Source organism: Rutidosis leptorrhynchoides, chromosome 6 (assembly GCF_046630445.1).
Source record: "Rutidosis leptorrhynchoides isolate AG116_Rl617_1_P2 chromosome 6, CSIRO_AGI_Rlap_v1, whole genome shotgun sequence".
NCBI classification, from domain to species: domain Eukaryota; kingdom Viridiplantae; phylum Streptophyta; class Magnoliopsida; order Asterales; family Asteraceae; genus Rutidosis; species Rutidosis leptorrhynchoides.
In genome coordinates, this window is record NC_092338.1 from 433,078,977 (window position 1) to 433,151,065 (window position 72,089).

The 72,089-nt window shown below is 32.7% G+C and overlaps 1 protein-coding gene across 1 annotated transcript; it reads right to left on the bottom strand.

Annotated features, from left to right (window-relative positions):
• Positions 1–12,373: 12,373 nt before the first annotated feature.
• Positions 12,374–21,658, bottom strand: LOC139853188 (serine carboxypeptidase-like 51; the record flags this gene model as incomplete). The annotated part of the gene is made up of 13 exons (XM_071842569.1): positions 12,374–12,439; positions 12,581–12,716; positions 12,822–12,874; positions 12,961–13,011; positions 19,063–19,132; positions 19,218–19,414; positions 19,709–19,814; positions 19,902–19,969; positions 20,066–20,109; positions 20,294–20,534; positions 20,637–20,744; positions 21,352–21,446; positions 21,526–21,658. Coding segments are annotated over 13 exons (1,368 nt in total), but the record flags the coding sequence as incomplete, so codon positions are not given.
• Between the last annotated feature and the right edge of the window lie 50,431 nt (positions 21,659–72,089).

The window sequence follows — 72,089 nt, forward strand, 5'->3', positions numbered from 1 at the left end:
GGAAGGTTTTCTTGAAGTGTTTTTGTATGGTTTTCTTATGGTGTTTATGTAAGGTTTTTGAAGCTAGATCTTCTTAGAACTTTACTGAATTGTTGAAGGTGTTTAAGGGTTATAAGTGTGTGTGTTTTAGCTAGGAGATTGAAGTAGTAAATGAATCAAAATGATGATACATATATACTCCTAAAAATGTGATCTTTAAGGATAACATGACAAAATTTTAGTTTGTAATCTTATGTATTTGTCAAACAATAATACAAAAGCAATTACCTTATACCTAGGGTAGTAACAAGGGCTGGTTAGGTGGTGATTTGATGTGTATATACCAATAGTAAATACGTATAGAAGCTAGGTATGATACGAGTACAAATACTCTAGATATACGTATAGAAATTTTGTGAAAAATGGAATGAGGATTCAAATATAGCTATCTTTTGTGAATACACTTATATGATTTTATGTATTTAAGTCTTAAAAGTGAGTAAATACATTACTTATACGATATATGTATAAACATTATAAGTCTTAAGTATTTATGTCAAATAACGTTACGTATAGTTATCGTTTTGAAAACTTAAGTTAGTAGTTTCAAAATATACTTATAACTTATAGTTTTTGATACAAAATAAGATATTAAAACATTCATTAATCATGTTAAATATGTATATATACATATATATACGCAAACGTATAATTATCATATATTGTATAGTTCGTGATATCGTCGGTCAAACTAGACGGTCAAACGTTGTGTAAAACTCTTTTCGGAAATATAAATCTCGACAATTTGGATTACTTATCATGTTGGTAAGTTTTAATTTATGTAAATATTAATCTTATAAGTATAGAACGATCGAAAAAAAATGCGGGTCAACTTTAGGGTTTTTGCTTATCGTGTCGGAACCATATAGAGATTAGAGTTTAAATTTGGTCGGAAATTTCCGGGTCGTTACAGTACCCATCCGTTAAAGAAATTTCGTCCTCGAAATTTGGTAGAGGTTGTCATAAATAACCATAGGAATGTTTTCATGACGAATATGAGGTAATAATGAAATTTTATCATTATTGAAAGATTTAGATAAAACGATTTGGTTATGTGAGACGCACGAGCGAAGCTATCACAAAAAAAAATGAAATGAGTAAATATGGAATCGTTTTTAATCGATGACGTGGTTTAGAATTGATTTTCGGGATTTAAGGGATTTAGGAAAAATCTTACGTAATAAGATTTGGTTATTCGGCGATCAGAATCTTCTTTGATTTAATGCGGTAATCTGTTTCGATTTCTCTGTCGGATATTTCACTATAAATCCACCCCTTCGTTTCCTTATTTTTCACAACTCGCATCTTCTACTCTTTCTCCTTAATTCCTACTTTAAGGTATCCTTTGAAATGCTTCATCCCGTTCTGATTTTTGTTATACTTCTAACTTTTATATCTTTCATTCTTCTCTTCCATCTACCGCCAGAAGAATCTATTCACTTTTATGATTTTCTTGGAATTATAATGTTTCTAATTCTCCCGTGTCTTTACGTCGCCATACGTATTGATATACATGGTTTGTAGTTTCTGGGTGGTTGTTGGGTTTGATATCTTTCCTTATACTTCGATGCTCCTGCTTCTGTTTTCCATAATCATTGTCATCCATAGTTAATATTCTCTCCTATTTGCTGTGATCTATACCCCAATTTCTATTTTGGGACTTTGTCCCTTCGTTTCTTCTTCCCGTCCTTGAGTCAAGCGATCAATAGTTCGGAATTCGTAGGTATAAAATTTGGAATGAACCTAGCTATTGGTTTTAGAATAAAATTGTAATGGCACGATCTTGATTCGTTAAATTACTCGAATATTCCGGAAAAATAGAACTATCAAGGTGATACGTTCTAATATGTTTGGAGACTTGATAGAATGTAAGAGCCGTGTAACATGGCACATGATGACGGTACTGTGAATCATCACATTCCATTAGAAACTTAACATGACTTACTGTAATATAATGAAGTTGATCAAGTTTCATTATATTATACTAATTCATGTATCAGTTCCCAACACTACTTCAAAACATTCCTATTTTAAACTTGAAGGTTTTAGAACTTAGAAACTAACACAGTTTCTTTTATATTGTAACGCAGATATTACGGAGAAATACATGATTTTGGATAAGAACAGTTGTGAGAATATCTCCAGAAATATGGAGGATATGTATAACAAAAGATATGAAGATATCTTATAATATCTAAGATAAGATGATGATGAAGAATATCATCGGGAAAGGTTTAGGATAAGGGGTAGGTTTTTTTTTTTTTACTAATGGTTTCAGCAAGCACTGAATCGTTTGAATCCTTTGAAAGCAGATTCAGTTCTTGTGATTTATCTACATCCTCCTTCATACTTTGCTCAATCCGTTTTCCAGTTCCAACTCTCCTCTTTTTCTAAGCTTTACCAATACAATGTACTTCATCATTAAACTTTTGACTGTTAAAGTCGTTTACAGTTTTTTTTTTTTTTTTTTTTTTTTTTTTTTTTTTTTTTCTGCTTCTTCAGCATTTCAAGAACTACTTCATAGTCCAGGATGTTTTTCAGAACTTCACATTCGAAAAATGTAATTCTTAGGGATAGTCGTTCTCGGTATAACTGGGAGAATTTCTACGAGATTTTCAAAATACTGATTGCGGGTTTCGCCAAAGAGATAACGAGTTGCTGGTACGTCTGCTGATGATGTTGTGAAAAAGGTTCTCCGGTAACAACGTCGAAAGGACAAAGTATAAATATCGAGATTATAATAGGAGTAGTCTCACTGAGAAGTCGAAGTGGAGCTGTGACAAAATTAGCTTCTTGAAAAGGAATCGTATGATTGTTTTTGATAATGAATGATAAGGAATTCGACGCGGATACGTTTTAACTATAACTTCGGTTTCGAAAATTTTTCAGGTGCATCACTGTATGCATAAATCTTTCTTCCGTAAACGAGGTGCGGCTGGTTCAACTTCTCGATCGAGGTGTTTTCAAGAATCATGAAAAGATTTGAATGAGGATTATAATTGTCGAAGTACAAATGAGGTTTAGGATGAAATCAAGTGGCAAAATTGAAGAATTGTTTAGTTTCATATGTTATAATCAACATTTTATTTCATTTTAATTGTCCAATGTTTCTTCTTTATGCCACTTGTTGGATTTGGATAGGTAAAAAAAAATTCAAATATGAAATTTAAATGGAAATGGTTATTCTGGGGTGAACGGATACGTATATCGATGGTTGTAAGTAAAATAACAAATGACCGTTGAATCAGATTCAAGAATGTACAATATAACTTATTAATGTGAATTCTAAATATTCCTCGGGTACTACCCACCCGTTAAAATATTTTCATCATTATTAGTTTGTACGAAGGAATTTTTAATTACTATCTTTATGAAAATATACTTGCATATATATTTTCTTCAGAGATAATCATAGATTTAATGAGTCAATAAGATAATAAACTCATTTGATTTATCGTTAATTCTAGATTACATAATCTCTAAGACTTTAGAAATTACATAATCGTCATACGATACGTAAAGCGAAGATAATCGATGTAGAACGATATATAGAACGAAGATCATACTCGAAGTACAGATATTGAGTCGTGTGATGTTGATATTCGAGATACAGATTGTGATGTTGAGATTTTGGGGGTGACAAGAGTACTGTCGGCGTTGATGATGGTGGTATAGATTATGCTGCTGGTGCTGCTGCTGGTGTTTGTAACCTTCGCACCGTATTTTCTAAAGCCACTACCCGAGCGCGAAGCTCGTTGACTTCTTCTATTATACCGGGATGATTGACGGTTGGAACGAGCGAATGAACAAGATTCGAAATATGGGATAGTATGTAATCATGACGAGATACTCTAGAAATGAGCGAGAAAATGGTGTTTCGAATAGGTTCACCGGTAAGTGCTTCAGGTTCATCGTTAAGAGGACAATTTGGTGGATGGAATGGATCACCTTCTTCTTGCCTCCAGAGATTTAGTATATTACGAACCCATCCCCAATTCATCCAAAATAGATGATGGGAAATTGGTTGATCCATTCCGGTGACGCTGTTCTCGGAGCTCGAATGGAAATCCATATCGGCGTAGCTATCGAAGTCGGAGGAATTCGAACTGGATGAAGAATCCATCTTGTATAGTCGGAGAAGTGAATTTTTGGTTTGGAATAGATTATAGGAGTTGGGTTTGGTACTCTTCAATACATAATTTACATATGTATATATAATATCAAAATCCCATGAATTACGGAGAATCTTTGAAATACGTCAGGCAATGTCTATAGTAACAGATACGCTAAGATATGAATTTTGTCTATACACTATCGATGCACTAAATGCAGTAAGACGTGTCTAGACTTAAGAATGATAAGCAGGCAGTTCCCTAAGGATGATAAGCAGATGATTTCCGACTAGGATTGATAAGCAAAACTTTTGACAGGCAGACACGGTCAAAGTCCAGACTCACTTAATGTATCCTAACAACTACTAGTTAGACACACTAATGCAAGGCCTGGTTCGCTAAGACCAACGCTCTGATACCAACTGAAAGGATCCGAAACTAATCATCCGGACATCGTCCATATAGATTAAAAACGAATTACAATAGTTGATAACATCGCGAGGTACTTGACCTCTATATGATACATTTTACAAACGTTGCATTTATTTCTTAAAGGCAATCTATTATTACATCGAGAGTTGACATATTAGCCTAACATTTTATAACAACCAAATGATCTAATCTGCCATTTTCATAACAATAGTCTTTAATGAACTTCAATGACTCGAATGCAACGTCCTTGTATCATAGCTTAAATGGTCCCAAGTAGTATCCTTAACATGAGCTAATGCACAGCGGAAGACTTAATTCGTACCTGAGAATAACATGCTTTAAAACGTCAACATAAAGTTGGTGAGATATATAGGTTTGATGCTAGCAGCGTTATAACAATGGACCACAAGATTTCGTATATAATCATTTCAATAAAAATATTCTAAGTGGTTGAGCACTTGGTAACCATACTTAACATTTAATCACGTCGCATATTCCCTTTAATACGAAATCTTACTACACCGTACCAAGGTGTAGTCGCAAAACGAAGTACTGTGCAACCGTTGAATACTGGTCGTCCAGTCCGGTTGGGGTTGTCAGGCCCGATAGATCTATCAACAGGATTCGCGTTTACAATACCGCTGTAAATAACAGTTACCAAGCTACAGGGAAGTATGCCAGTGGTACAACTCAACGTAGAATATATTTTTCAGTTACTTGTGTCCATAACGTAAAACATAAAATACATGTATTCTCATCCCGAAATATTTAGAGTTTAAAAGTGGGACTATATACTCACTGTTGTCTCGAAGATATATATATTTTTGACTTGGTCTTCCGGTTGATATCACGAACCTATCCATATATAATATATCAATATATTTTCATTTTAAACAAACATCTCGTATATATATTTATAATACTTTTAATACTTTGAATAATTCCTTAGTCCGTAGTTAGCGTTTCGATGTTAGTAATTCAATTTTAATGGTTCATTTTTAGATGTTTAATATACCCGCAATAAATAAACCCCCAACGAAATAAATAAAACTCCCATAAAACCCCATCGTATATGTGTTGGTCGAGATTAATCTTGACCCATGGTACCGGTGTTGTCAAATGACGTGTTGCGTACATAAAGTACCGGTGTTGTCAAATGACGTGTTGCGTACAATCATGGGATCTTATGATTAATCTTCTCGTGTTGTTTACGGGTGATCCTGAACCATATGAAATTGAATTATGAGTACATATATATAAAATATCATGTTATCTTAGAAATATGTGATTTATATCTTTTTTTCCAATTGATCCCGTAGTTGAAATGATCTAGGATAACCAATTTTGTTTCGGTCATAGTTTCTTCGTTACAAGTCCGTTTTCGTTGATTCAAATTGCCATCTTCTTGGATCGAGTTCTTCTTTAAGACTATGAACTGTAAATACCTTGGTTTGTATTCAAAATCATACGGCATAAGTGAAACATTAGTGAAACATATGAAGTTAAACATTTTGTTACAAAAAAAAATCATTTAATGACCATTTTTCTAAAAATACTTATACTTTGAAAAACCAAGTTTTACCTTATTAAATTAGCATATATTTAAGTTATATTACAGGTCTTGAAGTATTTTAAAAGTTAAGTTAGAAGGATCTATTTAGTTTGCAAACAAGTTTGAAAACATTCAAACTATGTTCTTGTTGTTAAACTTTTGTACCACAAAATAAGATAGCTATATATATATGAATCGAACAAGGTTATGAACATAGATTCTACCTCAAGTTCCTTGGATAAGTTTGCTGTAAAAGAGGAGTAAGAAGCTAGAATCAAAAGGGTGATAGAAGTGGATGAAAGATTGGAAGTAAGTTGGTGTTCTTGGAAGGTTTTCTTGAAGTGTTTTTGTATGGTTTTCTTATGGTGTTTATGTAAGGTTTTTGAAGCTAGATCTTCTTAGAACTTTACTGAATTGTTGAAGGTGTTTAAGGGTTATAAGTGTGTGTGTTTTAGCTAGGAGATTGAAGTAGTAAATGAATCAAAATGATGATACATATATACTCCTAAAAATGTGATCTTTAAGGATAACATGACAAAATTTTAGTTTGTAATCTTATGTATTTGTCAAACAATAATACAAAAGCAATTACCTTATACCTAGGGTAGTAACAAGGGCTGGTTAGGTGGTGATTTGATGTGTATATACCAATAGTAAATACGTATAGAAGCTAGGTATGATACGAGTACAAATACTCTAGATATACGTATAGAAATTTTGTGAAAAATGGAATGAGGATTCAAATATAGCTATCTTTTGTGAATACACTTATATGATTTTATGTATTTAAGTCTTAAAAGTGAGTAAATACATTACTTATACGATATATGTATAAACATTATAAGTCTTAAGTATTTATGTCAAATAACGTTACGTATAGTTATCGTTTTGAAAACTTAAGTTAGTAGTTTCAAAATATACTTATAACTTATAGTTTTTGATACAAAATAAGATATTAAAACATTCATTAATCATGTTAAATATGTATATATACATATATATACGCAAACGTATAATTATCATATATTGTATAGTTCGTGATATCGTCGGTCAAACTAGACGGTCAAACGTTGTGTAAAACTCTTTTCGGAAATATAAATCTCGACAATTTGGATTACTTATCATGTTGGTAAGTTTTAATTTATGTAAATATTAATCTTATAAGTATAGAACGATCGAAAAAAAATGCGGGTCAACTTTAGGGTTTTTGCTTATCGTGTCGGAACCATATAGAGATTAGAGTTTAAATTTGGTCGGAAATTTCCGGGTCGTTACACAAGGGAGAATATGTATGACTTGCGCTTGGTCTAATACGAATCAATGTTGCAGCATGCAAAATTGCATGACCCCATACAGATACTGAGAGTTTTGTTCTCATTATCAATGGTCTAGCTATTAGCTGCAATTGTTTAATTAATGATTCAGATAAACCATTTTGTGTATGCACATGGGCAACAGGATGTTCAACAATAATCCCAATAGACATGCAAAAGTTATTAAATGCTTGAGACGTAAACTCACCGGCATTATCTAGTCTCACCCTTTTAATAGTATAATCAGGGAAATGTGCTCTCAATTTAATAATTTAAGCAAGAAATTTTGCAAATGCCATATTTCGACTTGATAATAGACAAACATGAGACCATCTACTAGATGCGTCTATTAGAACCATAAAATATCTAAATGGTCCACATGGTGGATGAATTGGTCCACATATATCACCTTGAATTCTTTCAAGAAATATTGGTGATTCTTTTTCAATCTTAAGAGGTGATGGTCTTATTATCAACTTTCCAAGTGAGCATGATGTACATGGGATAAGTGCATCATGGGGGATCCTTTGATCCGCCAATGGATGTCCATGTGTATTTTGTATTATTCTTTTCATCATTGTTGATCCTGGGTGGCCTAATCTCTCATGCCACAAACTAATCATTACAGGATCACATAATTTTTCTTTAACTACCACATTTACTTCAGGTACATTTATATGTGTATAATGTAAACCAGAATGAAGTCTTGGTAGTTTTTCAATTACACGATTCTTATCAGTGATACTTAAATATTTTTTATTTTCTGTTGTCACTGACTGATAATCATATCCATTTTGGTATATGTCAGAGAAACTTAACAAATTTCTCTTTGACATTGGAGAAAATAAGGCATTATTTATCAGAAAATTTGTACCATTTGGTAACATGAATTTTGCCTTTTCCATTCCTTTTATTAAGTCCACAGGACCTGATATAGTATGTATAGTTCCTTCCGTTGCTTTCAAGTCTGTGAAATATTTTTTAGATTTGAGTATGGTATGAGTGGCACCACTGTCTGCAATACAAATATCTCCACCATTTAACTGATTTTTTACTCCAGCAGTATACATCATGAACTTCAAAAAAAATATGAGAAACAAATAATGAGTACATAATTCATCAATATATTACATTCAAAACATGTTACAAATGATAGCACATAATAAGGAAATATGTAGTAAACTAGATATGGTGTAGATTGAAAATCTACAACCATTTATTTAACGGGAACATATAATAGGATATATATATATATATATATATATATATATATATATATATATATATATATATATATATATATATATATATATATATATATATATATATATATATTAGAAATTTATTCATTAAAGTAGTCACAAGTTGGCTCAGTGATTTTTGTATCAAGGTCATCCACAAGATTTGCTTCTTTTCGTTTTCCCTTTAGGGATTCTTGATACCGATTAACAGAATTCTGATTTGTTCGGCAGTTTTTAGACCAGTGGCCAATTTTACCACATCGGTAACAAGAATCTTCAACATTCTTTGAAGAGCCTTCTTCAACATTGTGATTTGTGGGATTGTATGGTGTTTGAATTTTATAATTTTGTGGATTATTATTTCTTTGTCCACGACCACTACCACCACGACCACGAACACCACCACGACCATTACCATAAGGGTGATTTCGAACATAGTTATGATTTTTATTATTGTTATGGTAATTTACATGATGATGGTTTTGGTCAATATGGCCACGACCTTGTCCACGCCCTCGTCCATGTGCATTTCTTCTTTTATTATTATTATTATTGTTAATAACATTAGCTTCAGGAAATGCTAGCGCACCGGTAGGACGAGATTCTTGATTTTTCATCAGTAATTCTTTATTAACTTCTGCAACTAGAAGATAAGTTTGAAGTTTGGAAAAAGTTTTATAATTCTGCAATCTTAAATTTTCTTGCACAGTTATGTTTGTAGAATGCATTGTGGAGAAAGTTTTCTCCATTATATCAGCATCACTTATTTCTTGACCACAGAATTGAAGCTTTGAATGGATCTTGAACATGGCCGAGCTGTATTCACTTACCTTTTTGAAATCTTGGAACCTTAGATTTCTCCATTCTTCCCTCGCAGCTGGGAGTAATATTTCCTTTTGATTATCGAATCTACTCTTGATACTTTTCCATAAAATATGTGGATCTTTGATAGTGAGAAACATATGTTTTAAAGTGGTATCAATATGTTTGCGAATAAAAGCAATTGATTTTAATTTATCTTGATTGGAACAAGTATTATTTTCTTTTAAAGTTTCTAGAATACCCAATGATCCAAGATGTATTTCTACGTCCATAACCCATGATGTGTAGTTTGTTCCCGATACGTCTAAGGCATCAAACTCAAGCTTTGATAAGTTTGACATTTTCTATTTTCAGAAAGATGAACAACATAAATCATAATCATAATCATAATCATAATCAAATTTTTTTTTTTTATAGACAAATAACAACATGAAATTAGAATTAGTTTAGATTCATAAGTAGCAAACAAAGGAATAATGGTATGATTACAAATAATAAAACCATAAGGGAAGGATAGAATATAGGTTCATATTATATTATTAATAATATTATTATAATATATATTAAGTTATAATATATATTATTATAATATATTTTTCTTATTTTAACTTTTAAGATTTACTTTTAATAAAAATACAAACTACTTTTTCTTATTTTAACTTTTAAGATTTACTTTTAATAAAAATACAAACTACTTTTTCTTATTTTAACTTTTAAGATTTACTTTTAATAAAAATACAAACTACTTTTTCTTATTTTAACTTTTAAGATTTACTTTTAATAAAAATACAAACTACTTTTTTTCTTATTTTAACTTTTAAGATTTACTTTTAATAAAAATACAACTACTTTTTCTTATTTTAACTATTAAGATTTACTTTTAATAAAAATACAAACTACTTTTTCTTATTTTAACTTTTAAGATTTACTTTTAATAAAAATACAAACTACTTTTTCTTATTTTAACTTTTAAAATTTACTTTTAATAAAAATACAAACTACTTTTTCTTATTTTAACTTTTAAGATTATAAATTTAAGAATAAACATTAGTATGCATGAAATAAATAATGATTAATTGCATAAGTAATCATAAATGTTAGATAACATATAAAGACCTCATCGTATTCGTATTGATCGGAATTAATCTTGACCCATGGTACCGTGTTGTCAAATGACGTGTTGCGTACATAAAGTACCGTGTTGTCAAATGACGTGTTGCGTACAATCATGAGGTCTTATTAACATAAATATAAATGTTAGTGAAGTTAATAAGAGTTAGATTACAGAAAATATAATTCAGGCGGTATAACCGACCATATATAACTTAAATAACATAAATATAAATGTTAGTGAAGTTAATAAGAGTTAGATTACAGAAAATATAATTCATGCGGTATAACCGACCATATATAACTTAAATAACATAAATATAAATGTTAGTGAAGTTAATAAAAGTTAGATTACAGAAATATAATTCAGGCGGTATAACCGACCATATATAACTTAAATAACATAAATATAAATGTTAGTGAAGTTAATAAAAGTTAGATAATCTCTTACCTTGATTAGTGACGTGTGCTTGCTTAGATAAACCTTGATTATACGGAGCACTTCGTGCTGATAACGTGTTATAATTCAGTAGGCTTATAACTACCTTTAGTGGCCTAGTTCTTGACTGTAGACTAATAAGTATATAGAGAGAATATGAGAGAATATAAGAGAATATGAGAGAATATATTTAGTGTGTGTTTTATAAACTAATAACACACATATTTATACTCAAAAAATCTACTATACAATATCTATAATAATAATAAAATTAACATCCAATTTAACTTTTATAACACACCTAAATTTTTAACGGACTTTTATATCTTCGTGGGACTCGAGTTGGGTTTAACCGACATAACCGTTGAACACGAATTTTTTTTTACGAACTAAATGCAATAAATTATATTCGAAACGAAGTCCCGGCGCGAAACGAGGGCTCCTCTACTAGTTTCATCTATAGCTTGTTGATATTCATGTTTAGAGGCGACAATTTCAGCCCATTTATATACTGTTTATGCTTGATAACGAGTCAAACAGGTTAATTTTTAAAAGGGACTGAAAATGAGAAGAGGTCAAATGTGTCGAAAATCACCATACGTGTATGTAAATGCTTATAACGTCGTTTTTATAACACACTTATATTTCTAAATTATTATGATAATTTTAGTCACACAAGTTTTATAAAGGGACAAAAAGGTGTTGGTGGGTCGTCCCAACCCGACTATTACCTGTTTTGATTAACAAAAGGATTCATTATAACTTTTTACCCAACACATCTATTTGTTAAGTAGGTCAAGGGATGAGCAAAAGTAATATAGTCTACAAATCATATAGCTTTGTTTATGTTGTATGCACCTGTAGATACCGTCCTGGACCAGCACAAAAGACTTTAAGGATGCTTTGAAGAAAGCTGGATTGGCATGAATTTACTTATATGTCCCTGTTTAAATTCACCACCCCATCATTTTGTAGATGACATGCACTGAAAGTTTGCTGATACATAAACCTAGCAATGCATTATGCGTCTGACGTTAAGATGACGTGTCATCTGTCAAGAAATTTTTTGTTGGTCAATCTGCAAATGAAAAAAGATGTCTAGACAAAGGCTTAGATCAGTATGGCTGCAGCTGTTTTTTGTTATGTTGATAACAGTAGCAGAATAGGATTTGGGATGGGCAGGACTCATAACATCATCATTAATATATATAAGCTTTCTCAAAATCCCTTTTATTGAATTATTAAAGTTTTGAGTTTAAACTATATCTGATTAAACAAACCAAATCAACTGATCAACAATACATCGTGAGTCATTAAGCTGGCGAGTTCACCACACTAGTCAGCATCTTTAGAGTAACACAAGGCTGATCAACCGGAACCTAAAACAGTAAAAAACCACAATTTAGTGATAAAGATTGCAACCATAAGTCCATAACCCAACCAATTTCCAGTAATAGTTATGGCAATGGTTTCTACATTACGACATTGAATCAACAATGATCAGAAGATAAGATACTTACAAAATGACCAGCTCCAAGAATCCAATAAAATGCAAAGTTCTTATATGATCTAACAAATGCTTTTGTAGCAGTGTCATCTTCACCACATAATAGTGGTTTACGACCTAAGTTCAAAAATGCTGATAAACCATCCCACCTGAACAATAGAAAGAACCCATATTATATATAGTTGAATATACACATATCGTTACTGAAACCCGAAACAAAATAATACTCCGTATGACCGTATATGATTAGTTACTTGAGTTTATTGATCCATGCTTCTGTCCCCTTGGTTGAACATATTAGATCAATCTATCATGAAAAACAAGTTGCAGAATATGTAATTAGTCAAATGTAAAAAATTTATATGTAATTCCAAATAGGAAAAAGTTACATACCTGGCCATTGTATATAGTAATATTTACTCCTTTTGACAAAAGCTCATCAACCTGAAAAACCATTTGAATTATCCGTCAGGTTAGGTTTCAGTTTTGAAAATTTCCAGTTCCTATTAAAAAAGTTTAGTTATTTCAATATATATATACATTCACATTTATAATTAAACGTAGAATTTCTATTGTGAGAATTCGATCAGTTCTGAGTAGAGTCAGTTTGAGAATGAAAAATTCCAAATAATAATTTGGTACATTAGGTTCAAATCGAACCCCAATCCATGACTATTACTGGAATTTATATTTTGATTTGTCCAAGATTCATTATAATACATTATTAATACTGAATACTCTGTTGGAGGTTTTATTGAAATTTCGTGTATGGTAAAATAATCGATAGCCGGATAAATCACTGAATCGTGGTATCACTTTCCGAAAGTAATTATTCGACCCTTATTGCCTGGGTTACACGAATATCACTTTGGGATAAGACAGAGATTAGTTCTTGTTATTGGCAATAAACAAGAACTCTTTTGCATAAGAGTATTAAGGTGTTTTTGTGTGTTTTTTCTCATGAATAATAGTCCATATTTATATTTGTAGGCACCCAAAAACAATTATTATTCCACGATGGAGATGTTTCACCTACTTCACGATAGAGATGTTTCACTAACTCCACGATGGAGATGTTTCACTAACTCCACGATGGAGATGCTTCACTAACTCCACGATGGAGATGTTTCACCTACTCCGCGATGAAGATGTTTCACCAACTTTTTAACAGCAAAAGTGGGTGCATGAATAATACTTCCGTAATCACTCAAATTTGCGATAATGGAAAACCACTTTCAGGTCCGGGTGATCTATCACTTAATGGGTGTACACTCCGTACCTCCTAACCCATTTATAAGTGTAGATTAAATCCCTCAATTACACTAAATTTCCAACAATCTTCCCCAATTTAGTGCAATTCGTTTCATGAGAATTAAACAAATTAAAACAAAAACTCATGCATAAATGAAAATATCTTGAAGATTGAATTTTCACCTTAATACATTACACATTCTAAATATTCGAGAATCGGAGTGTTCTAAGAATTGAACCCTTCAACCCATTTGAATAACTGAAAATAATATACACATAGGTTATCAAATACTCTAAAGTTATCCTGACACTTTACAAGTCATGTGTCCATATCCTTTCATGAATGTATCTAAAACAAAAGTTCAAGCTTTGTTAAAGCGGCAAAACTTCACATTCACATAGGTACTTCATTTCAGTCATGCACCTGCTCATGCACTTTTTCAAATGAACTATTAAGAAGCTAGACTTCAACCTCAGCTTCAGCAGGTCCGAGTACATATCTTACCTTGGGATGATATAAAAATTATGTACTCCAAATTTCTAAGTATAAGCCTTCCACATTGAATTCAGCTTCTGATTTTCATCAAAAGGGAATTGGGTATCTTATAATTAGAAATTTATGTGGACTTTAAACCCATCCCCATAGCAGACTTGTCAACCAAGTCTCTTGCCAATCTCTTCGTCAAGTGATCAGCTAAATTCTGTTGTGACCTCACGAACACTATAGAAATCACCCCATTCATGATAAGTTCACGAATCATGCTATGTCTGACACCTAAGTGTCTAGACTTTCCATTGTACATCTGGCTATAAGCCTTTCCCAATGTCGCAACACTATCACAATGAATAGACATGAGTGCTATAGGTTTATGCCATAATGGTATCTCATGGATCAAGTTTCTAAGCCATTCTGCTTCTTTACCAGCAGCAGCTAAAGCAACAAACTCAGATTCCATCGTTGAGTTGGTAATACATGTCTGCTTCTTAGAAGCCCATGAAATAGCACCTCCCCCAAGCAAGAACACCCAACCACTCGTTGAAGAATGATCTTCAATATTGGTTATCCAACTCGCATCAGAATATCCTTCTATTACCGAAAGAAATCCATTGTAAGATAAACTATAGTCCATAGTTTTCTTCAAGTACTTCAGTACCCGCCTAATTGCTTGCCAGTGATGAGTACTAGGATTACTAGTATATATACTCAGTTTTCCCACTGCAAAAGCAATATCCGGCCTTGTACAAGTCATGGCGTACATCAAACAGCCAATCACCGGAGAATACTCAAGTTGTGAGACAGCTTCACCTTGATTAGGCATAAACTTCTCACTTGGATCCACAGGAGTACATTCAAAATAATTAAACTTTTTCAACACCTTCTCAATATAATGAGATTGACAAATCGAAATTCCTTTACTTTCACGTTTGATTCTAATGCCAAGGATAACGTCAGCCTCCCCCATATCTTTCATGGAGAATTTTGATGACAAAAATTCTTTTGTTAAATCAACCTGACTTTGGTCAGTCCCAAAGATTAACATGTCATCAACATATAGACAAATTATAACTCCTTTATCAGAATCATCAAATTTACTATATACACATTTATCTGCTTGGTTTAATTTAAAACCACTAGATAAAACCACTTCATCAAACTTCTGATGTCATTGCTTAGGTGCTTGTTTCAAACCATATAAGGACTTCACAAGTTTGCACAGCTTGCCTTCATTTCCTGGCATGACAAAACCCTGAGGTTGGTTCATATAAACCTCCTCATCCAAATCACCATTCAAGAATGCTGTCTTCACATCCATCTGGTGAATAACCTGATTGTGAATTGTAGCCAAAGCAATCAGCAGTCTAATGGTAGTGATACGTGCCACAGGAGCATAAGTATCAAAATAGTCAATTCCAGACTTTTGTCTAAAGCCTTGAATGACTAACCTTGCCTTGAACTTTTCAATAGTTCCATCCACCTTCATCTTCTTTTTGAAGATCCATTTGCAACCCAAAGGTTTGCAACCAGGAGGTAGATCAGCTAACACCCAAGTGTTATTGCCCATGATGGAATCCATCTCATCATTAATTGCCTCTTTCCAGAATGCAACATCCTGAGACCTCATTGCTTCATCATATGTTTTGGGATCATCATCAACATTGAAACAATACGAATATTGGGTAGAAACATCATCCCTGGAACCTTCAACTAAGTATAGTTGAAAATATGGTCCAAATGATTTAGGTTTCCTTTCTCTTTTGCTTTTCCGAAGCTCAAGTGACTGATCAACAGCCTTTTCAGAGACTTCATCATTACAATCCTTGTTGATTCCATTGTTACTTGGAATCATATTCTTTGGTCTATGTATAGATGAAAATCGATTTTCATCAAAGATTGCATCCCTTGAATCAATCACAGAATTGATTGAGACAAACTCATTAGGCTCTATTACATAGAACCTATATGCCTTGAAATGTTCAACATATCCAACATATATGCAATCTATACCTCTTTCACCTAAACTTTTCTTCTTGGGATCAGGCATTCTTACGACCGCCCTACAACCCCATACCCGAAGATAATTCAAGTTAGGTTTCCTTTTATTCCAAAGTTCATAAGGTGTAATCCTGTTTCTTTTGTTAGGAACTCTATTAAGCAAATAACAAGCTGTTAACATAGCTTCCCCTCCAAATTCTTCACTTAAACCCGAATAGGATAACATGGAATTAACCATTTCCTTGAGGACCCTATTCTTCCTTTCAGATATACCATTTTGTTTTGGAGTATAAGGAACTGTGGTCTCATGGATAATACCAACGGATTGAAAATACGATTGGTCAATGTATTCACCTCCCCTATCCGTTCTAAGTCTTTTAATCAAAACATTTTGTTGTAATTCTATTTCAGTTTTAAATATTTTAAATTTATCTAATGCTTCATCCTTAGTATGTAACAAATAAACATAGCAAAACCTAGAAGCATCATCAATAAAAGTCACACAATATTTCTTGTTTCCTAAAGTAGGAGTAGCATGCAAATCACATAAATCACTATGTATTAATTCCAAAATTTCAGTATCACGATGTACATTTTGAAATGGTTTCTTAGTGATCTTTGTTAACATACACGTTTTACACTTTTCATTGTTCATGTCAAAGGCGGGTATTAATCCATCTTTAGACATATCTTGCATTCTTTTAAAGTGTACATGTCCTAGTCTAGCATGCCAAAGTGTAGAATTATTTATGCTAGAAGTAGATATAAAAGCAAAATTAACATTCAAGTGATTAATGTTAAGTCTAAACATTCTATTGCATAAATAACCAAAACCAACAAACATACCATGTTTTGACAAAACAAACTTATCAGATTCAATCACTTGTTTATAACCACAACAATTTAACACACTACTGGAAATCAAATTTTTCCTTATTTGTGGTACATGCAAAACATCAAACAAACAAACAATTTTTCCAGAACTAAAACACAAATCCACACTTCCACGTCCATGAACAGAGGCTGTTGACTCATTTCCCATATGAAGAATTGATCCATCAGTCACGAACTCGTAAGTCTTGAACCAAAATCTATCCTTGCATACGTGGGTGGTAGCTCTCGAGTCAACCCACCACGCGACATCATCATCCTGCACAAAATAAGCCTCAGATATATATGAAACATAATAATTCTTATTTGAATTATTAAATATATTCTGACCTTTTGAGTTGTGGTTGTTTAAACCATTTCCCGAACCGCTTGTGCTAGATCCTTTGGCATTATTATTACTAAAAATAACCTTGCAATCGCTTTTCATGTGTCCAGTTTTACCACACTTTCAACAAGTCAATTTAGACTTCTTATTCGGATTAGCCTTGTTATAACCTTGATGTTTACGTTTGCCCTTTTTGTCATTATTACCAGTGAACTTTTTATGTTCCACCATATTGACAACAGACGTACTAGCAACTTCGTTGCTCTTTGGCTTGTCATTATCCTGCAACCTGAGGGATTCCTCAATACGCAGATGACTACCTAACTCAACAAGAGTTAACTCCTCCTTCTTATATTTCAAAGAATGTTTAAATTCTTTCCAAGATGGAGGTAGTTTATCAATTATGCTTGAGACTTTAATAGACTCATCCATATTCATTTTATCTGGTGTGAATTGACCAAGTATACAAATGAGCTCGTTGTATTGTTCCAAGACCGGTCTAGAATCGACCATCTTGTAATTATTAAAATTACTTACAAGGAACTTTTTACTAGAAGCATCCTCAGACATATACTTGGTTTCTAAACAGTCTCATAGTTCTTTAGCAGATTCAACATTTTGGTAAATATCAAAAAGGGAATCAGCCATACCATTGAGGATTAAACCTCTAGCGATGTAGTCATCGTTCTCCCACTTGCACCTTTTCCGAATTTGTTCAACAGTGGCATCATCACCATGATCTTCAGGAATTGGTGTGCTGAGTACGTACACCACACTCTTGCTGCTCAGAAAGAAGTGCATCTTCTTTTGCCATCTCCTAAAATCAATTCCCTCAAACTTATCAAGTTTGGAGAAATTCACCGTCATGTGTTTCATCGTAGCCGCCATCGATTATAACAGATAATTACTTTCGATTGTTGGAAACTTTTAACGTTATAACAAGGGTAAAATAATCAATGACCGGATAAATCACTGAATCGTGGTATCACTTTCCGAAAGTAATTATTCGACCCTTATTACCTGGGTTACACGAATATCACTTTTGGATAAGACAGAGATTAGTTCTTGTTATTGGCAATAAACAAGAACTCTTTTGCATAAGAGTATTAAGGTGTTTTTGTGTGTTTTTTTCTCATGAATAATAGTCCATATTTATAGGCACCCAAAAACAAGTATTATTTCACGATTGAGATGTTTCACCTACTCCACGATGGAGATGTTTCACTAACTCCACGATGGAGATGCTTCACCTACTCCGCGATGGAGATGTTTCACCTACTCCGCGATGGAGATGTTTCACCAACTTTTTAACAGCAAAAGTGGGTGCATGAATAATACTTCCGTAATCACTCAAATTTGTGATAATGGAAAACCACTTTCGGGTCCAGGTAATCTATCACTTAATGGGTGTACACTCCGTACCTCCTAATCCATTTACAAGTGTAGATTAAATCCCTCAATTACACTAAATTTCCAACATACTCCTCACCATAATTATCAATTACAAATACTATTTTTGAGTTTTAAAGTTTACCTCTGCAATTCTTGGCTTCATAAAGTCACCTGCCATGGAGTCAAATACATTGTTAGCTTGTCCTCCCCATCTACAACACATTAATATCGTTAATACCACACATATAGCAATAATACACGTAAAAAAATAATTTTTTGTTGGTTTCGGGAGCTTACGATACATTTTCTGGAATGATCTTGAGCTTCTGTCTAATTGGACCATTCATTACAGAGTCAAGATCGGGCTTATCAGCAGCCATGATCCAGGTATATTCTTTCTTTCCTATTCGTCTTAATGTATTTGTTGTTCTTAATGTATTTGTTGTCGCGATATTTGGATCATTATCCCCATCCAACATGAAGTTGTAAAAATCCTAAAACATCCACCGTTACATGTCTTTACTAGCTTATAGCTTATGTTAAACAAAAGAAACAACTACTCCCTATATGATAATTTCAAGTTTTCGAACAAATGGTGTCTTTGGCCTAGCATTATGTGATGAATTATTATTAGGCAGTGGTTATGGGTTCATGCTTCAGGGTAGGCAATGTGTAAATATTATGTGGTCAGATGGTGTGATGTAAAAAAAAATTTCTAGAAAAATATTATAATTAATTTTAAATATTCACCCACCATGTATATTTTTGATATTAACCCCTTAACGTACCACGCCGTTACTGCTATTATAAATGGTGTCCTCAAGGTCACCCCATGAATCGGTTGCTTCTGTGTACCGACCATCAGCGATTTGTTGTTTAATCTTCAGTGCTAAACTGCATAAAAACACCCAAGTATCAAACCTTTTTCGTGACACTTATACATGTTTATAGATTCCACAATCGTATAAGGTTTAGGCAAACCTATTGGATTTGTTTAAACCAACGTCGTCAATTCTTGACACATCTTTAAGTAAAGGACCCCATGAAAGCTACAACCATTACATAATTAGGATCATCTGAATAGCTTAAGTCTTAAGATACACTAAACACTTGTTATTCGGACAGACAAAATGAGTATGACTTACCACATAATCTTCAGGTGAAATCCAACTATCGCCCAAAGCAACTCCTTCAGTGTCAAATTACAAAGAAAGTTTATAAAATATATGCCTAATTTGATTATTTAAGATTCTAAACATTACATTTGACTCTTCGGAAAACCGAACTTAAGCAAAACAATTTCAAATATATAAGTTTTGGTTATTTTTGGTAAAAATATCAAGATTTACGCGATGAAATTAGTATGTATATACCTCCAAGTTGAAGCTTGAGTTCGCCTTTCTCGATAGCTTCTAGAGCAGAAAGCCCAAGGGTGACTGCAAATTTCCCTCCATAAGATTCAGCAATAAAGTAAACTGGACTTTGTTGAAGGGTTTTGTTTCCATTATAGATTTGTTTCAACAATGTAGTTAAATCGGTTGCTGCTTCTACATCAGTTTTTACATACAAGCTGTCATCCTCAACATAACTAAAGCCAGTTCCAACTGGACCATCCTGGAATTGTAAATGAACATGTCAATTATGACCTGAATAAGCATCGTCTTTATTAGATATTGAGTTCTAGATTGGTTGGCTCATATAAGGCTCGAAGAGTACCACAAACAAGAGGTCGGCCTTCTGAAGCCATGTTGAGTTTCGCGGCTTCATGTAAATATCCAACGGCCCAATTTCTCCAAAATTTCCAAACCCAACTCCAGAACCACTCTGCATAAAATAAAATGAACATTAATGACGTCAATTAGTAGTGATTGAGCAACTACTCATTTATAGCTTATTGCTAGTGGCGAATTTAGGAACAAAACTCAATAGATGCTGAATTATTTTTTCAAAGCTAATTATATTTGAAGGGTATTTTAGTAATTTTAAAAATATATGAATTCTTATTGTTAAAGTTAGTTGTGTCCTACACTATTGAAATATACTTTGTAAAATGAAATTTCATACTAGTGGTGTTGCGGGATCCATTGAGCACTATGTAGGTTCATCCCTGTTTATTTCAATTGAAATTAGGAGAGGCAAGGTTATATTGTTTCAAACTTTAATCCGTGGTTATCTATAGAAATCAACCAATAATAAACGGTTGGCCATGCTGACGTGACCTGTCTAGTCACGTCTAAATGACCATCATGAAGGAAAAACTACATAAGAACAAATTGGATGTAAATTAATTTAGTACATAGTGAAAGCAACTATTGGACTTTTGGTGACAACTAACTTTTAGGTAGTAGCATATATCAACTCCAAGTCACATATTGCAAGTATAGTTGCTAAAAATCTAAAAATAGCTTACACCATCTATTTAAGTACTTACAGGGCCTCCTTGAAGCCATAGAATCGTAGGCCATGGTTTGGATGGATCTTCAACTCGGTTAGGACTTTTGTATAGCCAGTAAAACATATGTGCTCCTAAATCACGGACAAAAAAATACTAACAATGAATCTAACAATGTAATTAGACAAAAAAAAGCACACACAAAAAACGTACGAGGGCGAACTTCAATGTATCCCCATTCTTCGGATCCATCGGCAGTTCCTCCATACGTATTACCAGCTAAAGTAACGGAAGAAACAATGGATAAAACACAAAGAGTAATTATAAGGCCTTTCATGGTGATTATATTCAATTTGAAATAAAGTTAATATAATAGAGAACGTATGTTGATATAAATAGCATAAGAGCATGAAATATATACAAAATGTTATCTGCTTTGTCTGTAGCTAACAAAACAAGATACGAAACAAACAAAGTTGGATGATGAATACAAGAAAAGAATGAGTTATAATGCACATAAACAATTAAACTTGGAAGCTTTTGTTGTTTTGCTTGTTTGAACTTATTTTTGATGAATTTTTCAACAGGTCACTCGTCAACATCATTTTTGTAAGGGTGCGAACCAAAATTTCACATCAGATATGAAACAAAACAAATGTATGCATATAAGTCTAAAGAAAAACTCTCTCTACTACCAATTGATTTTAGAAGAAAGATGGCTCTTGAACTACTTGAGCTCTAGCTTGCATTGAACATATTATAAAGATTGTTTACTAAACAAGCTTTAGCTCGAACATGTTCATGAACCTAAATGAGTTTTTCCGTTTATATATAACTTTTTTTTTTAAAAAGCAAGCATGATATATTAACAAGCAACGAATGTACAAAAGAGATATAGATCGACCTACACCAAATATACAACCACGAGAAAACTAAACTAAACTAATCAACCGGTTTGAGCTATATACATATACGAAGAGCAAAAGAGAGAAGTTAATTAACCGATCCCCGTTAGATTATATAGCGGAGATACATAAGAACTCGGGTTGATCAACCTGTGACGATCCGGAAATTTTCGACCAAATTTAAACTTAATCTTTATATGATTTCGACACGATAAGAAAAGTCTGTTAGGTTGAGTCTCAAAAATTTTGAACTGTTTCATATATGCAATTACCCTTCGACTATTTCCGACGATTCACGAACCATTATTTGTAACTAAATATGTACACACATATATATAAATAAATATAAATATATTTAATATAAAGATATGAAATTTGATACATGTAATTTGTAATATTAGAATTATTACTAGTATTATCATTAGATAATATTATTACCATTATCATTAAAAATCATTATTAATATTATAATTATCATTATTATTATTAATATAAAAATAACACAATTATCATTAATAATATTATTATTATTACCATTATTATTAATAATTATTATTATGGTTATTAATATTATTATTATTATTATTATTATTATTATTATTATTATTATTATTATTATTATTATTATTGTATTATAATTAATATATTTATATTTATTACTCATTAATAGTAATAAATCAGATAATTACGCGAATTCTGTAATCAATCATGATCAACTTTTTATTTTTATATTCCCTCTCAATTGATTCTTGTATGTGAGAGTTAAAGTGTCGGCAAGTAAGAGATTATTACACCCGTGAGTATGAATTATGATTGGGAGCCACTGTTTGTGTTTGATTATCTAATTCTCTATATTCTATCTTACCTAATCTATATGTCTATGGAAGATATATACATATGCTTAAAGCAATTACACATACAACTGGATCATCTCACACTTTGTCTTCTCCATCGACTCCTTTGGACAACCACACCTCCATCACCCACCACCTTCATGAACCTCCTTCCTATAATATTGGCGTCGTGTTAGTGATGTATTCGTAAGATTGTACTTGGAGTTTGAAAACGACCATCAAACCCACTTCAATCCACCATCTTTCTATTTATTGTTCGAACCACAACCCAACCCATTTACCATCGGTTACACACACCACCTTCATCCAAACTTTGAGGACAACATTCACCGAGAACTCCCATTTGAAAACACCTTCAACCATCATCAACAACTACTGCTGCAGCCGCCATGGTAATGTTTCTATTCAGCTGTAAAACCACCTACCATCGTGATAACCGCCACCACCATTGAGCATGAACAAACCCGCCACCTTCACTATATTTTGTTTCTTTCTTCTTCTTTTAACACTGCCACCATACACCACTTTCATGACAACCCATCATCACCACCTTGTGAACACCACTCACTACCATCGTGATCCACCAACTAGCCACCACCTTGTAATCAAAAATTATCAAAACCCATCACTGTTTTCTTTTCTGTTTAGTCGTAAACACCACAACAACAACACTATTGATGCGTCGTTTGTTTCTTTTCTATTTCTACTTCAGGTTCATCATCATCATTACTTATTGTTGCTTCCATGTTATTATTTATTTGAAGAACTCCACAAAACGATTACATTGAAGCTAGTTTTTATTTTCTGTCGAACCCCAACACAATCACCAAACAGCATTGTTGTTCGCCTGTTGATGTACATTATCTTTTCTGTTTCTAATTGTTGTTCACAGAACCAAACAACAAACGTATGTGCTTCCTGCTATTTCTGTTTCTTTCGTGACAAAAACAACCATGAACCACCACCTAAAACTACATTAACCCGACACCACCCATTTCCTTCGACATCCATTATCTTTTGCTGCTATATGAAGCTGGAAAACGTCACCCATTTTTTTTCACGAGCTACTGCAGCTGTTTTCTGAGGTAATTAAACCATAGCAAAACAACCACCATCACTTCACCACCTCAATGACAATCCTCACCACTATTATTACTAAACTGCACGCTATTAATCACAATTATGATTTTTTATGGCGGATAAAAGGAAGATGACAATTGGAGAAAATGATTAACATTGATAAAGGAATGAAAAGATGATTACTAGTGCGTATTTGTTTTCTTCTTTCCTTATGGCCGACACCTTTCAAGTATAGCCCACTTCCTTTAATAAAGTGATTACATAATGGCAAGATGACATATAAAGATGATTTGATGATGGTACATTAACGTGTATGAGGATGGGGTAATAATAATAAATAACCTTTGATACCTAGTTCCTGTTTAATATTATTCACGATGACAAAGTTTTCTCAACAGCTAGTCAATTTTATTTTTGGATTAATATAATTGGGCTGTTAATAAGGTGTTATATGGGCTAAGATGTTTTGGTTTCCTAATTTAGCTGAAACCCAATTTTAATTAAGATGTTACAGCGAGTTAGCGAGATGAACGGAAAAGATAATGATTAGTGAGGTCGAATGATGATGATGATTATAGATGATATAATGATGAATAGATTAAGATGATGATGAGTATGATGATGCTATGATCATGATGAAATGATATGAAGAATGAGAAACAGATTAAATACGGGTTAAGTACATTTAAGTTATAGATTTTAACAGAAAAGTAAGCAGCAGAGCCATGGTTTAGGGTGTGTTTATGTGCTAGCGAGAGGTCTTGGGTTCGAGCCCGGGGTGTGGCATTTTTTTTTATATAAGAAGAAGAAGAAGACAGACATTTGTATTAGGATAAATAGATTTGGTGTATCAATTAAATCAGAAATGAGGTGACAGAGGAATAGTTAAAGGCGTTATCGGGTAAGCGGGACGTCGCGGGTTCAAACCCGTAGTTGAGCATTTTTTTAGGATTACTTCTTTGAGGTAGTTTACTTATTACTCTATTATTATTATTATTATTATTATTATTATTATTATTATTATTATTATTATTATTATTATTATTATTATTATTATTATTATTATTATTATTATTATTATTATTATTATTATTATTATTATTATTATTATTGATATTAAGGTTATTATTACTATTATATTAGTGTTATCATTAAGGATATTATTAGTATTATCATTATGATTGAGACTATCATTATTATTATTATTATCATTATTATTATTTTCATAACAAATAAATATTTTTTATATAAAAGTATACTTATATTAACACTACATATAATTACATATTGAACATATTTGTATAACAAATTATTGATTTTTGATAAAATACTAATCATATGTATAAATATTAATTACTTTAAATATATATATATAATAAATATAGATAGCATATAATTGAAGATATAAAATATACATAAAATATAGGTATTAAATAGGATTTATAATAAATTTCTTATAACTACAACACTTAATATATAAATATTATAAGATTAATAAATGAAATTATTTGATTACTATTATATGTGTTAATATACATAATTGATATAGGTTCGTGAATCCGAGGCCAACCCTACACTTGTTCAATGCCGTCATATGTATTTTTACTACAAAATACAGTATTGTGGGTTTCATTTGCTCCCTTTTTAAATGCTTTTGTAATATATATTTTGGGAATGAGAATACATGCGCTGCTTTTATAAATGTTTTACGAAATAGACACAAGTAATCGAAACTACATTCTATGGTTGAATTGTTATACCGGATATCGCCTTTGTTGAACTTGGTAGCCTAAGAATTAGTGTTTATTATAATTACCACCAATTGACGCGAATCCTAAAGATAGATCTATGGGCTTTGACACGCCCAAGTCAGAGAATTTGAACTGCTTTAGTACTTCGATGTTTATATGTTTGGGGATATTCTAGATGCATTTTGTTAATGTCGATTACCAGGTGTTCAATCCATATGAATGAATTTTAAACACTTGCGAGTGTATGATTATTGAATAAATGAAATCTTGTGGTCTATTAAAATTATGGAAATGATTGATTACGATAAACTAATGAACTCACCAACCTTTTGGTTGACACTTGAAAGCATGTTTATTCTCAGGTATGAAAGAAATCTTCCGCTGTGCATTTGCTCATTTTAGAGATATTACTTGGAGTCATTCTTGGCATATTTCAAAAGACGTTGCATTCGAGTCGTTGAGTTCATCAATATTATTATTAAGTCAATTATAGTTGAATATATTATGAAATGGTATGCATGCCGTCAACTTCCGATGTAAAGAAAGTTTGTCTTTTAAAAACAGATGCAATGTTTGTAAAATGTATCATTTAGAGGTCAAATGCCTCGCGATGTAATCATATGTTATTGTATTCGTCCTTATGGATTAGGACGGGTCGCTTCATGTGGTATCAGAGCGGTGGTCTTAGCGAACCAGGTCTTGCATTAGTGTGTCTAACTGATAGTTGTTTAGATGCATTAGTGGGTCTGGACTTCGACCGTGTCTGCATGTCAAAAGTTTTGCTTATTATTTAGTGTCGAAAATTATTTGCTTATCATCCTTAAAGTCTAGACACGTCTTACTGCCTCTATTACATAGACAGTGTATAGATAAATTCATATCTTAGCGTATCTGTTATTGTAACCTTTGCCTGACAGCTTCCGTAGATTCCTCCGTAACTTATGGGATTTTAGTATTATATATGCATATGTAAATTATGTATTGCAGGGTACTAATCTACATCCTATAATTTATTTCTTATCAAAAATCCTTCATCTGATCGTACGAGATGAATCCCTCAACCAGTTCGAGTCCTCAGATTCCGATAGCTATTCCGATAGTTATTCCGACAGCTATTCCGACATGGATATTCACCTAAGCTCCGAAAGCAGTGTAAATGAAATGGATCAACCAACTAGTCATCTTCAATTCTGGATGAATTGGGGATGGGTTCATAGTCGACTTAACCGATGGAGACGAGAAGAATTCTTTCCACCCATCGACTTTTCCCTCTTGGCGAAGAACCTGAAGCAACGGCGAACCTATCCGAGACACCATTTTCTCTCTCATTTCAGAGTATCTCGTCACGATTATATACTATCTCAAATTCTAGATCTTATTCATCCACTCGTCCGAACCGACAATCATCCCGGTGTAATAGAAGAAGTCTACGAACTTCGCGCTCGGGTAGTGGCTTTGGAAAATATGGTGCAAAGGTTACAAGCACCAGCAGCATCACCGGCAATAACTGTACCACCAACATCAACACCAGTACCACCAACAACCCAAGTTTCAACATCCTCATCTCAAGCCTCAATTTCACAATTTGTTCCACGAGCATCAACATCATACGCATCATAGCTACCAAAGAGTACCAACAACAATGAACGATGACGTATTGATCCATAACTTCATTGAAGAAATATTCTGCGAAGAATATGTGGTTTCTAAGAGTTTTAGAGATTACTTATTCTAGCTCAAACCGAAAAGCAAATGAGATTAATATCATATTAACTCATTAAGTCCATGATTATATCTGAAGAAAATATATATGTAAGTATATTTTCATAAAGATTGTAATTAAAAATTCTTTTGTACAAACTGTTAATGGTGAAAATATTGAACGGGTAGGTAATACCCGAGGAATATTTAGATTTCACATTAATAAGTTACACCGTACATTCTTCGAAGCTGATTCAACAGTCGTTTACTATCCTACTTACATCCACCGATATACGAATCCGTTCACCACAGAATAACCATTTTCATCCAATTTCATATTTGGATTTTGATTTATCAGAATCCAACAAGTGGCATAATAAAGAAAAACATTGGACAAAATAAAATTTGTTAGAAACAAACGAATTAACTATGAGAAAAATTTTGTTAAGAATCCACGCTAACTGTTTCCAGCTAACTGTGTAATGACCCGGAAATTTCCGACCAAATTTAAACCATAATCTTTATATGTTTTCGACACGATAAGCAAAATCTGTAATGTTGAGTTTAGAAAAGTTTGAAATCTATATTTAGGTAATCAATTACCATTTGACCATGCCCGATGATTCACGAACCACTATGTGTAAATAAATATGTAAATATATATATATATATATATATATATATATATATATATATATATATATATATATATATATATATATATACATAAATATAAATATAAATATAAATATAAATGTATAGGTAATAGTTTGAGTTAATAGAATACACGTTAATTAATTAATTAAAAATGTAAAATAATAATTAAGTTACTATTGAAATGAATAATTATATATAAATACAATGTCTCTACATAATTAGTATTGTATGTAAATTATATTTAATGTATAAATATTAAATGTTCAGGATATATTATTATAAAGATGAAATATGAAAAAGTTATTATCTTTTTAGATATAGTAATATATCAACAGTATTATTATCACTCTCATTATTATAATATATTAATATTATTATTTGTATTACTAAATATTATTTTAATGAATAATATATATGTAGGAAAAATAGGATATGTAACTTATTATTATTATAATCATTATCACAAATATGTATTATCTGTGTTATTATTATAAGAATGATTAGAATTGATTAAGTTGTAAATTATTATTAATATTTAAAATTTATGATATCATTACTTGTATTATTATCATTATTACTTATATATTTATTAATTGATAATATTAATTATAAGTTGTAAATTTATAAATGCAGATACAGATATATATATATATATATATATACATATACATACACAAATTACAGCTATACGTATATAAATACATATACAGGTATATATATGTGACTATACGGTATTATGTAAATATATATATATATATATATATATATATATATATATAAGAAAATACGTATTCTGTTCCATATCACTCTCAATCTACAGATATTTCTTTGTTTCTGTCTTTAAATTAAAGAACAGATCGAATAAAATCCTTGATACAACAAAACCAGTAGAAAATCGTACGCCACCTGTATTTTTTTTTATTTTTTTTTCTGTTCCTGATAATGATCTGTCGATCATGGATCTTTATTTAAACTCACAGATTCTAGCGTATTAGGATAACAGTTAATCTCATTTTCTATTAACAATTACAAATGCTCTTTACAGTCTTCAAATGGATCGGACTAAATCAGAAATATGAAAAATAACAGGCCACTGCCCTGTTCTTCGACATTTTTTTAAAACATATGATTTTGTGATGAATTTTAAATTGTATAAATGTAGTTAACTCAGAAAACTTTCGTTTTAACAATCTGGAAAATCTCAAGTCTCAAATTTATTTATCGAGTTCCAATTTTCGAAGTCAAACCCAATTTCTAAAAGTCAAACGATCGTGTTCTTGAAGAAATTCGGAATCAAGTTTATGTTTCTGTTTCAATTGAAGTTATAGATAGTTTCTAGGATTGATTTAAAACTTATTTCGTTCAGAAATCATGGCCTAAAACTTTTTAAAATTCGAATTCGATGGTGGAGTTTATTTTTATTTTTTTCCCGGTTACAGCTTCTGCTGTTAACTCTATTATTTTTTTTATATATCCTTTTCTGTTGATTTCAAATATCCCAACCATATATATACGTCCAAATCCTAAATGAAGATTATTAGTTAGTGTTATATTTATGGGGAATTTGATTCAGTCGATCCAACTTGGAAGGTGAAGAAGAAGAACATTTAAGTTTCGGGTTATAAATAAATAAAGTGGATTAAAAACAGAAAAGCAGAAACGGGGCATTGGTCATGGGTGTTTGCGGGTTACCGAGAGGTCTCGGGTTCAATCCTGGGCAGGGACTTTATTTTTTTTAGAAAGCTTCTTGAGGTAGTTTATTTTTTTTATTTCCTTTTATTATTATTATTATTATTATTATTATTATTATTATTATTATTATTATTATTATTATTATTATTATTATTATTATGATTATTGTTATTATTGATTGTTGACATCATTATGTGAAAATTAATAATATGAATAGTAATATTATCACTTTACTTATTATTAAGTAGTATAATTAATATTATTAGTATTATTATTATTATTAGTATTATTACAAAGTATTAGTAACATTAGCAATATTATTATTAAGTAATATGAACATTATCATTATTATTACTTTTACCACTACTAATATTATCTTAGTATTATTAAAATACAGTCTTAATAAACAAATGATATGCATATATACAAAAATACATATTTAATACAAATAACATAACAAAATAAATATTTTATTTATTTAAAATATATAAACTGATTATATAATGAAAAAAAATACATAAATTATTGATATAAATATATATATTACTGATAATAATATATATATGATACAATTACGTGTATACGTGTTAACAAATATACAAATGATATAGGTTCGTGAATTCGAGGCCAAACCCTGCTTTGTTCAGTATTGTCATATGTATTTTTACTACAAAATACAGTATGGTGAGTTTCATTTGCTCCCTTTTAATTGCTTTTGCAATATATATTTTTGGGCTGAGAATACATGCGCTGCTTTTATAAATGTTTACAAAATAGACACAAGTACTTAAAAATACATTCTACGTTGAGTTGTACCACTGGCATACTTCCCTGTAGCTTGGTAACTACTATTTACATGGGTATTGTAAACGCGAATCCTGTTGATAGATCTATCTATCGGGCCTGACAACCCCAACCGGACTGGACGACCAGTATTCAATGGTTGCACAGTACTTCATTTCGTGACTACACTTGGTACGGTGTAGTGAGATTTCATAATAAAGGGAATATACGACGTTGATTAAATGTTAAGTATGGTTACCAAGTGCTCAACCACTTAGAATTTTTTTTATTAAATCGTTTGTGTATATGAAATCTTGTGGTCTATTAAGGTATAGAAATGACTGTTATGATAAACCTATGAACTCACCAACCTTTTGGTTGACACTTTTAAGCATGTTTATTCTCAGGTACGAATTAAGTCTTCCGCTGTGCATTTGCTCATTTTAAGGACATTACTTGGAGTTGATCATCGCAATGGGACCAAATGTTGAAGATTTCGTCCAGGTGGATAAGGACGGGTCTTTACAGGTGGTATCAGAGCGGTGGTCGTAGCGAACCAGGTCTTGCATTAGTGTGTCTAACTAGTAGTTGTTAGGATGCATTAATGAGTCTGGACTTCGACCGTGTCTACATGTCAAAAGTTTTGCTTATCATTTCTAGTCGGAAATCATCTGCTTATCATCCTTAGGAAATTACCTGCTTATCATTCATAAGTCTAGACACGTTTTACTGCATTTACTGCATTGATAGTGTATAGACGAATTCTTATCTTAGCATATCTGTTATTGCGAACTTTGACTGGTATCTTTTCAAAGATTCTCTGTAATTTACGGGATTTTGGTATTATATATACATATGTAAATTATGTATTGAAGAGTACCAAATCTAACTCCTATAATCTATTCCATACCAAAAATTCATTTTCCCCATTATACAAGATGGATTCCGCATCTAGTTCGAATTCTTCAGATTCCGACAGTTATGCCGATATGGATTTCCATTCGGGCTCCGAAAGCAGCGTCACTGGAATGGATCAACCAATTTCCCATCATCTATTCTGGATGAATTGGGGATGGGTTCGTAATATACTAAATCACTGGAGACAAGAAGAAGGTGATCCATTCCATCCACCAAATTGCCCTCTTGGCGATGAACCTGAAGCACTTACCGGCGAACCTATTCGAAACACCATTTTCTCTCTCATTTCTAGAGTATCTCGTCACGATTATATACTATCCCATATTACAAATCTTGTTCATTCGCTCGCTCCAACCGCCAATCATCTAACGAACTTCGCGCTCGCGTGACGGCTTTGGAGAACATGGTGCGAAGGTTGCAAACACCAGCAGCATAATCGGCACCACCATCAATAACATCAACAATACCATCATCACCACTAACAAACAACATCCGCATTACACGTCTCGACATCATAATCTGTCCCACAAACATCAACATCATATGCACCATAGCTACCAAGGAGTACCAACAATAATTAACGATGAAGTATTGATCCATAACTTCATTGATATTCTGCGAAGAATATGTGGTTTCAAAAAGTTTTAAAGATTTCTTATTCAAGCTCAAACCGAAAAGCAAATGAGATTAATATCATATTAACTCATTAAATTCATGATTTCATCTGAAGAAAATATATATGTATATATGTTTTCATAAAGATTGTAATTAAAAGTTCTTTTGTACAAACTGTTAATGCTGAAAATATTTTAACGGGTAGGTAATACCCGAGGAATATTTAGATTTCACACTAATAAGTTACACTGTACATTCTTCGAATCTGATTCAACAGTCATTTACTATCCTACTTACATTCACCGATATACGTATCCGTTCAACACAGAATAACCATCTCCATTCAAATTTCATATTTGGATTTTGACCTATCAGAATCCAACAAGTGGCATAATGAAGAAAACATTGGACAAAATAAAATTTGTTAGAAACAAACGGATTAACTAATTGAAATATTGTTAAGATTCCACGCTAACTATTCCTAGCTAACTATTCCCAGCTAACTGTTAATTTTGTATTACATTTTATTTATCGCAATTTAATTTATTGTCATTTAATTTATGTTATTTACTTTTACGCATTTTAACTCGGGACACATGTACACAATACGTCGGATTAATTCTGAGACAATACGTTGTACACGGGTCATGATATATATTTATTTATTTTACGCACTTTAAATAACGGGACACGTATACAAGGTTTCGACATATCATATTGACCCATCTATATATCTATCTTGGAACAACCATAGACACTCTATATGTGAATGTTGGAGTTAGCTATACAGGGTTGAGGTTGATTCCAAAATATATATATAGTTTGAGTTGTGATCAATACTGAGACCGGTACACGGGTCACGATACGTATTAATTAATTCAAATATTATATATTAAACTATATATGAACTATTGAACTATTGGACTCTTGGACTGCTAACTTTGGACAATTAAAATAAATTAAAATATTGATTATAACATATGAAACTAAACAATTCTGCAAGTTTGCCACTTGATTTCATCATAAACCTCAATTGTATCTTAACGATTACAATCCGCGTTCAAACCTTTCATGATTCCTGAAAATACTTCAATCGAGAGGTTGAACCAACCGCACTTCATCTACGGAAGAAAAGATTTATGCATATAGTTATGCACCTAAAAAACTCTTGAACCCAAAGTCATAGTTTAACACGTACCGCGTCGAATTCTTTATCATTTATTAGCAAAAACAACCTTATGATTCCTTTTCAAAGTAGCCAATTTTGTCACAGCTCCACCAAGTCAACATCAATTCATTAATCGGACTAGTCTTATTATAACCTCGATATATACGTTGCTCTTTCGTCATCATTACCGGAGAACCTTTTATATACCACCATATTACCATCAGCGTTTAATCATCTAAAAACACAATTATCCTGAAACTACCTCGGTTTGATAACCGATGACCCAGATCAGTTAACTTTGAAAATGCTGATGAAGCAGCATGTTGTAGATGATCTTAATGGCCAAAAGTTTGATGATAAAGAAAGGAGTGTTAGGAACGCTCGATAGAAAATTTAGTACCGAAAAGCGGATTATGTGAAACTATGAAGAAAGTCGTGGACAAATCACAAAGAATAAGTTTGCCTTCAAAGAATCCAAATGATTCTGTGCCTGCTGAAATCGTTAGCAAACATCTTATTTCTCATTCTAAACCTTCACAGACAAATCTTCTTCATCATCCATTGATATTAGAAATTCTAAGATATTCTCGTATGTTCTATTATAAATATCCTCCATATTTCTGGCGATATTTTCACAACTATTCTTATCTGAGATCATTTATCTCTCCGTAATATCTGCAACATAAAAGAAACTGTGTTAGTTTCTAAATTCTGAAACCTTTGAGTTTAAAATATGAATGTTTTGAAGTAGTGTTGGGAACTGAAGCATGAATTAGTATAATATAATGACACTTGATCAACGTCATTATATTACAGTAAGTCATGTTGAGTTTCTAATGGAATGTGATGATTCACAGTACCATCAGCATGTGCCATATTACACGACTCTTACATTCTATTCAAATTCTAAAAATATCAAGAAAATATTTCTTGATAATTCGGTCTGTTCCAAGATAATCTGGTAATTTGACAAATCAAAATCATGCCATTATCAATTCTTTCTGAAAGCATTGGCTATGTTCATTCCAAATTTCATACCTACTAATTCCAGACCATTGCTCGCTTGACTCGAAGACGGGAAGAGGAAACGAAAGAATAAAGCTCCAAAAATAGAAATTGGAGTATAAATCGCAGCAAATAGGAGAGAGCATTAACTATGGATGACAACGATTATAGAAAACAGAAGTAGGAACATCAAATTTTAAGGAAAGATATAAACCCAATAATAACCCCGAAACTACAAACCGTGCATATCAATACGTATTGCCACGTAAAGGCACGGGAAAATTAATAACACTATAATCCCAAGATAATAGTAAAAGTAAATAAGATCCTCCGGTGGTAGATGAAAGAGAAGGATGACAGATGTGAAAAATTAAGAATATATCAAGGATTAGAATGGGATGGAGCATATTGGCGAATGTCTTAAAGTAGGAATTAAGGAGAAAGAGTAGAAGAAGTTAGTTGTGAAAAATAAGGAAACGAAGAAGTGGATTTATAGTGAAGTATCCGACAGAGAAATCGAAATAGATTGCCGTATTAAATCAAAGAAGATCCTGATCGCCGAAGAACCAACTCTTATTACGTAAAATTTTCTTTAAATCCCTTAAATCCCGGAAATCAATAGTAACTACGTCATCAGTTGAAACATATATATATATTCACTCATTCCACTTTTGTGATAGCTTCACTCGTACGCTTCACATGATCGAATCGTTTTATCTATATCTCTCAATAATGATAAAACTCCATCATTACCTCATATTCGTCATGAAAACATTTTTATTGTTAGCCATGACGACCTCTATCAAATTTTGAGGACGAAATTTCTTTAACGGGTAGGTACTGTAATGACCCGGAAATTTCCGACCAAATTTAAACCATAATCTTTATATGTTTTCGACACGATACGCAAAATCTGTAATGTTGAGTTAAGAAAAGTTTGAAATCTGTATTTAGGTAATCAATTATCATTTGACCATGCCCGATGATTCACGAACCACTGTGTGTAAATAAATATGTAAATATGTATATATATATATATATATATATATATATATATATATATATATATGATATATACATAAATATAAATATAAATAAAAATGTATAGGTAATAGTTTGAGTTAATAGAATACACGTTAATTAATTAATTAAAAATGTAAAATAATAATTAAGTTACTATTGAAATGAATAATTATATATAAATACAATGTCTCTACATAATTAGTATTGTATGTAAATTATATTTAATGTATAAATATTAAATGTTCAGGATATATTATTATAAAGATGAAATATGAAAAAGTTATTATCTTTTTAGATATAGTAATATATCAACAGTATTATTATCACTCTCATTATTATAATATATTAATATTATTATTTGTATTACTAAATATTATTTTAATGAATAATATATATGTAGGAAAAATAGGATATGTAACTTATTATTATTATAATCATTATCACAAATATGTATTATCTGTGTTATTATTATAAGAATGATTAGAATTGATTAAGTTGTAAATTATTATTAATATTTAAAATTTATGATATCATTACTTGTATTATTATCATTATTACTTATATATTTATTAATTGATAATATTAATTATAAGTTGTAAATTTATAAATGCAGATACAAATATATATATATATATATATATACATATACATACACAAATTACAGCTAAACGTATATAAATACATATACAGGTATATATATGTGACTATACGGTATTATGTATATATATATATATATATATATATATATATATATATATATATATATATATATATATATATATATATATATATATAAGAAAATACGTATTCTGTTCCATATCACTCTCAATCTACAGATATATCTTTGTTTATGTCTTTAAATTAAAGAACAGATCGAATAAAATCCTTGATACAACAAAACCAGTAGAAAATCGTACGCCACCTGTATTTTTTTTATTTTTTTTTTCTTTTCTGTTCCTGATAATGATCTGTCGATCATGGATCTTTATTTAAACTCACAGATTCTAGTGTATTAGGATAACAGTTAATCTCATTTTCTATTAACAATTACAAATGCTCTTTACAGTCTTCAAATGGATCGGACTAAATCAGAAATATGAAAAATAACAGGCCACTGCCCTGTTCTTCGACATTTTTTTAAAATAGATGATTTTGTGATGAATTTTAAATTGTGTAAATGTAGTTAACTCAGAAAACTTTCGTTTAAACAATCTGGAAAATCTCAAGTCTCAAATTTATTTATCGAGTTCTAATTTTCGAAGTCAAACCCAATTTCTAAAAGTCAAACGATGGTGTTCTTGAAGAAATTCGGAATCAAGTTTATGTTTCTGTTTCAATTGAAGTTATAGATAGTTTCTAGGATTGATTTAAAACTTATTTCGTTCAGAAATCATGGCCTAAAACTTTTTAAAATTCGAATTCGATGGTGGAGTTTATTTTTTTTTTTTTTCCGGTTACAGCTTCTGCTGTTAACTCTATTTTTTTTTATATATCCTTTTCTGTTGATTTCAAATATCCCAACCATATATATATGTCCAAATCCTAAATGAAGATTATTAGTTAGTGTTATATTTATGGGGAATTTGATTCAGTCGATCCAACTTGGAAGGTGAAGAAGAAGAACATTTAAGTTTCGGGTTATAAATAAATAAAGTGGATTAAAAATAGAAAAGCATAAACGGAGCATTGGTCATGGGTGTTTGCGGGTTACCGAGAGGTCTCGGGTTCAATCCTGGGCAGGGACTTTATTTTTTTTAGAAAGCTTCTTGAGGTAGTATATTTTTTTTATTTCCCTTTATTATTATTATTATTATTATTAATATTATGATTATTGTTATTATTGATTGTTGACATCATTATGTGAAAATTAATAATATGAATAGTAATTTTATCACTTTACTTATTATTAAGTAGTATAATTAATATTATTAGTATTATTATTATTAGTATTATTACAAAGTATTAGTAACATTAGCAATATTATTATTAAGTAATATGAACATTATCATTATTATTACTTTTACCACTACTAATATTATCTTAGTATTATTAAAATACAGTCTTAATAAACAAATGATATGCATATATACAAAAATACATATTTAATACAAATAACAAAACAAAATAAATATTTTATTTATTTAAAATATATAAACTGATTATATAATGAAAAAAATACATAAATTATTGATATAAATATATATATATTACTGATAATAATATATATATGATACAATTACGTGTATACGTGTTAACAAATATACAAATGATATAGGTTCGTGAATTCGAGGCCAAACCCTGCTTTGTTCAGTATTGTCATATGTATTTTTACTACAAAATACAGTATGGTGAGTTTCATTTGTTCCCTTTTTAATTGCTTTTGCAATATATATTTTTGGGCTGAGAATACATGCGCTGCTTTTATAAATGTTTACGAAATAGACACAAGTACTTAAAAATACATTCTACGTTGAGTTGTACCACTGGCATACTTCCCTGTAGCTTGGTAACTACTATATTTACATGGGTATTGTAAACGCGAATCCTGTTGATAGATCTATCGGGCCTGACAACCCCAACCGGACTGGACGACCAGTATTCAACGGTTGCACAGTACTTCGTTTCGTTACTACACTTGGTACGGTGTAGTGAGATTTCATAATAAAGGGAATATGCGACGTTGATTAAATGTTAAGTATGGTTACCAAGTGCTCAACCACTTAGAATTTTTTTTTATTAAATCGTTTGTGTATATGAAATCTTATGGTCTATTAAGGTATAGAAATGATTGTTATGATAAACCTATGAACTCACTAACCTTTTGGTTGACACTTTTAAACATGTTTATTCTCAGGTACGAATTAAGTCTTCCGCTGTGCATTTGCTCATTTTAAGGACATTACTTGGAGTCGATCATCGCAATGGGACCAAATGTTGAAGACTTCGTCCAGGTGGATAAGGACGGGTCTTTACAAACTGTTCCTAGCTAACTGATTACATTTTATTTATCGCAGTTTATTTATCGCAATTTAATTATCGCAATTTTATTTATCGTCATTTAATTTCTGTTATTTACTTTACGCACTTTATTTATCGTCATTTAATTTCTGTTATTTATTTTACGCACTTTAAATATCAGGACACGTATACAAGGTTTTGACATATCATATCGACGCATCTATATATATTATTTGGAATAACCATAGACACTCTATATGCAGTAATGCTTGAGTAAGCTATACAGGGTTGAGGTTGATTCTAAAATAATATATATACTTTGAGTTGTGATCGAGTCTGAGACATGTATATTATGGGTCACGACACGTATTAATTAATTCAAATATTATATATTAAACTATATATGAATTATTGAATTACTAACTGTAGACTACCAACATTGGACAATTAAAATGAATTAAAATATTGATTATAACATATGAAACTAAAGATTTCTTCAAGTTTGTCACTTCATTTCATCTTAAACCTCATTTGTATCTTGACGATTACAATCTGCGTTCAAACCTTTCATGAATCTTGAAAACACCTCAATCGAAAGGATGAACCAACCGCACTTCATCTATGGAAGGAAAGATTTATGCATATAGTTATGCACATGAAAAACCCTTGGGAACTGAGTAAACGTTTAACATGTATCTGTACTAATTCCTTTAGTGTTATTATTACCGAAAATAACTTTGCAACTCCTGTTCGAGATAGCCAGTTTTGTCACAGCTCCAGGAAGTCAACTTCGACTTTTCGTTCGAGACAACCTTATTATAACCTTGATATATATGATTACCCTATTCATCATCGCTACCGGAGAACCATTTATATCTCACTACATTAGCAATAAACTTACCAGCAACTTCATTGATCTTTGACTTTCCGAAAAACCATTATATTCGTTCATTGAAACCTTATCATGTACTCATCAACACCTTGTAATAAGAACTGACATACCAATTACCGGGAATCAGTAATCAGTATTTTGAATCTCGTAGTGTTTTACATCAACAGTTATATGTGTACATATAACATTTATCTCCTTGAATTACGATCTTCAATTCTGAAATTTTGAAAAAGCACCCGGCCTACGAATCAATACATTGAACTTTGAAAAAAAAAAAGCTGAATGAAGCAGCAGAAACTGTAGACAATCGTAAATGACATTAATCGTCGGAAGTTTGATGATAAAGAATAGTATGTTGAAAAAGCTCAGAAAAGTTGGAACTGGAAAACGGATTGAGCTGACCATGAAGGAGACCAAGGACAAATACAAGGACCATACCCTATATTCAAAGAATCCAGGTAATTCTGGATCCGTTGAAATCTTTAGAGAATATCTTGCTCCCAAGTCATGTTAAAATCTTGCGAAAAAATTTTCTTCATCAACCTTCGAACTTGGAAATTCCAAAATATCATCATCAATATCTTCGATATTTCTGAGGATATTTTCATAAATATTCTCGTCCGAAATTATATACCTCTTCGTGCTTCTTGTGTTTCATTATATTGGAAACTTCTATAAAATCTAAGTTTAATTTATGAATAAATTCTGAAGAAATGTAAAGAAATTGATGCATGAATTAGTATAATATAATGACACTTGATCAACGTGATTATATTACAGTAAGTCATGCTGAATTTCTAATGGGACGTGATGATTCACAGATCATAACATCATCATATGCCATGTTACATAACTCTTTCATTCTGCTTAACTTCTGAACATATCAAGAAAATATATTCTTGATTGTTCTATTCTCAGTGATTCTGGTAATTTGATAAATCGAATCGTGAGATTTCGATCTTTTCTGCTTAGAACATTATGATCATTCGAAACTCCATACTTACGAATTCTGGACCGTTACTAACTTTACTAGAGGCCGAGAAGAGAATAAAAAGGCAAAGAGCTCCGAAACATAAGGGAAGATATAAAACTCAACAACAACACAGAAATCACAAACCGTGTACATTAGTACGAATAGAAATATAAAGACACGGGAGTATGATAAATACAATAACCCCAAGAGAGAAGTAGAAGTAAACAGATTCCTCCGGTTGTAGATGAAAAAAGAGTATGGTCGATATGAAAGTCAGGAATATATCCAGAATTAAAACTGGATGAAGCATATTGACTGATGATTTGAAAGTATGAATTAAAATATAGAAAATGGGAGTGGTGGGAAGTAATGAAACGGAAGAAGTTCATTTATAATGAAAATACCAAACAAAGTAATCGAGACAGATGACCGCATTTAATTATAGAGATCTTAATTTCCATAAATCCCGAAGAATCAGATCTTATAGATTTCCAAGATTTTCTTTTAAATCCCTTGAATTCCAGAATTCAAACGTAACTACATCAAAAGCTAAGGCAAATCTTTATTTTCTCATTTCACTCTTTTGTGATAATTTCATTCGTACGAATCACATAATCGAATCGGTTTATCTATATTAATCAATAATGATAAAACTATATTTATCAACTCATATTCGTCATGAAAACATTTTTATTGTTAGCCATGACGACCTCACTCAAATTTCGGGACGAAATTTTTTTAACGGGTAGGTACTGTGACGACCCGGATATTTTCGACCAAATTTAAACTTAATCTTTATATGATTTCGACACGATAAGAAAAGTCTGTTAGGTTGAGTCTCAAAAATTTTGAACTGTTTCATATATGCAATTACCCTTCGACTATTTTCGACGATTCACGAACCATTATTTATAAATAAATATGTACACACATATATATAAATAAATATAAATATATATAATATAAATATATGAAATTTGATACATGTAATTTGTAATATTAGAATTATTACTAGTATTATCATTAGATAATATTATTACCATTATCATTAAAAATCATTATTAATATTATAATTATCATTATTATTATTAATATAAAAATAACACAATTATCATTAATAATATTATTATTATTAACATTATTATTAATAATTATTATTATGGTTATTAATATTATTATTATTATTATTTTTGTATTATAATTAATATATTTATATTTATTACTCAGTAATAGTAATAAATCAGATAATTAAACGAATTCTGTTATCAATCATGATCAACTTTTTATTTTTATATTCCCTTTCAATTGATTCTTGTATGTGAGAGTTAAAGTGTCGGCAAGTAATAGATTATTACACCCGTGAGTATGAATTATGATTGGGAGCCACCGTTTGTGTTTGATTATCTAATTCTCTATATTCTATCTTACCTAATCTATATGTCTATGGAAGATATATACATATGCTTAAAGCAATTACACATACAACTCGATCATCTCACACTTTGTCTTCTCCATCGACTCCTTTGGACAACCACACCTCCATCACCCACCACCTTCATGAACCTCCTTCCTATAATATTGGTGTCGTGTTAGTGATGTATTCGTAAGATTGTACTTGGAGTTTGAAAAAGACCATCAAACCCACTTCAATCCACCATCTTTCTATTTATTGTTCGAACCACAACCCAACCCATTTACCATCGGTTACACACACCACCTTCATCCAAACTTTGAGGACAACATTTACCGAGAACTCCCATTTTAAAACACCTTCAACCATCATCAACAACTACTGCTGCAGCCACCATGGTAATGTTTCTATTCAGCTGTAAAACTACCTACCATCGTGATAACCGCCACCACCATCGAGCATGAACAAACCCGCCACCTTCACTATATTTTGTTTCTTTCTTCTTCTTTTAACACTGCCACCATACACCACTTTCATGACAACCCATCACCACCACCTTGTGAACACCACTCACTACCATCGTGATCTACCAACTAGCCACCACCTTGTAATAAAAAATTATCAAAACCCATCACTGTTTTCTTTTCTGTTTAGTCGTAAACACCACAACAATAACACTATTGCTGCGTCGTTTGTTTCTTTTCTATTTCTACTTCAGGTTCATCATCATCATTACTTATTGTTGCTTCCATGTTATTGTTTATTTGAAGAACTCCACAAAACCATTACACTGCAGCTAGTTTTTCTTTTCTGTCGAACCCCAACACAATCACCAAACAGCATTGTTGTTCGCCTGTTGATGTACAGTATCTTTTCTGTTTCTAATTGTTGTTCACAGAACCAAACAACAAACGTATGTGCTTCCTGCTATTTCTGTTTCTTTCGTGACAAAAACAACCATGAACCACCACCTAAAACTACATTAACCCGACACCACCCATTTCCTTCTACATCCATTATCTTTTGCTGTTGTATGAAGCTTGAAAACTGATAGTGTTCCAAATGAACATATATTTAGTAGCAATATCGTTCCAATATGTAAAGTTTTTAAATGTAATTTCCTTATTTTTAGTTGTAATAGTTAAATAAATAAGTGCGAAGACGAAAGACGCAAATCGCTCGAAAATGAAGATTTAAAGACAAAAACGAAGATTTGAAAGACCAAAACGTCCAAAAAGCTCAAAAGTACAAGATACAATCAAAAAGGTTCAAATTATTGATGAAGAACGTCTAAAAATGACAAGAGTACAAGTTACAAAACGCAAAGTACAAGATATTAAATTATACGAAAGGACGTTCGAAAATCCGGAACCGAGGCATGAACCAACTTTCAGCGCTCGACGCAACGGTGTAAAAATTACGAGTCAACTATGCACAAGAATAAAATATAATATTTAAATAATTCATAATAAGAATAATATTAAATAATAAAAAGTTGTTATTTGAGCATAGTTCAGGGGTCGTAAATGAAAATTTCAATTCTAATTTGCCTATAAAAAGGCAACGATGTATTACGATGAAGGGAGACTTCTTTTTTTTCGATCAATTTCTCTATCTTTTTCTTACTTTTCTATATCAAATATCAATATCTATATTTATAATTCTCTATCATAATGTTAATGTAATAAGATATAACAATAATCTTAATTTTAATTTTAAATTATGATAATAATAAGATTTATGATAGAGATCGTTTGAGTGTGTAAGTCGAAATTCTGTCCGTGTAACGCTACGCTATTTTTAATCATTGTAAGTTATGTTCAACCTTTTTAATTTAATGTCTCGTAGCTAAGTTATTATTATGCTTATTTGAGCCGAAGTAATCGTGATGTTGGGCTAAAATATTAAGACGGGGTTATTGAACTTTGTACCATAATTGGGGTTTGGGCAAAAGACCGACACTTGTGGAAATTGGACTATTGACTATTAATAGATGGGGGGTATTGTCTAATTGAGTGACAACTCATTGGAGTCTGTCGAACCTATCTTCAAATTAATTATCCTAATAATTAATAATGATTATGGTTGTCCTATTTAGTGATGTTCATATGGAATCTATTATAATCATTTAATTAATTATTCGGGTTGGGTAATTGATTATTCAAACTGATCAAGTGGGTAAATTAATATTCATATCTAATCAAAACAGGGGTAGATTACATACAGTGATAACTGGTGTAATTGTTGACAGAAGTGATAACTGCGTCACAGTTTAAATCCTTAATTAGTTGGAATATTTGACTTCGGGTATAAGGGTAATTTGACGAGGATACTCGCACTTTATATTTATGACCGATGGACTATTATGGACAAAAACCAGATAGACGTATCAAATAAACCAGGACAAAGGACAATTAACCCATGGTAATAAATTAAAATCAACACGTCAAACATCATGATTACGGAAGTTTAAATAAGCATAATTCTTTTATTATATTTCTCATCGTATCTTTATTTACTGTCATTTTATTACTCGCAATTTTATTTTCTGTCATTTTATTTATCGCAATTTATTTTACGCACTTTAATTTTTGTCATTTATTTTTACGCTTAAAATCGACAAACCGGTTATTAAACGGTAAAACCCCCCATTTTATAATAATACTACTACTTATTTATATATATATTTTTACAAATAAACTTAATAATATAACGTTAACTTCACCAGCTCCCTGTGGAACGAACCGGACTTACTAAAAACTACACTACTCTACGATTAGGTACACTGCCTATAGTGTTGTAGCAAGGTTTAGGTATATCCCATCCGTAAATTAATAAAACTTGTGTCATATTTTGTAGTATTTTGTATTAAAAATAATACTATTTCGTACCCTCACGCTACATCATCAAGTTTTTGGCGCCGCTGCCGGGGAGCGCTAAAACGCTATATTTTTAATTATAATAATATTGAAATAAAATATAATAATATAATAATATTGAAATAGAATATAATAATATAATAATATTGAAATAGAATATAATAATATAATAATATTTAAGAATCAAAAATTTATACGTAAATTTTAAAAAAAGTCGTATTTATTAAATACTTCAGGGGTATATTATGTAACTTATAATTAATAATTGCTATCATGTCGCTTTCATGTGAATAGTAAATTAATTAATTTATTTTCATTTACTATTCATGAATAGTAAATGAATTAAAAAAAAAAAAAGTTTTGAAAAAAAAAAATTATTAATTTGTAAAAAAAAAATCGTTCTTTTTAAAAAAAAAAAAAATTGTTTTTTTTAAAAAAAAAAAAAAAAAAAATTTGTGTAAAAAAAAAAATCGTTTTTTTTTAAAAGAAAAAAAAAATTCGTTTTAAAAAAAAATTTGTAAAAAAAAAAATCGTTTTTTTTAAAAAATTTAAAAAAAAAAACGAAAAAAAAAAAAAAAAAAAAAAAAAAAACCAAAACGTAAAAAAAAAAAACGTAAAAAAAAAAAAAAAAAAGAAAACGTAAAAAAAAAAAAATTATAAAAAAATATATTTTTAAAATTTTGTCTATAAAAAAAAATGTTTTTTTTTAGTTTTATTACCTTTAGATTTTTAGACTATAGTCGCAACTTTTAGTATTAAGTTTAGTTTTGCCATAGTTATTTTTATACTTTTAGATTTTTAGGCTTTGCCGTAAAATCCCTTAAGTGCTTTTTCTTTAGACTAAGATTTAGGTGCCTTAAAATTTTGCGACGCCGTGTTAAAATTTTAGTATCCTTTTAAGTAATTCCCGTTTTTCGTTTAGAATCCCTTTTTAATTTTAGACGCGCTACAATTTTCTTATTTTTCGACCTTTTATTTTTTTCAACCATTTTTTTTTTTTTCAATTTTTTTTTTCCGACGCACTCTTTTTCTCTCTTATTTCTCGCTATTCTAGTTTTAGGACATAGATTTTTATTCTACTTCTTATCTAAATTTCTTAAAATTACGAAAATTTATTTTAAGTGGTTAAATTGATAGACATCAAAATTTTCTGGTTCGTAGTAATAGTTGGATTTGTACGTGGACCGGGTTATTGGAGCCAAACAGTCCTCAATTATATTGAGACCAAACGAATCCTGCCCCTCTGCTGCATCTTTTGGCTATTCGAAACGTGGGCAAAATCAGAAAAGTCTATTGATTGGATAACTTATTATAATTTTTCTTTCCTTTTAAAAACTAATAGGATATTCAGTGAATGCACCGAGCAAGACGTTCACCACCTTTTGTACGTTCACCACCTGTAACTAGATCAAGACATTTAACAAATATAACCGCCGTTGATTTCTCTTTAGAATCGTCATCCAGTAGACCAAGTACTTTAGTTCAAATTTCCGATAATCCATTTTTTGAACCCGACTTCACAATTAAGAACCCGGAGCATATTCAAGGACAATTCCAAGATCCTGAACCACTAATTATTCCTCCTGAGCCACAAACCATTAAATCAGAATCCTCTAGTGATTCGGATACAACACTTCCTATCATGGAAAATCTAGAACCTCTAAGTATGGAAGATCGAATGAGAGCTACACGCACGGGCCAAGGTCACGCCATTATTAAGCCAAATGTTAATGCGCCAGATTATGAAATCAAAGGACAAATCCTACACATGGTGACTAACCAATGCCAATTCAGTGGTGCACCGAATGAAGATCCTAACGAACACCTTCGTACGTTTAAAAGAATTTGTACACTATTCAAAATCCGAGAAGTGGAAGACGAACAAATCTATCTCATGTTATTTCCCTGGACTTTAAAGGAAGAAGCCAAAGATTGGTTAGAATCGTTACCTGAAGGGGCGATTGACACATGGGATGTTTTAGTTGAGAAATTTCTTAAAAGATTCTTTCCGGCATCTAAAGCCGTGAGACTTCAAGGAGAAATTGTTACGTTCACACAAAAGTCAAATGAAACTCTATATGAGGCGTGGACAAGATTTGGAAAGTTGTTGAGAGGATGTCCTCAACACGGTTTAGACACTTATCAAATAGTACAAATATTCTATCAAGGTGTCAACGTTGCTACACGAAAAGACATCGACATAACAGCTGGTGGATCCATTATGAAGAAAACCGCAACTGAAGCTTACAAAATTATTGATAACACAGCCTCCCACTCGCATGAGTGGCACCAAGAAAAAGATATCTTTCGATCATCTAAAGCGGCTAGAGCCGATTCTAGCCATGACTTTGATTCCGTTTCCGCAAAAATAGATGCTTTCGAAAGACGAATGGAAAAGATGAATAAAGATATTCACGCAATACGAATCAGTTGTGAGCAATGCGGTGGACCACACTTATTGAAAGATTGTAATGTTGAACCAACGATGGAACAACGAGAGAATGTTTCTTATATGAACCAAAGGCCGGGAAATGATTATCAAAATAATTATCAACCGCCAAGGCCGAACTTCAATCGAAATCAATACATTCTTTACAATCCAAAAGGACCCGAAAATAACTTGTACAACCAACAAGGTCCGAATAACCAACCAACTCAAAACAACACTTTCAATCAACAAAGACCTAGCTTGTATAAACCACCACAACAACTCGAAGAGAAAAAGTCAAATCTAGAAGAAATGATAGCAAAGCTAGTTGAATCTCAAACACAATTTATTACATCTCAAACCCAAACGAATGAGAGGTTTGATCAGTCACTTAGAACTCAACAAGCTTCCATTTTGAATCTAGAAAAACAAGTAGGTACTGTTGTTAGATTAATAAGTGAAAGAGAACAAGGAAAGCTACCGAGTGATACTGAAGTAAATCCTCGGAATGAGAATGTTAACATGGTTTCAACGAATTCTGAAAAACCAGCTCCAGAAGATGGGAAGGTTTTAGATGTGAGTAACAATGAAAAAGTTACACCACCACCACCACCCGAGTATGTAAAGCCAGTGGTGGCACCATACAAACCACCCATCCCGTTTCCAAGAAAAGGAGTTGAGTATGAGCAAGTGATAGGTAATAAAGATTGTGATACCTCTGGAAAGAAGAAGAAGAAAAAGAATAAGAAAGTGCAAGAAACAAAAGCCGTAAAAGTAAACCCGGTGAAGACAGTTCCACCAAAACCTCCTCCTAGGATAGGTGATCCGGGTGAATTTATTGTTCCTTGTCTACTTAGTGATTGTGTCATGTATGATGCACTAGCAGATTTAGGTGCAAGTGTGAGTGTTATGCCTCTTTCCTTATATAAGAGATTAAGTGTAGGTGAGTTAACTCCAACGGATATGAGTGTTCGACTCTTTGATCAAACCATTAAGCACCCAGTTGGAATTGCTGACAACCTACCCATTCAAGTAGGCAATTTAACGTTTCTAGTCGAATTCATTGTCATAGACATAGAAGAAGACCCAAACATTCCTCTAATTTTAGGTCGACCATTCTTAGCGTCCACCAGAGCGTTCTTTGATGTAGGAAACGGTAGAATGACACTTAAGAGTGGTGACAAATCGATCACCTTTATGATTCAAAAGTCTAAATCTCCACCAACCAAAACCGTTGAACCAACAAAAACGATTGGTAATAACCATGTTGTTTTACCAACTCCAACGGCAGTGCTTAACAATAATAAAACGCCTAAGTGTGGGGAAAATGAAGTAACACCTAATGATGACATGATAACAAAGAACCCCGTTGTTGATACGAAATTAAATGATCCTGTTATTAATAGTTCAATGAAAAAACTTATTAAACGGATTCGCGATGCTAGAACCAAGGGGAACTTTAAGTTATGTAACCGATTAGTATCCAATCTGTCACCTAAAGAAAAGGAGAAACTAGTTGAAATTGTGGATATTACACAGGAATCCGACCAATGGCTTAAAGAAAAAGTCACGGATATGCAAGTTGATTATGGACCAAGAGAAATTGACGATGAAGTTAATCACAATTTTGACACCACAGCTACCTAAGTGTGGGGAGATTCAAGTGTTCTAAAAAGAAAATGATGTCTAGAGTTAGTTGTTCTGTTCTCGTGTAGTTCCGAGAATGGAATCCGATTGGTCTTTTCCGCTAGCAGACACTAAAGAACTAGTTTCCTCCCTCCATTCTGAATTTTTTTTTATTTTGTAGGTTTTATATAAAAATTAATATGCTTTTTAAATTTAAGTTTTGTGTGATTTTAAAAACAAAATTTACTTTATTTCATTAAGTTAAAAAAAAAATTGATTTCTAAAATTCGTCGTGAGTTGAAGACTAGGTCATAGAGCCGAAATTGCTTTACCCGAGGGCGGGGCGACAAATTTTGTTATCATTATTTTTAATTTTATTGATTTAAAGTATGCCAAAAATATTATACTTTATAAATTTTTGAAAAGTGGGGTTATAAACCAAACTTCAAAAATATATATATATATATATATATATATATATATATATATATGTTTGTATTTTATCTTATGTACAAAACAGGGTAGAACAACGCACTTTCAAAGACTAACATTAAGTTCAGCAATAGCTACTGATTTTGACGACAAGAAGCAAAATATCAAATGTGATGTAAAATAATATGCTTACAAACTGGGTATTTTTAATCACTTTTCTACACTAATCACCCTCATGAATTTATAATTATAGTCTGATTTCATGCAAATGAGGGCATTGCATGATCTCAAGTGTGGGGAAGGGTTATAAATTCTCTCGGGTTTGCACTTAGTTTATTTGCCAAATTTTGTGAAAATTTGAAAAATTTTCAACTAAATGAATTTAAAATCATGTTTATACATATTTATGAACGGTGAAAACTAGGTGATAATACCGAAATTATCGTTACCTCGAAAAGGACATAAATTGAGAAACACCCTAAAACGCTTGAATTCATTTAAAATGAAATAAAAGAAAATAAAAAGGCAAAGAAAGAAACTAAGTGTGGGAAGAATGTACCAAGTTATTCAATTTAAAACATATATCACATATTTTTGTACAAGATTATTGCAGGTACTTTTGCTTTGGACGATACTAATCAGTTTTACCCGGTTTACTGTAATACATTTGAAAGAAAGATGGATCTACACGATGAATCAATTCCATCATTAAAAGGAAGTAAAGTCTTCCGAAAAAGACACGCGCTTCTTGATTTAGGTCATGAAGTTGTCGTCCAGACCAGCTGTAGGTTGACGAAAAACCTAGAAAAGTCATCACTAAAATCAGCAGGAAATCCACGGACCTCAGCATCAAACAGGGTCGCCAAGTGGTCAGACTTATCCTAACCATGAGAGGGTCTGTCTTGTAAAATGGGGAGGGCACCGTGCAAATTAGCTTGATAAGACTAATGAATCAGATCCCCAGAAAGGATAATCTCCTTAAAGATTAAAAATCAGCTTTTAAGACTGATATTACTCAATCCTAGAGATTGACCTTAAAGATTGAGAATTCAAACTCATGGAATTCGATGATATCTAAACTCGAGCTTGAACGAGAAAATATTTTGATCAAAAATACAAACCGATTTGTTTTCTGAAAACCATTTTCAATGCGTTCATTACCATTGAACGTAAAATCCTAAGAAATTCACCTGGAATTCATTAGGTCACCTGAACCAAATCGGGTGTCAACCGTAAGAACGGTGGTTGCATAGCATGGTCGGAGACAGGACCTTGTGCCAGACCGAAAAATCATAGGATGATCTTTACTATCGCTCCTACCAAGGATAGTTCTAGCATCTGACACGTTAAAAGACCATAATCATCTGCATGTCACGGGACATTGCCTTAACAGTTTCTTGTTCATCGCTTTCCTTTACAACCGGACGGTAGTTTACCGAAAGGTAATATACGGAACAAGTAAACTGGATGTGTGCTTTCCGATACCGGGATAGCAGTGGATTACACGAGCCTAAAATTTTTAGCCAAAATAATGATCCACAAATATATTTTGCAACACCAATGATGGATCAAATCAGAAAACTTGTCTAGGGTAAAATCTAGCTTGAATTTTCAAAAGATTAAATGTTTTCATAAAGATCCAATTTCCTTAAAGGATCTAAATTTTTATAGTCATGTGGGACTGTAAACCGCCTTTCAAATGTGCACTTTGCTTTGGAAACCGAAAGTAAATCGGCTATTTGATTGCAAGTGTCGTTGACCTAAACCCAAGGCAACTGTGGATGACACACCCCCTTTAACCATCATTACTGTCATTGTTTATACCGCTATATCAAAATCACTGATGTACAAAATGTGATGAATAAAAAAGTGATTCATGTATGTTTTTATTTCAAGTTCTGTATTGCTTGAGGACAAGCAACGCTCAAGTGTGGGGATATTTGATAGTGTTCCAAATGAACATATATTTAGTAGCAATATCGTTCCAATATGTAAAGTTTTTAAATGTAATTTCCTTATTTTTAGTTGTAATAGTTAAATAAATAAGTGCGAAGACGAAAGACGCAAATCGCTCGAAAATGAAGATTTAAAGACAAAAACGAAGATTTGAAAGACCAAAACGTCCAAAAAGCTCAAAAGTACAAGATACAATCAAAAAGGTTCAAATTATTGATGAAGAACGTCTAAAAATGACAAGAGTACAAGTTACAAAACGCAAAGTACAAGATATTAAATTATACGAAAGGACGTTCGAAAATCCGGAACCGAGGCATGAACCAACTTTCAGCGCTCGACGCAACGGTGTAAAAATTACGAGTCAACTATGCACAAGAATAAAATATAATATTTAAATAATTCATAATAAGAATAATATTAAATAATAAAAAGTTGTTATTTGAGCATAGTTCAGGGGTCGTAAATGAAAATTTCAATTCTAATTTGCCTATAAAAAGGCAACGATGTATTACGATGAAGGGAGACTTCTTTTTTTTCGATCAATTTCTCTATCTTTTTCTTACTTTTCTATATCAAATATCAATATCTATATTTATAATTCTCTATCATAATGTTAATGTAATAAGATATAACAATAATCTTAATTTTAATTTTAAATTATGATAATAATAAGATTTATGATAGAGATCGTTTGAGTGTGTAAGTCGAAATTCTGTCCGTGTAACGCTACGCTATTTTTAATCATTGTAAGTTATGTTCAACCTTTTTAATTTAATGTCTCGTAGCTAAGTTATTATTATGCTTATTTGAGCCGAAGTAATCGTGATGTTGGGCTAAAATATTAAGACGGGGTTATTGAACTTTGTACCATAATTGGGGTTTGGGCAAAAGACCGACACTTGTGGAAATTGGACTATTGACTATTAATAGATGGGGGGTATTGTCTAATTGAGTGACAACTCATTGGAGTCTGTCGAACCTATCTTCAAATTAATTATCCTAATAATTAATAATGATTATGGTTGTCCTATTTAGTGATGTTCATATGGAATCTATTATAATCATTTAATTAATTATTCGGGTTGGGTAATTGATTATTCAAACTGATCAAGTGGGTAAATTAATATTCATATCTAATCAAAACAGGGGTAGATTACATACAGTGATAACTGGTGTAATTGTTGACAGAAGTGATAACTGCGTCACAGTTTAAATCCTTAATTAGTTGGAATATTTGACTTCGGGTATAAGGGTAATTTGACGAGGATACTCGCACTTTATATTTATGACCGATGGACTATTATGGACAAAAACCAGATAGACGTATCAAATAAACCAGGACAAAGGACAATTAACCCATGGTAATAAATTAAAATCAACACGTCAAACATCATGATTACGGAAGTTTAAATAAGCATAATTCTTTTATTATATTTCTCATCGTATCTTTATTTACTGTCATTTTATTACTCGCAATTTTATTTTCTGTCATTTTATTTATCGCAATTTATTTTACGCACTTTAATTTTTGTCATTTATTTTTACGCTTAAAATCGACAAACCGGTCATTAAACGGTAAAACCCCCCATTTTATAATAATACTACTACTTATTTATATATATATTTTTACAAATAAACTTAATAATATAACGTTAACTTCACCAGCTCCCTGTGGAACGAACCGGACTTACTAAAAACTACACTACTCTACGATTAGGTACACTGCCTATAGTGTTGTAGCAAGGTTTAGGTATATCCCATCCGTAAATTAATAAAACTTGTGTCATATTTTGTAGTATTTTGTATTAAAAATAATACTATTTCGTACCCTCACGCTACATCATCAAAAACGTCACCCATTTTTTTTTTCACGAGCTACTGCAGCTGTTTTCTGAGGTAATTAAACCATAGCAAAACAACCACCATCACTTCACCACCTCAATGACAATCCTCACCACTATTATTACTAAACTGCACGCTATTAATCACAATTAAGATTTTTCATGGCGGATAAAAGGAAGATGGCAATTGGAGAAAATGATTAACATTGATAAAGGAATGAAAAGATGATTACTAGTGCGTATTTGTTTTCTTCTTTCCTTATGGCCGACACCTTTCAAGTATAGCCCACTTCCTTTAATAAAGTGATTACATGATGGCAAGATGACATATAAAGATGATTTGATGATGGTACATTAACGTGTATGAGGATGGGGTAATAATAATAAATAACCGTTGATACCTAGTTCCTGTTTAATATTATTCACGATGACAAAAATTTCTCAACAGCTAGTCGATTTTATTTTTGGATTAATATAATTGGGCTGTTAATAAGGTGTTATATAGGCTGAGATGTTTTGGTTTCCTAATTTAGCCGAAACCCAATTTTAATTAAGATGTTACAGCGAGTTAGCGAGATGAACGGAAAAGATAATGATTAGTGAGGTCGAATGATGATGATTACAGATGATATAATGATGAATAGATTAAGATGATGATGAGTATGATGATGCTATGATCATGATGAAATGATATGAAGAATGAGAAACATGTAGCGACCCCGACAAATCGTCAAGTGACGGCGTCGTCTACGTATGGTCCCATTACATGGTTATAAGTATTTATAACAAAGTTTGACCGAAAATATGTCGCATACAATTCATAAAGGATGTTCCAATGTTTACAAAAGTAATTCCCAAGACAAGTACATAACAAAAGTTATTATTCATATGAAACACGCGCGACATAGTTTAAAAATAGCCAAAAAGACGCTCCACGTATGCAAGTATACTCGACATCCAATGCAAGTATCAAAAAGTATGGGCGGAAGCATGTATCACTTAAGTTCAAGGACCTGAGAAAAACATAGAGAATCTGTCAACGAAAACGTTGGTGAAATCATAGGTTTAAATAAGTAAATGAGTAATAGTAAGTTGAACCACAAGATTTGCAACATCGATAAAGCCATAGTACATTCTAAAAGTTAATATTCACGAGCACCCAATTATCAAAGCTTAACGTTCCGTCCGTTGAATACCCCATCAATTAGTGCTAGAACAACACTGTTCCCGAAAATATATTTCATTCGTAAACGGTAGCGAACCGTTTGAATGAGGGTTTGTCAAACCCATATGGCCATATAACATAAGTTCTCGCTTACACCATCTGATGTAACTAATGATAATCGGATTGAGGATTTTCGTTCTAAACTCGTATGTAGAATGTTTGTTTTCCCGTTCTTGTGTTCACTTAGTTCAAAAGAATCGTTTATGTTTTCTCATCCCAAAAGTAAGTTTAAAAGAGTAAAAGTGGGACTATGATCTCACCTTGTATGCACGAACCAAAAAGTACTTCGACAAGTCACGTGTGCAAAGAACAATGCTAGTCTTGACCTAAACAAATAGGTTGTATCAATAACGATAGTCACGAAGGGTCAAAGATGTTCAATTAGTCCTATGGCTCAATACGACTCGATTAATATAGCATGTGAAGCAAATTGTCAAGTTTCATGCAAGGTACAAGTATAAAAGCATGTTAGGAAGATTGCATAATTAATTGGTTAAGTTTGACAAAAAGTCAAACTTGGTCGGGTCAAAGTCAACGAAAAAGTCAACATGTTCGGGTCGGGTCCCGGACAAATTTTCCATGCTAATTATTCATATACAAGTATATTAAAACAAGTTTCATGTGAATCGGAGGTCGGTAGCTAGTCAAACATTTCACGTTAAAAGGGACATGGAGGTCAGAATCTGTCCAGGCCATTCGGCGCGCCGCGCGGGGTAGGGGCGCGCCGCGCCACCATCTGTGCAGGTCTGTTTCTGTTTTTCCCAAGTATGCACGAGCCAAAACCTTTTCCAACCCAACTCTTGACCCGCAAACACTTATAATGCCTATTATATATCGTTGGAAAGGTAATTTGACGAGGAATACAACTAAGCACATTTCATCAATCAAACTTCCACTTACAACAACCAAAAACCGTAATTAAACATTCATAATCAAAGTTTAAGTTCCAAAAACGCATTTTATGATTCGGGCAACCAATTTACATGTATGTTATGCCGTTTCGAAGGTAATCAAACACACATTGCAACAAAACACTTAACAACAATATCTCATAGCATTTGACGCATCAAAAGTTCATGTAAAGCTCATCAAACCCTAATCCAAAATCACAAATTCAACAATCTTGCATATGAAACTAATCCATGTCAACCTACATACCAATTTGAAGCTAGTGATGTTAGGAACACAATTAAAACATGAACTTTCATCATTCAACAACATATGAACACCTAAAACTCAAGATTAAGCAAGTATTCTTTCAATATGAACTAGTTACATCAAAATATCAAAAACGAGCATACAAATCACATAAACAAACTAGACTCGAGCCATAGACACTAGTTAACAACCTTATAACTTAAAAATCTCAAGAACACAAGAATTAGTGATTTTAGAAAGTTACCCAAAATTGATGAAATCGGTATGGAAACGAAGAGGAGATCACGAGGAGTTCAAATATGCAATTTGTTTTGATCGAATCCTTCTTGAACGAATTTGGATGATGATTGAAGGTTTGAGGGTTTTGAGAGAAAAAGGTGAAGTATTATTTGGGAGGTGATGAAATGAATGGAGAGGAAAGAGTTGACTAGTTGACCTAGTCATCTCTTTCTCCATTTGGCAACTTTAGTCCCTCAACTTAGGAAACGGGTACGGGAATTACCTAAACGAGATAATTCAAACGCGTATTAACGAGATGTGTTATAAACATATAACGGAACTTAAATAGTTAAACGGAAAAGTAAATGGAAAAAGGCGGGATGTTACATTACCTACACCTTAAAAGAAATTTCGTCCCGAAATTTAAGTAGGCGTAGTAGTCGTTGTTTCTTCCTCGAGATCTTGCGTTTCCGAATTCACGAATAGATGAGGATACTTCCTTTGCATTTGATCTTGTCTTTCCCAAGTAAACTCGGGTCCTCTTTTGGCATTCCAACGAACCTTGACAATCGGGATTCGGCTTTGTTTCAATGTCTTGACGGAGGTGTCCACAATTTCAACCGGTTCCTCCACAAAATGAAGTTTGTCATCAATAGTAAGTTCTTCGAGAGGGATGACGATATCGGGTTCGGAAAGACACTTTTTCAAGTTAGATACATGGAAGGTAGGATGAACGGAGTTCAATTGAGGCGGAAGATCTAAACGATAAGCAACGGTCCCAATACGCTCCAAGATTTCGAAAGGACCAATATACCGCGGATTTAGCTTCCCGCGTTTCCCAAAACGGACTACACCTTTCCAAGGCGCGACTTTTAACATTACTCGGTCACCGACTTGAAATTCAAGATCGTTGCGTCGTTTGTCGGTATAGCTCTTTTGACAACTTCGGGCCGTCCTAAGCCTATCTCGGATTTGAACGATTTTCTCGGTGGTTTCGTGAATGAGTTCGGGTCCGGTGATTTGCACGTCGCCTACCTCGGCCCAACAAAGAGGTGAACGACATTTGCGGCCATATAGCGCTTCAAAAGGTGCGGCTTTAATACTCGCGTGATAACTATTGTTGTAAGAGAACTCGGCGAGAGGTAAGTGCTTGTCCCAAGCTTTTCCGAAATCAACCACGCAAGCTCGTAACATGTCTTCTAAGGTTTGAATTGTACGTTCGCTTTGTCCATCGGTTTGAGGATGATATGCGGTGCTCATGTCTAAACGCGTTCCCAACGCTTCTTGCAATGTACGCCAAAATCTAGAAACGAAGCGGTCATCTCGGTCGGAGATAATCGATAAAGGTACACCGTGTCGGGCTACGATCTCCTTAATGTAAAGTTGTGCAAGTTTCTCCATTTTGTCCGTTTCTTTCATGGCAAGGAAGTGTGCGGATTTGGTGAGACGGTCAACAATAACCCAAATGGTATCATAACCGCCCGTCGTTTTTGGTAGCTTGGTGATAAAATCCATCGTTATCCTTTCCCACTTCCATTGCGGGATCTCGGGTTGTTGAAGTAGTCCGGACGGTCTTTGGTGTTCGGCTTTGACTTTGGAACATGTCAAACACTTGGAAACATAAGTAGCTACGTCCCTTTTGATGTTCGGCCACCAATATAGTTGTTTAAGGTCGTGGTACATCTTATTGGCACCGGGGTGAATCGAGTATCGTGACTTATGGGCTTCATCTAAAATAAGGCTTCGTAGGTCCCCATAACTAGGCACCCAAATCCTTCCGGCGTAATATCGGAGTCCGGTCTCCCTAATTTCGAATCGAGAGACGAGAATGTTCAAGAGCTCGTGTGAAAGGTTTTCATCCTTGAGAGCCTCATCTTGGGCTACCCGAATTTGGCTATTAAGGTTTGTGTGGATGGTGATGTTTAAGGCTCGGACACGAAGAGGCACTGCTCTTTCTTTTCGACTCAAAGCATCGGCTACTACATTTGCCTTCCCGGGATGGTAACGAAGCTCGCAATCGTAATCGTTTAAGGTTTCAATCCACCTTCGTTGTCTCATGTTTAGTTGCTTTTGATCGAAAATGTGTTGGAGGCTTTTGTGGTCGGTAAAGATAGTACTCTTGGTTCCATAAAGATAGTGTCTCCACATTTTAAGTGCAAAGACAACGGCTCCGAGTTCGAGATCATGTGTCGTATAGTTTCGTTCATGAATTTTGAGTTGTCGAGAAGCATAAGCAATGACTTTCGTTCGTTGCATCAATACACACCCAAAACCATGTTTCGAGGCATCACAATATACAACAAAGTCATCATTGCCTTCGGGGAGTGACAAGATAGGAGCGGTGGTTAGCTTCGTTTTCAAGATTTGGAATGCGGATTCATGTTCGGTCGCCCAAATGAATTTCCTTCCCTTGTGAGTCAATGCGGTTAGAGGACGTGCAACCAAAGAGAAATTTTCGATGAATCTACGATAGTACCCGGCGAGACCCAAAAATTGACGAATGTGAGTAGGAGTAGTAGGAGTCTCCCATTTGCTAATGGCTTCGATTTTCGTTGGATCGACTTTAATACCTTGGTCACTTACAACATGACCAAGAAATTGAACTTCCTTTAACCAAAATTCACACTTGGAGAATTTGGCATAGAGTTGTTCTTGTCTTAAAAGTTCAAGCACAAGTCGGAGATGTTGTTCGTGCTCTTCTTCATTTTTAGAATAGATCAATATGTCATCAATGAACACAATTACGAATTTATCGAGATACGGTTTGCACACGCGGTTCATAAGATCCATGAACACCGCCGGTGCGTTAGTGAGACCAAATGGCATGACAAGGAATTCATAACTACCATAACGAGTTCGGAAAGCGGTTTTGGAGACATCTTCCCCCTTAACCCTCAATTGATGATAACCCGAGCGGAGATCGATTTTCGAATATACACAAGACCCTTGTAGTTGATCAAAGAGGTCATCGATGCGAGGAAGAGGATATCGGTTCTTAACCGTCAATTTATTTAGTTCACGATAATCAATGCACATTCATAGGGATCCGTCTTTCTTTCTAACAAACAAAATCGGAGCGCCCCAAGGTGAATGGCTAGGTTGGATGAAACCACGATCAAGTAGTTCTTGGATTTGACTTTGCAATTCTTGCATTTCAGATGGAGCGAGTCTATATGGTGCACGCGCTACGGGTGCGGCTCCCGGAATAAGATCGATTTGGAATTCAACCGGTCGATGAGGCGGAAGACCCGGCAATTCGTCGGGAAATACATCGGAATAGTCACTAACAATTGGTACATCATCGATGTGCTTCTCATCGGACTCGACTTTCTTAACGTGAGCAAGGATCGCAAAACAACCCTTACGGAGTAGTTTTCTAATTTTAATACTCGAAACGAGGTTGAGTCCGGTGCAACTCTTATCGCCATAGACAATCAAAGGTTCACCATTCTCGATAGGAATTCGGATTGCGTTAAGATCACAAAGAATGTGAGATTTCGTTTTGACTAACCAATTCATACCGATTATTACATCAAAGCTTCCTAGTTCCATGGGTATCAAGTCAATTTCAAATTCCTTACCCAAAATTTTCAAAGTACACCCCCGGTAGTATGTGTCGGCACTTAAGAGTTTTCCGTTGGCCACTTCGATGGAATAAGTTGTATCTAAAGGGTGTGGTGGAGTGCAAAGGGTAGGAGCTAAAGTCTTGGACACAAAACATTTATCGACACCCGAATCGAATAAGCAAGTAACATAAAAGTTGTTGAGAAGAAACGTACCCGTGACTAGTTCGTTGTCATCTCGGGCTTCCTCGGTGTTGATGTTAAAGGCTCGGCCTCGGTTGTTGGGGTTGGTTTTCTTTTTCGGGCATTCGTTCTTATAATGGCCCGTTTGGCCACATTCGTAACAAGTGACCGTTTTTGGAGGATTGGGCCCCTTTCGAGCGACGGGGGCGGTGCTTGTGCAATTGTTGGCCCTATGACCAACTCCTTGGCAACGGTGACAAATTAGCTTGTTACATTCGCCGTAATGATGTTTGTGGCACTTGTTGCACAAAGGTAAGTTTCCGACATAACCCTTCTTGCCGTCGTTGTTGAAGGGCTTTTTGGTGAAGGTGTTGTTGTTGTAGTTAGTTGATGGAGTGGCTTCCCATTTCCTTTTGTTGCCACCCGACTTGTCCTCAGCCTTAGGAGCCGGCACTACTATTTCGTCAACCGTTTCGATTAATTGACGAGCCATGTTCATAGCGGCTTGATGAGTAGCGGGTTTGGATGACATCACCCCTTGTTTGATGCTTTTTGGAAGACCGAGCATGTAGAGCTCAATCCTTTGGGATTCGGGGTTAACAAGATTAGGACACATCAAGGATAGTTCGGCGAAGCGTTGATTATAAGCCTTAAGATCGTTTCCGACCGCTTTCAAAGCTCTTAGTTCTTCCTCGAGCTTTCGGGTTTCTTCGCGCGGAAAGTATTCGACAATCATCTTTTCCTTCAAATCGGACCAAGAGAGGGCATGAGCTTCATCGGTACCCACCGATTGAACATAGGTGTTCCACCAAGTGAGAGCAACACCGGAGAACGTGTGGGTGGAGTATTTAACCTTGTCTTGATCCCGACAACCGCTTATGCTAAAGACGGCCTCGGTTTGTTCAAACCAACGAGTAAGCATAACCGGTCCACCGGTCCCATCATAAGTGTGAGGTTTGCACCCCATGAAAGCTTTGTAGGAGCATCCCTCGTTTGAGTTACCGGCCCCATTGTTGTTGTTGTTGTTGTTGTTGTGGTTGTTGTTATTGTTATTGTTGTTGGAAGAGTGACCGGCCATGGCCGCATCTACGGCGGTAGCTATCATCCGTTCGAGAGCTTGTTCGGGAGTTTCATTGCGGCGTACACGACGAGGAGCCATTGTTCCTTCAAAACAAAAGAATACCGTTGGTTAGTATTCTAAATAATACTAACCGCGATATGGAATAAAGATAAAGAGAAAATTATCCTTGACCCGCCTTAAATTCTTTATGTCATAATGTCGGTATGTTCATATGAGTCACCGTAATATAATTTTCGGGAATTATATTACCCTAATTCATATGTGCATTCGACATTACATCATATAGTCAAGGTGGCGTGTCAATTAAATTATACAACGCAAGATTTAGATAGGATAAGAGTAGATATGAGTAAGAGAGTTCGAGTATAAATGCACAAATAGTCAAGTAATTCCTACGTCAAGTCTATATGCCGGTTGTAGTCTAGACTCACCAATGTACCCTAAGACTCGGGGTTGACACCAATGAACTCTAAATCCCTACAACCAAGGCTCTGATACCACTTGTAGCGACCCCGACAAATCGTCAAGTGACGGCGTCATCTACGTATGGTCCCATTACATGGTTATAAGTATTTATAACAAAGTTTGACCGAAAATATGTCGCATACAATTCATAAAGGATGTTCCAATGTTTACAAAAGTAATTCCCAAGACAAGTACATAACAAAAGTTATTATTCATATGAAACACGCGCGACATAGTTTAAAAATAGCCAAAAAGACGCTCCACGTATGCAAGTATACTCGACATCCAATGCAAGTATCAAAAAGTATGGGCGGAAGCATGTATCACTTAAGTTCAAGGACCTGAGAAAAACATAGAGAATCTGTCAACGAAAACGTTGGTGAAATCATAGGTTTAAATAAGTAAATGAGTAATAGTAAGTTGAACCACAAGATTTGCAACATCGATAAAGCCATAGTACATTCTAAAAGTTAATAATCACGAGCACCCAATTATCAAAGCTTAACGTTCCGTCCGTTGAATACCCCATCAATTAGTGCTAGAACAACACTGTTCCCGAAAATATATTTCATTCGTAAACGGTAGCGAACCGTTTGAATGAGGGTTTGTCAAACCCATATGGCCATATAACATAAGTTCTCGCTTACACCATCTGATGTAACTAATGATAATCGGATTGAGGATTTTCGTTCTAAACTCGTATGTAGAATGTTTGTTTTCCCGTTCTTGTGTTCACTTAGTTCAAAAGAATCGTTTATGTTTTCTCATCCCAAAAGTAAGTTTAAAAGAGTAAAAGTGGGACTATGATCTCACCTTGTATGCACGAACCAAAAAGTACTTCGACAAGTCACGTGTGCAAAGAACAATGCTAGTCTTGACCTAAACAAATAGGTTGTATCAATAACGATAGTCACGAAGGGTCAAAGATGTTCAATTAGTCCTATGGCTCAATACGACTCGATTAATATAGCATGTGAAGCAAATTGTCAAGTTTCATGCAAGGTACAAGTATAAAAGCATGTTAGGAAGATTGCATAATTAATTGGTTAAGTTTGACAAAAAGTCAAACTTGGTCGGGTCAAAGTCAACGAAAAAGTCAACATGTTCGGGTCGGGTCCCGGACAAATTTTCCATGCTAATTATTCATATACAAGTATATTAAAACAAGTTTCATGTGAATCGGAGGTCGGTAGCTAGTCAAACATTTCACGTTAAAAGGGACATGGAGGTCAGAATCTGTCCAGGCCATTCGGCGCGCCGCGCGGGGTAGGGGCGCGCCGCGCCACCATCTGTGCAGGTCTGTTTCTGTTTTTCCCAAGTATGCACGAGCCAAAACCTTTTCCAACCCAACTCTTGACCCGCAAACACTTATAATGCCTATTATATATCGTTGGAAAGGTAATTTGACGAGGAATACAACTAAGCACATTTCATCAATCAAACTTCCACTTACAACAACCAAAAACCGTAATTAAACATTCATAATCAAAGTTTAAGTTCCAAAAACGCATTTTATGATTCGGGCAACCAATTTACATGTATGTTATGCCGTTTCGAAGGTAATCAAACACACATTGCAACAAAACACTTAACAACAATATCTCATAGCATTTGACGCATCAAAAGTTCATGTAAAGCTCATCAAACCCTAATCCAAAATCACAAATTCAACAATCTTGCATATGAAACTAATCCATGTCAACCTACATACCAATTTGAAGCTAGTGATGTTAGGAACACAATTAAAACATGAACTTTCATCATTCAACAACATATGAACACCTAAAACTCAAGATTAAGCAAGTATTCTTTCAATATGAACTAGTTACATCAAAATATCAAAAACGAGCATACAAATCACATAAACAAACTAGACTCGAGCCATAGACACTAGTTAACAACCTTATAACTTAAAAATCTCAAGAACACAAGAATTAGTGATTTTAGAAAGTTACCCAAAATTGATGAAATCGGTATGGAAACGAAGAGGAGATCACGAGGAGTTCAAATATGCAATTTGTTTTGATCGAATCCTTCTTGAACGAATTTGGATGATGATTGAAGGTTTGAGGGTTTTGAGAGAAAAAGGTGAAGTATTATTTGGGAGGTGATGAAATGAATGGAGAGGAAAGAGTTGACTAGTTGACCTAGTCATCTCTTTCTCCATTTGGCAACTTTAGTCCCTCAACTTAGGAAACGGGTACGGGAATTACCTAAACGAGATAATTCAAACGCGTATTAACGAGATGTGTTATAAACATATAACGGAACTTAAATAGTTAAACGGAAAAGTAAATGGAAAAAGGCGGGATGTTACAAAACAGATTAAATACGGGTTAAGTACATTTAAGTTATAGATTTTAACATAAAAGTAAGCAGCAGAGCCATGGTTTAGGGTGTGTTTATGTGTTAGCAAGAGGTCTTGGGTTCGAGCCCGGGTGTTGCATTTTTTTTTTATATAAGAAGAAGAAGAAGACAGACATTTGTATTAGGATAAATAGATTTGGTGTATCAATTAAATCAGAAATGAGGTGACAGAGGAATAGTTAAAGGCGTTATCGGGTTAACGGGATGTCGCGAGTTCAAACCCGGAGTTGAGCATTTTTTTTAGGACTACTTCTTTGAGGTAGTTTACTTATTATTATTATTATTATTATTATTATTATTATTATTATTATTATTATTATTATTATTATTATTATTATTATTATTATTATTATTATTATTATTATTGATATTAAGGTTATTATTACTATTATTATTACTATTATATTAGTGTTATCATTAGGGATATTATTAGTATTAACATTATGATTAAGACTATCATTATTATTATTTTCATAACAAATAAATATTTTGTATATAAAAGTATACTTATATTAATACTACATATAATTACATATTGAACATATTTGTATAACAAATTATTGATTTTTGATAAAATACTAATCATATGTATAAATATTAATTACTTTAAATATATATACAAAATAAATATAGATAACATATAATTGAAGATATAAAATATACATAAAATATAGGTATTGAATAGGATTTATAATAAATTTCTTACAACTACAACACTTAATATATAAATATTATAAGATTAATAAATGAAATTATTTGATTGCTATTATATGTGTTAATATACATAATTGATATAGGTTCGTGAATCCGAGGCCAACCCTACACTTGTTCAATGCCGTCATATGTATTTTTATTACAAAATACAGTATTGTGAGTTTCATTTGCTCCATTTTTAAATGCTTTTGCAATATATATTTTGGGAATGAGAATACATGCGCTGCTTTTATAAATGTTTTACAAAATAGACACAAATAATCGAAACTACATTCTATGGTTGAATTGTTATACCGGATATCGCCCTTGTTGAACTTGGTAGCCTAAGAATTGGTGTTTATTATAATTGCCACCAATTGACGCGAATCCTAAAGATAGATCTATGGGCTTTGACACGTCCCAGTCAGAGAATTTGAACTACTTTAGTACTTCGATGTTTATATGTTTGGGGATGTGATGACCCAGAAATTTCTGACCAAATTTAAACTTTATCTTTAAATGATTTAATGTTTTCGACACGATAAGCAAAGTCTGTAATGCTGAGTCTCAAAGTTATGGAACTATATTCATGTAATCAATTATTCTTTGACTGTTCTCGAAGATTCACGAACAATATATATATAACTTAATGTGCATATATATATACATGATTTCAAGTTATTTAGTAAACGATAGTAACATTTAATTATTGATTCGATTGATATTTAGATAAGTTAACTAAAACAATTAAGATGAACCAGTAAAACACTAATTTGCTACAGTATTTTTGATTTGCTACAGTACCCGAATAGCTACAGTGTTTTCGAAAATCACTATTTGCTACAGTAAAAAAAGGCTACAGTAACTTTGCTACACTAAAACACTATTTTAAAATGAAAATGTATATGTATATACTACAAGACGATGATTTATAGAAGTAAATGACCAAAACACTCGAAAGTTTAAGATACACTTTGAGTGATATAGTTTATTGATAATTTAAGACTATATTTTAACAAAGGTACGAGTCACGAAACGTAAAGAGCCAGTTTTCTCAGCGTATGAATGGACATTCGAAAAACCGGAACCGGGACATAAGTCGCGTGATGACGTACGACTTATCGGAACAAAAATTACAGGTCAACTATGCACGTGAATTTAATATAATATATAATTAATTATATAAATTATATATTATAAATATAATTAATAAATATGTCGACAAGCATAGCACAAAAACGATTGTGAGCTAGAAAAAGAGGCCATGCGATCGTATGGCCATTGTGCCTCAGACCCATGCGATCGCATGGAGGGCTGGGACAGGCCACATCTATAAATTTGATCGAATTCGCGATTTGTTTCTCACAATTCAATTCACTCTCATCTCTGTCTCTTTATATACACTTATATTATTATTATTATTATTATTATTATTATTATTATTATTATTATTATTATTATTATTATTATTATTGTTATTATTATCACTATTATTATTATTATTAAGATTAATATTATTATTAATCTAATTATTATTAGTAATATTATATTATTAGTATTATACATAAAATACTACGACAAGGTTATGTCCAAACGATTTCAAAAATGGTTATCGAGTGAGTCAAAGCTAAGGAAACTATGGGATATAGCTAAGGAAATTATGGGTAATGTTCGGGGGTATATTTATGAATCAAACCTAGTGTTTATCATCTCTGTTGCGTCTACGTACTTTCCTACAATATTGAATCACAATATTGATACGTGAGCATATCTTTTGTATATTAATTGTGTATCCATGTCTAGTGCTCGAGTATATATATTTATGCATGCTTGTATGTTAAATTTTGTCATTAAACAGTTTATAATAGATCACGAATTAAATACATATATTACTGGTAAAAGGTATATGATATACATGTTTTTGGAAAGCTGACGAAAAATCAATAACTTTTCATTTAGATATCGAATAGTTTCGATGAACGGATTAAAAGATATGATCAACTGAATTATAATTGACGTTAATTGGAATTGCTTTTGAATATGCAATTAATATTTAAACAACTTGTTTGTAAGATTGATAAATTGGATTTTTGAATATTACCAACCGAATAAATGAATCCTTATATAAGGTATGTCTCGTTTTGTTGAACTATTGTCAAAATTGACTTTTTGAAACGACTTTGGATAAATTTTGTATGTCGATCTCGAGCATTAGGATTGTGATACACTATAACCTGACCTAGCTTGATAAACATTTATTGACCAACATATGTTCTCTAGGTTAAGATCTACGGTTATTTGGTAATCCGAGATTCGGTCACATTTTGGTGAACGACTTTATATGCTGCTAAGGTGAGTTTCATTTGCTCCCTTTTTAATTGCTTTTGCAATCTATATTTTTGGGCTGAGAATACATGCACTTTATTTTAAATGCAATGGATACAAGTACATACTAAATTCTACACTGAGTTTGAACTGAAAATCCCTTAGCTTTGGTAACTAGTAACTGCCAGTTATAAGAACTGGTGGGCGCGAGTAGTAGTATATGGATCCATAGGGCTTGATATCCCCGTCCGAGCTAGAGCACTAGCCTTTTAACGGACGTATGCTATTTGAGAAGCGTACACATTGGTTTGCGTGTATTATTAAGATGATTATACAAAGGGTACAAATTATATATACGTTAAGTTTAGTTACCAGGGTGCTCAATTTCGTAGAATATTTTGATAAACGTTTCGGATGAAACAACTGAAATCTTGTGATCCATCTTTATATACAGATTATGCGAAACACTAAAACTATGAACTCACCAACCTTTGTGTTGACACTTGTTAGCATGTTTATTCTCAGGTTCACTAGAAGTCTTCCGCTGTTTGCTTATATGTTAGACAAGATATGTGCATGGAGTCTTACATGGCATATTTATCAAGGAAACGCTGCATTCACCAAATCATCACCATGTATCTTATTTTGACTGCATTGTCAACGGAATTACTATTGTAAACTATTATTTACGGTGATTGTCTATATGTAGAAATTATCAGATGTCGAAAACCTTTGATTTAAATATTCATTTATGGTGTGCCTTTTCAAAAGAATGCAATGTTTACAAAACGTATCATATAGAGGTCAAATACCTCGCAATGAAATCGATGAATGACGTGTTCATCCATATGGATTTGGAGCGATCGTCACAGTTGGTATCAGAGTGTTGGTCCTAGTGAACCAGGTCTTGCATGAGTGTGTCTAACTGATAGTTGTTAGGATGCATTAGTAAGTCTGGACTTCGACCGTGTCTGCATGTTAAAAGTTTTTGCTTATCATTTCTTGTCAGAAATCACATGCTTATCATTCTTAAGTCTAGACACATTTTCCTGCATTTATTGCATAAATAGTGTATAGACAAAAATTAATATCTTAGCGTATCTGTTACTGTAAACTTTTCCTGACATCTTCCATAAATTTCTCCGTGATTTATGGAATTTGGTATTATATATACATATGTAAATTATGTATTAAAAAATACCAAACTAAATTCTATAATCTAATTCATATCAAAAATCATCTCCCTAATTATACAAGATGGATCCCGTATCTAGTTCAAATTCCTTAAACTCTGACAGCTATTCCGATATGGATATTCACTGAATTCTGAAGACAGTGTAACCAGAATGGATCAACCAATCAGCCATCACCTATTCTGAATGAATTGGGGATGGGTTCGTAGCCTGCTTAATCATTGGAGACAAGAAGAAGGTGATCCCTTCCATCCACCACATTGCCCTCTTGGCGAAGAACTTGAAGCACTTACCGGCGAACCTGTTCGAGACACCATTTTCTCTCTCATTTCCAGAGTATCTCATCACGATAATATACTATCTCAAATTATGGATCTTATTCATCCGCTCGTCCGAATCGCCAATCATCCCGGTGTAGTAGAAGAAGTCAACGAGCTTCGCGCTCGGGTAGTGGCTTTGGAGAATACGGTGCAAAGGTTATAAGTACCAGCAGCATCACCGGCATCAACAGTACCACCGACAACAACACCAACAGTACCATTACCACCACCAACAACATCCGCATCGCAAACCTCAACTTCACAATCTGTTCCACGAGCATCAACATCACACGCACCGTAGTTACCAAGAAATACCAGCAACAATAACCGATGAAGTATTAACTCATTTCCCCTGAAGAAATTTTATGTATATTTAATATATATGAATTTTGAAATCAAAATAAATCTTTTCGTACTAAGCTATTACGTGTGAATCTTAATTGGTAGGTACTACTCGGTTAGTTCAAATTACTAATATGCAATGATGTACATCCTTCCTTAACAACTTAACCATTGTTGACTACAATCTATGTTTCAACCCAATGAATTCCATTTCATAATAAACCAAGTGTATTAATCAATTACATAATTGATTTTACATTTTCAATTTCGATATACTCGAAACTTTCCAGAAAACATCATCTATGCCTTGTAAGGTTCACAAAAATTCCACGAGCACCAACATCCTTCACCGAGGAATATCAATAAGAATAAATAATGAAGTATTGATTTCATTAGTGAAAAACTCCGCAAAGATTATGTAATCTTTAAATATTTTAGAGATTAATCATTTCTAAGTCAAGCCAAAATCAAATGAGCTTAATATGATATTAACTCATTAAGTCTGTATTACATCTGAAGAAAATATACATACATATATTTTCATAAAGACTGTAATGAAAATTCTTTGTACAAAGTATTAATTGTGAAAAAAAAATTTTACGGGTAGGTAATACCTGAGAAATATTTGAGTTCACAATTAATGTGTTACACAGTACATCATTCGATTATTCAAAAACCATTATCTACACTACTTTCACAATGCTATACATTCGTTCATAGAAATCTGAACAACCATTCTTGTTCAAATTCAATTACATATTCTGACAGAGCAGAATCCAAGTCAAGATTTAACAAGTGATATCATTCTTAGATCTCTACATCTTTTAAAGCTATACTTTGACTTCAAAACTGTGAAAGATCATTTAGCATTGTTATTACCGAAAATAATCTTGCATTTCCTTTTCAAAGTATCCAGTTTTATCACACTTCCAACTAGTCAACTTCGACTTTTTAGATTAGCCTTATTATAACCTTGACATATACGTTCTTGTTACTGGGGAACCTTTCATGTTCCGCCACATTAGTAGTAAATTTACCAACAACTTTATAAATCCTTGACCTTTCGAAAAATCCTTATACTCATTGAAACCCTATCATGTACTCATCCACATCTTGTAACAATAATTGCCATACCAACCACCGGGAATTAGCAATCAGTATTTTGAATCTCGCAGCATTTTCTACGACAACAGTTATATATAGATAACATCTATCTTCTAGACTTACATACTTCGAATGTGGAGTTTCTGAAAAACACCCCAAACTACGAAACAAGTTCTCTGAATTTTGGAAAAATGCTGATGAAGCAGCAAAAACTGTAAACGACCTTAACAGTCAAAAGTTTGATGATAAAGAATAGTATGGTAGTAAACCTGAGAAAAAGAGAAGGTTTGAAACTGGAAAATGGATTGAGCAGACCATGAAGGAGGCTGTGGACAAATCACAAAAATGAAATCTACTTTCAAAGAGTACAAATGATTCAGCGACTGCTGAAATCCTTAGCAAATACCTTTCTCCTTACTCTAAAACATTTGCGGACAATATTCTTCATCATCATCTTATCTTAAATATTCTAAAATATCATCGTATCTCCCATTATAAATATCCTTCATATTTCTGAAGATATTTTCATAACCATTATTGTCTGAAATCATTCATCTCCGCGCTATCTGTGTTACATCATAAAAGAAACTATTTTAGTTTCTAAAATCTGAAAAATTTGAAAAATGGATGTTTTGAAGTAATGTTGGGAATTGAAGCATGAGTTATTATAATATAATGACACTTGATCAACGTGATTATATTACAGTAAGTCATGCTGAGTTTCTAATGGAACGTGATAAAGGTTCACAGATCACACCCTCATCATGAACCATGTTACATAACTCTTTCATTCTATTTAATCTCTAAATATATCAAGAAAATACTTTTCTTGATGATTCGGTCTTTTCCAGATATTCTAGTAATTTGACAAATCAAGATCGTGCCATTACAATTTCTTTCTTAGAACATTAACTATGTTCATTCCGAAATGTATAGCTACGAATTCTGGACCATTATTTGATTGACTTGAAGTCGGGAAGGAAAAACGAAAGCATGGAGCTCCTAAATATAAGGGAAAATATAAAGCTTGACAACAACACATATATTACAAACCGTGTATATCAATGCGTATAGCAATATAAAGACACGGGAGAATGAAAAATACTATAACCCCAAAGTAATAGTAGAAGAAAATAACTTCCTCTGGTGGCAGATGAAAAAAAAGAATGAAGGATACGATAGCCAAAAAAATATCAAGAATCAGAACTGAATTAAGCATTTCACAATCTTTTGGAAGTATGAAATAAGGAACAAGATGTAGGAGTGGTGAAAATAATGAAACGGAAGTGGTTAATTTATAGCAAAATATCAGACATAACAATCGAGGCAGATTACGCATTTAAAGGAAATCTTAATTTCCTTAAATTTCGAAGAATCAAATCTTATTTAGATTATGAAAATTTTCTATTCCTTCAATTCCGGAAATCAATCGTAACTACGTCAAAAGTTAAGACGAATCTCTATTCTTTCATTTCACTCTTTTACGATAACTTCTCGCATACGCTTCGAGAAATCGGATTGTTTTATCCATATTATTCAACGATGATAAAATTCTATTTATCAACTCATATTCGTCATGAAAACATTTTTATTGTTAGCCATGACGACCTCACTCAAATTTCGGGACGAAATTTCTTTAACGGGTAGGTACTGTGATGACCCGGAAATTTCTGACCAAATTTAAACTTTATCTTTAAATGATTTAATGTTTTCGACACGATAAGCAAAGTCTGTAATGTTGAGTCTCAAAGTTTTGGAACTATATTCGTGTAATCAATTATTCTTTGACTGTTCTCGAAGATTCACGAACAATATATATATAACTTAATGTGCATATATATATATATATATATATATATATATATATATATATATATATATATATATATATATATATATATATATATATATACATGATTTCAAGTTATTTAGTAAATGATAGTAACATTCGATTATTGATTCGATTGATATTTAGATAAGTTAACTAAAACGTTTAAGATGAACCAGTAAAACACTAATTTGCTACAGTATTTTCGAATTGCTACAGTACCCGAAAAGCTATAGTGTTTTCATAAATCACTATTTGCTACAGTAAAAAAAAACTTTGCTACAGTAAAACACTATTTCAAAATGAAAATGTATATGTGTATACTATGAGACGATGATTTATAGAAGTAAATGACCAAAACACTCGAAAGTTTAAGATACACTTTGAGTGATATAGTTTATTGATAATTTAAGACTATATTTTAACAAAGGTACGAGTCACGAAACGTAAAGAGCCAGTTTTCTCAGCGTATGAATGGACATTCAAAAAACCGGAATCGGGACATAAGTCGCGTGATGACGTACGACTTATCGGAACAAAAATTACAAGTCAACTATGCATGTGAATTTAATATAATATATAATTAATTATATAAATTATATATTATAAATATAATTAATAAATATGTCGACAAGCGTAGGACAAAAACGATTGTGAGCTGGAAAAAGAGGCCATGCGATCGCATGGCCATTGTGCCTCAGACCCATGCGATCGCATGGAGGGCTGGGACAGGCCACATCTATAAATTTGATCGAATTCGCGATTTGTTTCTCACAATTCAATTCACTCTCATCTCTTTCTCTTTATATACACTTATATTATTATTATTATTATTATTATTATTATTATTATTATTATTATTATTATTATTATTATTATTATTATTATTATTATTAAGATTAATATTATTATTAATCTAATTATTATTAGTAATATTATATTATTAGTATTATACATAAAATACTACGACAAGGTTATGTCCAAACGATTTCAAAAATGGTTATCGAGTGAGTCAAAGCTAAGGAAACTATGGGATATAGCTAAGGAAATTATAGGTAATGTTCGGGGGTATATTTATGAATCAAACCTAGTGTTTATCATCTCTGTTGCGTCTACGTACTTTTCTACAATATTGAATCACAATATTGATACGTGAGCATATC